The sequence below is a fragment of the Schistocerca nitens genome, chromosome 3, assembly GCF_023898315.1.
Source record: "Schistocerca nitens isolate TAMUIC-IGC-003100 chromosome 3, iqSchNite1.1, whole genome shotgun sequence".
NCBI classification, from domain to species: Eukaryota; Metazoa; Arthropoda; class Insecta; order Orthoptera; family Acrididae; genus Schistocerca; species Schistocerca nitens.
This window is the reverse complement of record NC_064616.1, coordinates 225,715,933-225,788,021: the sequence shown is the minus strand read 5'-3', so window position 1 is coordinate 225,788,021 and position 72,089 is coordinate 225,715,933. Positions and strand designations below refer to the sequence as shown.

Genomic DNA, 72,089 nt, shown 5'->3' with positions numbered 1-72,089 from the left:
TAGACATTACGTTGCACATACAGCAGCAACCTACCCATTTACAGGTGAATGCAAGTGCCTCTGTGTCCCTTGCAAATCTAGAAACTTACAGTCACTGAGGCTGTCTATCATCATATGTAATGGCGCGTCTAATTAGCTACGACAGTCAACCTACTCCAGTAAAAGATCATTTTACAGCCGACGTTGAGTGTAAGCACGTTACTCGAGGAGTCGCCTTTCTAGCAGTTGATATGGCGACTCTCAAAAATATCTTAGGATTCGAAGCCTTCATGATTTTTCGTTTCCAGGGTCAAAACAGGGTGAAAATCATGTCGACCTCCTTTACGTTCTAAGCGTTGGACGATCTCTGCCACGAGTTCTACGTTTTTTTCGGTAAGTTTATGTTACACTCTAAATTATGAGACCTTTGACCTTTCTCACAATGAAACAACCGCAACACCAAACCTTTGTCGTGCTCGTCCTGTTCAGTTCTGCGGCTAAGACCAGCAGTAAGGGAAGAACTAGATAGGCAGCAAGTCCAAGCTGTCACTGGATGCACCTAAACCCTGACAGTGGGCAATGCCCCCGGTTGACATTCCTAATTCGATTGGAGCGATTCGGCTGTACAGGGATATTAAGACCACAATTACACCCAGACAGTGACAGATTGCTACCTCATTACCTGTTCTTCGCGAAAATTGCAGGGCGCGTGTTCTTTTCCAAATTAGAATTGGCTGATGCTTACACTACTGGCCATTAAAATTGCTACACCACGAAGATGACGTGCTACAGACGCGAAATTTAACCGACAGGAAGAAGATGCTGTGATATGCAAATGATTAGCTTTTCAGATCATTCACACAAGGTTGGCGCCGGTGGCGACACCTACAATGTGCTGACATGAGGAAAGTTTCCAACCGATTTCTCATATACAAACAGCAGTTGACCGTCGTTGCCTGGTGAAACGTTGTTGTGATGCCTCGTGTAAGGAGAAGAAATGCGTACCATTACGTTTCCAACTTTGGTAAAGGTCGGATTGTAGCCTATCGCGATTGCGGTTTCAGCAGGATAATGCACGACCGCATGATGCAGGTCCTGTACGGGTCTTTCTGGATACAGAAAATGTTCGACTGCTGCCCTGGCCAGCACATTCTCCAGATCTCTCACCAACTGAAAACGTCTGGCCAATGGTGGTCGAGCAACTGGCTCGTCACAATACGCCAGTCACTACTCTTGATGAACTGTGGTATCGTGTTGAAGCTGCATGGGCAGCTGTACCTGTACACGCCATCCAAGCTCTGTTTGACTCAATGCCCAGGCGTATCCAGGCCGTTATTACGGCCAGAGGTGGTCGTTCTGGGTACTTATTTCTCAGTATCTATGCACCCAAATTGCGTGAAAATGTAATCACATGTCAGTTGTAGTATAATATATTTGCCCAATGAATACCCGTTTATCATCTGCATTTCTTCTTGGTGCAGCAATTTTAATGGCCAGTAGGGTATTTGCAGGTGCTTCTTGATTCCACCCCGCAAAAGATAGTGGTGATAAACACGACGTTCAGCTTACACCGTTATAAAGCTCTGCCTACAAGAAAAGTATTTTTTGCAAATATGGCTCATGAGGGGACTTCGAAAAGTAAGTTACGCATTATGACGGCAGGCCAAGTAATTTTCGTTTAATGTTGCACTACGCTTCAAAGACACGTGACACTGTTTTTCAACATAGTCACCAAGACTCTTTGAGGCCAGGTTCTCATTAAAATGAGCAAAAAATAGCAAAGTTTTGAAAAATTTGTTGCCACAATGAAATGGTTCAAATGGCTCTGAGCACTATGGGACTCAACTGCTGAGGTCATTAGTCCCCTAGAACTTAGAACTAGTTAAACCTAACTAACCTAAGGACAGCACAAACATCCATGCCCGAGGCAGGATTCGAACCTGCGACCGTAGCGGTCTTGCGGTTCCAGACTGCAGCGCCTTCAAGCAAAGGGTCTGTTTGGGGATTATGATAGATCATACTTTGAACTTTAGTTTAGATTTTCGATATGAAAAAACCAAATTGGCGCATGTAATTATGGTTTCATCAATGGCCTGCGGGTCTGAAGTACGCTGACTGTGTGCAGTGTCGCCCCCCAGAGGTTACCTGAAATAAAAAATGGATAACATCAGTCGATACTACATTAAATTCATGGGAGCTTATACCTTACCAAAATGAAATAATATTGACTTCAAGGATATGTTGCTAACTCGAACTTTGAGTTCGATTTTTGGGGTTTTGTTTCACTATTTATGGCTCTACAAAAAGTCGTTAATACTAACAAATGTCATATATAGGTATAAGCTCCCAACAAAAGTGATTACTTTTCGGCGGTCAAGGTAGAAGTTAATAGGCTGAAAGTCTTTATTTTATGCTGCACGCAGTTTTGAAAAATCGTTTCTCGAGAAAAACCTCTTAACAGTTTAGCTAAAACCTTTATATGTATTATTAGTTCAACCAGTATAAAAACTACATGTTATTACATATTTTTGCCGTGGTGGCCGAGAGGTTCTAGGCGTTTCAGTCTGGAACCGCGCGACCGCTACGGTCGCAGGTTCAAATCCTGCCTCGGGAATGGGTGGGTGTGATGTCCTTACGTTAGTTAGATTTAAGTAGTTCTAAGTTCTAGGGGACTGATGACCTCAGAAGTTAAGTTCCATAGTGCTCAGAGCCATTTGAACCATTTTTTTACATAGTTTTGATGTCACTGAACACAATTCTGAAGTTAGATTTTCAAAATTCAAAGTGGCTAATACAATATGGCACATCAAAAATTGTGTTTTTGTCCAATTTTGACCAAAACATGTCCAGAAAAAGCGTTTTCCTTACTTACGTTTAGTCCGCAGTTTCAGGACCGTATGTCTACGCTTCCCCCAACTCGTATTGTTCCCGGTGAGCAAAACCCTCATTCTACTTGGCGAGTAAAGCCGATCTGGCTGCGACGGATATACTGCGTTCGGCAGCCTACACACGTTGTTCGTCAGCTTTTTCGGCAAATATGTTTGCATGCATACTGCAATATAAATCATTTCGTGAACGTGCGTCACTGCACTGCACGACAAGTTTTCTACCTGAATCCGGCTGAGCCGGTCGAAGTGGCCGAGCGGTTCTAGGTTAGTTAGGTTTAAGTAGGTCGAAGGTCTAGGGGACTGATGACCTCAGATGTTAAGTCCCATAGTGCTCAGAGCCATTTAAACCATTTTTGAATCCGGCTGAGAGCGTCACACGGTGGCCCTGACAGTGCTTCGAGCAATGGGCTGTAGAAACTTTTGACTTTTGTAACCCACGGGTTAATAACCCTTTTCGTCTCAACAATCTAGACGCATATACCTCTCAAAAACTGCAACTAAAATCGAATTTTGGACCATTTTGAGTGTGAAGCTGGCCTTCAATAACGGTCGGAACGTTCTACCACTCGTTCAAATTCTCGACGATAGGATTCCGTTCATTGGTCAGGGAGCCCTTCGAGAAGCGCTATGTGAACGTCCTCAGCATTAGAAAATCTCTTTCCCTCACATGTTCTTTCAGCTAGCCGGAATATGAGAATCGCGTGTGCAACATCTGGACTCACCGGTCCGCGTCACCCATGTATGTGCGGCCTTGATCAAATGGTTAGCACCATTTCACTGCGGTTGGATGCGACATTACATTTTATTTATACAGAGTGTTTGGGGAGGAAAGGCAATATCTTAAACAGTGATAGTATAAGTAATTATGAACAAAAAATGTTATATGAACAAAGGTCCGCAAATGCTTCGTTAGGGAGGTATGGGTATTGAAAGGAACTTTAATTCTGCAAAACTGATGTGCACAGCGTGAACGTATACGCAATACAACTGCATCGTAACGTGATTTTCTTGCAAACAATCCACGGGTACATGCCATGTTTACGCTACGTAACCTACCACGTATTATGGCCATGTGACGTACGTAGTACGTAGTACAATCACCCGTTGTTTGCGCAGTCGTGGCATGTAAACCGCATTGTGTAATGTACCGGCGACGGATCGGTTAGTTGTGTAGTGTATGGTGTAAAATGTGTTCGTACAAGGGCTGCTAACAATTCCACACGTCTACAGTAATGAGTAATACACAGATATGGTGTTATGTTTATGGCTTCTGCGACTGTAGTGCTACTGCTGCAAGAGACGAATACGACAGGCGCTTTCCGACGACGATTACCTGATTGCAGGGTGTTTGCCAAAGTATTTATCACTTTGTGTGCAACGGGTTCTCTTCCAAGTACACATTTTTCAAAAAATGGTTCAAATGGCTCTGAGCACTATGGGACTTAACTTCTGAGGTCATCAGTCCCCTAGAAATTAGAACTACTTAAACCTAACTAACCTAAAGACATCACACACATCCATGCCCGAGGCAGAATTCGAACCTGCGACCGTAGCGATCGCGCGGTTCGAGACTGAAGCGCCTAGAACCGCTCAGCCACACCGGCCGGCCAGACATTTTTCGTCCGAGCGTGCACGTCAAAAAAAATTTGCAAGAACAGGAAGAAATTATCGCAAGTGTTAAGTGAATTCTCAGTACGAGCATACGAAGAATGTCCATACGTATGAATGTCTCACAGACACGTGTATGGGAAATTTTACATGCGGAAACCTGTATCCATTTCACATATAGCGTGTCCAAAATCTCCAGGTTGGCGACAATGCTCAACGACTTTAATTCTGTCACTGTGTAATTGAGAATAGTCACTTGCTTCCATACATACTATTCACTGACGAAGTCCAGTTTTCATGACATGGAATAAACAAAACACGCAATAATCATCAACTTTCACGGGAAAATACACACGCTTCAATGGATAGCAATTTTCAAGTTCGTTTTGCCATAAATGTTTGGTGCGGCATGATCGGTAAACTTTTGATGGGTCCATTTAGTATCAATCAGCGATTGACGGGAGAGAGGTACCTGCACTTTTTGGAAAATTCATTTCTGGAACTATTGGAAGACGTTCCTTTAGCCAAGCGAACTGGAATGTACTTTCAACATGACGGTGCCCCTCCACATGTTACCTTACGTGTGAGGGACCATCTCAACCGCACCTACTCTAATCTCTGGATTGACCGTGGCGCTGCTATTAACTGTCCTCCAAGATCACCTGACCTTACACGTTTAGATTTCTGTTTATAGGATTGGATGAAATCAGAGGTGCACAAAGTGAAGCTAATTACACGAGATGAACTCCTTCGTCGCATCATGGACGCTGCTGAATTGATTAGGAACCAACCACAGGCAACTGAACAAGCAACACAACATGTTATCTCTAGAGCGCAAAAGTGCTTTGACGTTCATGGTGGCATATTCGAACCTGTTCTGTGAACTGTACAACATCTGTACGTCTTTTACAACTGAATACATGTAACATGCATCTTGTAATGCATTATGTACTAAATGCAAAGTAAATAAACATTATGTAAAAATGTGAATCATAAATGTACTTCTCTGTAACATTGTTTTCAAGAAAATCACGTTACGTTCCAGTTGTATTTCGTATACGTTCACGCTGTGCACATCAATTTTTCAGAATTAATGTTCCTTTCAAAATCCATCCCTCCCTAACGAAGCATTTGCGGACCAACGTTCATATAACATTTTTTGTTCAGAATTACTTATACTATCACTGTGTAAAATATTGACCTTTCCTCCTCGAACACCGTTTATATCTCAACAATTTCACGCTGTATCTGTGTTCAATTTATAAGCTACCCCAACAAAAATCGTGTCGTCCCTTGTACTTCCACACTGGAGTACATTTTTACTTGCCGCGCCATTTCAATCGCACACTGCGATGCATCTGTTATCCGTTCCGCATCAGAACTGTGTCCGCAGGAAACCTTGAACAGATACTCTCTTCTGACAATGCGTCACTCTTGTTGCGCAATGGTCTTAGGATGGGACGACATGTGTAACTTTCTTTTGAAGGTCGCATGTACTACTCGGGAAGCTGAAAAACACTGCCGTAAATGCCACTAGTACAGGGCATAATCTTCCTTTGCTTCTTGGAACGGGAGAACTGTCGCATTATTCGATTGCGTCATCAACTGACGAAACAAGTATATAAATTTCTCATGTTGCCTGCTCTATTCGCGCTGCTGTGTCGGCTGCTCTCGTTGCTGTTTCAGCACTGAATCCATTATTTGCTAAATATTACTGATAACAAGACAGAAACGTCATCGCCAATGTAGTATCCACTACCTTTATTGAAAAAGAAAGGGACACACGGGCGGTCAAAACGCATATAAACAGAAGCAATCCCGACAGATATTCACGTTCAAGTACAACAAACACGCGAGCCGCAAGTTCCGATGTAGGGTCACTCTCAGTCGAAAGTGAACAAGGGGAGCATCCAGGGTCTTCTGTCCCCTACAAAGGCCCGGATCTTGGCTATATGGCGTGCTGGCTGCAAATGCGGTGGCTCCTATCGCGAGCCACGCCTAATGCACAAGGCAGCTGTATGGTGGTTCAAATGGCTCTGAGCACTATGGGACTTAACTGCTGAGGTCATCAGTCCCCTAGAACGTAGAGCTACTTAAACCTAACTAACCTATCACAAACATCCATGCCCGAGGCAGGATTCGAACCTGCGACCGTAGCAGTCGCGCGGTTCCAGACTGTAGCGCCTAGAACCGCTCGGCCACACCGGCCGGCTGTATGGTGGTGGCGTACGTGTTGGCGCCACGACGAAATGTGTTGAACAATTCACCATCTCGCTTTGTCATGCAGGTCGCATGTCCGACGAAGTGATATTCAGCTAGAATGAATGTCATTGAAGACCCCTACTTCCAGTAATTATGGATCCTCTGAACAATGACAGTCAATTCAGAATTGTCAAATACTGAACTACTGCCTTTCATTCAGAACAAAACTGTTACTACATTCCAATGAGACAACGCCACACCACATGCCTTTGTCAATATCCAATATTTATAAATAACTTCTCCCTCGTTTTCTGACTTAACCAGCCAGTCTCGCAGTAAGTACCCATGTGATATGCCCACTTGGTAACAGCTCTGATATGTTAAATGCCCACATTTTAGGCTGGATTTTAATGTGAATAATAACTAATTTAGAGAGATCTGCTTCAGTTGTATTAATTATTTATTCAAACCGCGTACGGTTCATCTTCAAGTGTATGTCATTATTGTATTTGGTACTACATATCATGGGGTCGGGCTTCTCAGTGGAAGAGCTCAAATCACTGTGTGTTGGCAAACTGTCCGCCGCCTGGCACCCGCATAGTAGGAAAGCCAACCACTACTGACTGGGTTCTGGTTAGTATTCCGGGCGGCGTGGGGGTGGGCTATGGCTCTGAGCACTATATGACTCAACTTCTGAGGTCGTTAGTCCCCTAGAACTTAGAACTAGTTAAACCTAACTAACCCAAGGACATCACACACATCCATTCCCGAGGCAGGATTCAAACCTGTTACCGTAGCGGACTCGCGGTTCCAGACTGCAGCGCCTAGAACCGCACGGCCACTTCGGCCGGCGTGGGGGTGGGGCTTGGGTTGGTAGGTAAGGGTGGTTTGTTTGATTTTGTTTTGTTTGTGTGTCGTGGCTCACTTGTTATGTGTCCGTTTTGTTGGTAAATATTTTTTTGTTTGTTTATTTGGTTTTATTGTATTGTGTGCTCTATGTTTTTTTTAGGTTATTAGTTGTTTCTACGTATTTTAACTGTTTAAGTGAAATTTGCTGTTCTGGGTCTTCAAGTTGTGCGTGGTTTTTGCGGTATCGAGCTATATAGAGCAAGTGAAAATTGCGGTACCGGTTTTTCTAGTTGTGTGTGGGTGTTTTGGTACTGATGGCTTGACCTGAGCTATAAGGGCTGTGAGGCTCCTCTTGTTTGGGCAGCATTTTATTTTCTAAAGTCTACATTTCCCTGGGCCCCTGTAGCAAGTAGAAGCAATTCTCTGTCTTAAGCAGCGCTGGAGAGTACGATAGCACCGAGTAAGGTCCTTGTTTTCACGTGGACTTTTGTGACGAATGGACCATTTGGGCAAGTAGTGAGTCACTGGAGTGGGCAGAGGTACACGAGACACGCGAAAATAACTTGTTTCACGATCGGTACGCCGGTCGCGGTGGCCGAGCGGCTCTAGGCGCTTCAGTCCGGAACCACGCGGCTGCTACTGTCGCAGTTTCGAATCCTGCCTCGGGCATGGATATGTGTGATGTCCTTAGGTTAGGTAGGTTTAAGTAGGGGACTGATGACCTCAGATGTTAATTCCCATAGCCCTTAGAGCCATTTGAACGATCGATCGTAGGGGAACGACAGGACTCTTTTCTTTTTAAAAAAAAAAAAAAAAAAAAGCTGGAGATACGGTGAATTCAGAGCTTGTTCTTCAGCGAATCAGCGATGATCAGTTTTACCGTAATCTCTAATTTAATTAACTTATTGAAATAAATCGTATCAGACTATAATTTAATTGTAACTTTTTTACGATGTTTTCTAATGCATCATAATCGAATCTGAGGGCTTCTTTCAAGTAAATTAGCTACCTCATGTCTCATTATGATCACAGGTCACTTACTTGCACCATCTAAGGAATCCAATGCACTACAAGGACTGCTTCGAGGAACAACTTCAAAGAGAGATTCACAGAAAAGGAGGAATCCCTAAGAGCCTTTTCATTAAGATAATGCAAAAAATGGTTAGATGAACTAGTGCGGTCTCGGGTGGGTAGGCATGACCAGTTATACTGTATTTCACCTATACCACTTCCGCCGGACTCGAGGCTACACCGAGAAACTTTTATGGAAGTTTGGTACCAAGAAGGGATCTTGCAAGATCCAGTGAATACTGCAGTACTGGGCTTTTCGAATTATGTAGGTCAATTGAAATTTACGATTCTTATGGGTTTCGTTTTTGTAGCTTTCTGGATGTTGAGCATTCTTTGTGCTAGCTTTTCTGGTTAATACTTGTTTTGGGATTGTGCTATTATTAGTATCATCGTTTATTTATTTTTCTCCGCCCTAAAAAGTCTACTTCCTGTGGTTGTCCCGTTAGTTTCATTTTATGTCAGAAGTTAAACATTTTGCGTATTTTTTTTCTTTTTGCAGGTGTATTTTTTGACGTTATGGTCGCCATACTGTATACGCTTGAAATAGATCTGTTCACCATCTTGATGGCATCACAGGTCAAAACAAATGGGTGGAAGCTGAGCTTTTGCTACAGCTATGTTTATTTGATATGATTTGTTCGTAGTCAGTTACATTATTCTGTGTGTCGTACTTTTATTTCCAGTGGCAAATTTATGGATTTTATTATCTGACACCATTGATATTATATCACCTAATATTATGCAAATACTTTTATATGAGTGTGTGAATTTCGTTATGCTTGGTTTTTCGTTAACATTTACACTAGTTTACAGGATTGTGACAGTTTAACACAGTAATGCTACACTCCTGGAAATTGAAATAAGAACACCGTGAATTCATTGTCCCAGAAAGGGGAAACTTTATTGACACATTCCTGGGGTCAGATACATCACATGATCACACTGACAGAACCACAGGCACATAGACACAGGCAACAGAGCATGCACAATGTCGGCACTAGTACAGTGTATATCCACCTCTCGCAGCAATGCAGGCTGCTATTCTCCCATGGAGACGATCGTAGAGATGCTGGATGTAGTCCTGTGGAACGGCTTGCCATGCCATTTCCACCTGGCGCCTCAGTTGGACCAGCGTTCGTGCTGGACGTGCACACCGCGTGAGACGACGCTTCATCCAGTCCCAAACATGCTCAATGGGGGACAGATCCGGAGATCTTGCTGGCCATGGTAGTTGACTTACACCTTCTAGAGCACGTTGGGTGGCACGGGATACATGCGGACGTGCATTGTCCTGTTGGAACAGCAAGTTCCCTTGCCGGTCTAGGAATGGTAGAACGATGGGTTCGATGACGGTTTGGATGTACCGTGCACTATTCAGTGTCCCCTCGACGATCGCCAGTGGTGTACGGCCAGTGTAGGAGATCGCTCCCCACACCATGATGCCGGGTGTTGGCCCTGTGTGCCTCGGTCGTATGCAGTCCTGATTGTGGCGCTCACCTGCACGGCGCCAAACACGCATACGACCATCATTGGCACCAAGGCAGAAGCGACTCTCATCGCTGAAGACGACACGTCTCCATTCGTCCCTCCATTCACGCCTGTCGCGACACCACTGGAGGCGGGCTGCACGATGTTGGGGCGTGAGCGGAAGACGGCCTAACGGTGTGCGGGACCGTAGCCCAGCTTCATGGAGACGGTTGCGAATGGTCCTCGCCGATACCCCAGGAGCAACAGTGTCCCTAATTTGCTGGGAAGTGGCGGTGCGGTCCCCTACGGCACTGCGTAGGATCCTACGGTCTTGGCGTGCATCCGTGCGTCGCTGCGGTCCGGTCCCAGGTCGACGGGCACGTGCACCTTCCGCCGACCACTGGCGACAACATCGATGTACTGTGGAGACCTCACGCCCCACGTGTTGAGCAATTCGGCGGTACGTCCACCCGGCCTCCCGCATGCCCACTATACGCCCTCGCTCAAAGTCCGTCAACTGCACATACGGTTCACGTCCACGCTGTCGCGGCATGCTACCAGTGTTAAAGACTGCGATGGAGCTCCGTATGCCACGGCAAACTGGCTGACACTGACGGCGGCGGTGCACAAATGCTGCGCAGCTAGCGCCATTCGACGGCCAACACCGCGGTTCCTGGTGTGTCTGCTGTGCCGTGCGTGTGATCATTGCTTGTACAGCCCTCTCGCAGTGTCCGGAGCAAGTATGGTGGGTCTGACACACCGGTGTCAATGTGTTCTTTTTTCCATTTCCAGGAGTGTATTTATATGTTCTTTCAGTAGGTACACAGGAACCTGATGATGGTCCATGGACTAAAACTGGGTGCTACATAAAGAAATCGTATTAGCAGCTATTGGTAGTAATCAAGAAATTATTCAAAAGTTGAATAAGATAGGAAAGATTTTGCTGCCAGTGGTGGAGATTTTATGATGCTTAGGCACAACCTATTTTGTTCTGCAGCAGTTCAGCACAACTTCATAATCCCAGGTTCAAATTCTGTGAAGGTTGCATACTGCCTCGTGTCTGATAAAAATTTCCCGATTACATTTCCGCTCACGTCGCTATTAATGGACTCCAGCTACCTTCGAATTGGCCACGATTTCGGCGGGCTGTCCTTAAATCACCCAACCCATGTTTTAATATGCAGGTTTCCACCTGTAGTGTAAGTGAAGAACTTCTTCAGAGAAAAGAGGCGCTTGTCATGGAAGTCCTGGCCATTGACGGACGCAGACTAGGATGCCGCACACGATTCTCTCCCAATAGCCCTGCTTTGCATCGACGAAGGTGCGCCGCTAGGCTGCACACTCTCACAAGTGTTACACTCATTATTACCTCTCAGAATGCTCTCTGTTCCAGACGTTAAAGGTACTGCGACTCGCGGTCGTTCAGTCTCTCTCCGTAACTTTCTCTAGATACCATCTGAGGAAGGCAAACACCTCAATTTCTGAGAACTGAGCCGGTTCTGTATTCAAACACACAGTTCGCTCCTCCTCAACCTGTACTCTTTGATATTGAAGTGGTAGTTTCCTCTACAGTCTGTATTCTTTGAGAAAGCGAGGTGTTTGTTGCCTCTACTTTCTTCACATTTGACACAGCCTGAAGCAGCCTGGTTACACTGCTTTCTACCATTTTTGTAATCTTGCACAGCGTTTCTTCACCTGATCTCAATCAGGAATCGAATTTTCTGTATGGCTCTGCGAACTCTTTCTTAATTTGCTTTCTGTCCTCATGTGCTTCTTTCCTATCTGCTTCAGCTTCTTTCTGTCTGCTTCGGCCTATTATAGCGTGTGGATAACCCAGAATAGCATGTCCCCCAAGATTATACACCACGCACCACAGTCTACTCCATTTCGACAGCCATTTTAGTTTCGTTTGTCGGTGCAGTTTCCTGGGTTTGAGGCAGCGAAGTTGCTACTGACGCCTCCCACTCAGAAAATTCCGACATGACTTCGCCCTATTCCATTGAATTCTCCTAGCTAAAAACTTTCATTGTCTCTCTAGATCTTGCTCGACTAGCGCTATCCGCGTTTTAAGAATGGAATCAGAGACTTACCACACATCGAACTATCAGCGTCACAAATTTAAAATACATAAAGTACACTTATCACGAAAAAAATCTTCACACGTAGGAAAAAATCTCCACACGTAATATGAAGTTACCACAATTAAATCCCCCAAAACTCGGACACACAAAAAGACACAAATTATAAATAACGCACACTTCACATGCACCATGACAGCATATGCTGCAGCTACAGATTAATGCACAAGCAAATACAAAAAATAAGACAGCAAAATGGTGGCCTCAACGTTTTGCACCTCGTGATGTGTCCCTTGTGCCGTCCTAATTGCAAGATATTAGAATAAATGAAAGGTAAGATCCTTGATAAGGGTCACCATGAAACACGACAGGACTGTCTTTAACTTTAAACAGCAGTTGTACACAATGGAAACACCATCACAGTGCGAACAACAAGTTTGGTATACGAGGGTCACTACAAAAGAAATGCACACTATTTTTGTGAAAATGCAGTTTTCATTCATCATCTGTGAAAGTTTTACAGGGTGTAGATACATCCTTTCCGCTTGTTTTCAAACTTAGTTCAACATGTTCCCATGAGTGGCGCCGTCACAGCATGTCTTCAGATGGCTGCTACACTTGACGTTCGTCAGAAGCAACGTGCTGTCATAGAATTCCTGTGCTGTGAAAACGACACAGTGGGAAACATCCACAAGTGGTTTAAAAAGATGTATGGAGATGCTGCTGTCGATCGCAGTACAGTTAGTCGGTGGGCAAGCAGGTTACGTGATGAAAGCGGGCACGGCTATATTGAGGATTGTCCTCGCAGCGGCAGGCCTCGTACTGCACACACTCCAGACAACGTGCAGAGAGTTAACGAATTGGTAACTGCTGACAGACGCATCACAGTGAACGAATTGTCACGCTACGTTGGGATTGGGGAAGGAAGTGTTTGCAGAATACTGAAAATGTTGGCGTTAAAAAATGTTTGTGCCAGGTGGGTTCCCAGGATGTTGACAGTGGCTCACAAAGAAACAAGAGAAACGGTATGCTGCGAACTTTTGGAACAGTACGAGAATGGTGGGGATGAATTTCTTGCAAGAATTGTGACAGGTGATGAAACATGACGCCATCATTTTTCACCAGAGACCAAGAGGCAATCAGTGGAGTGGCATCATGCAAATTCACCCAAGAAAAAAAATTCAAAACCACACCTTCTGCTGGAAAAGTTATGGCTATGGTGTTTTACGATTCCGAAGGACTCTTGCTTGTGGACATCATGCCAAGTGGAACCACTATAAATTGTGATGCATATGTGACGACACTGAAGAAACTTCAAGCTCGACTGAGTCGTGTTCGACCACATCGGCAAAAGCAGGATGTTTTGCTGTAGCACGACAATGCACGGCCACATGCCAGTCAAAAAACCATGGAAGCGATCATAAAACTCGGATGGACAACACTGAAACACCCGCATTACAGTCCTGACCTGGCTCCATCTCTTTGGGAAACTGAAAGACTCTCTTCATGGAACAAGGTTTGAAGATGATGACTCCCTTGTGCATGCTGCCAAACAGTGGCTCCAACAGATTGGTCCAGAATTTTACCGTGCGGGTATACAGGCGCTGGTTCCAAGATGACGTAAGGCAGTTGAGAGGGATGGAAATTATGTCGAGAAATGAAAATATTGTTCCTAAAGGATGTATCTACACACTGTAAAACTTTCAAACATGTAGAATAAAAGATGGATTAAAAAAATAGTGGGCATTTCTTTTGGATTGATTTTCGTACAAGAGGTTATAGTTGGTATTTGCAGGTACCCTAATCATGGGAAAATATAAAACAATTGAAGTATCTTCAAATCTATGTTAAGTCTGAAAATAACAGATTTTTATTTGCTCTTCATGATGAACACAGTTCATATAAAATTGACACAGAGAAAAGTTCTCTAAAAACTGAATAGAAATTATACAAAATGACATTAATATTGTAGGGAGTACCAAATTATACGGTAGACTGTATGGAGAAAAATCAGCAAGATTTTCTCATCTGGGTAGCTCATGATTTGAAAACCAACGAGACAAGATAGATTAAAATATTATAATCAGACTGACAACACACGTTACATGACAGAAAAATTAAATTGCAACCCGCTCAGAATATGGATGATGCTACCGCAAGTGTGACACTTACATTTCCCAAAACTCATCCACGGTGTGCCAATCAGCACCAAACCGCGGCCAAGAGACGACTAGCTCAGAAACTTCCTTCTCTGTCCTCAACCCTCAGCTTTCAAAACACTCTCAACTTGGAGAGGACGACTTAACGCCACTGCCAACGTGAGAAACCAGAATATCGCTTATTTCGCGAAAAAACAGGGAGAGGCAGCAGAAAATTCTCACTCTTGGCGCACAAAATGCCCATCCCCAAGCAAGAGGTTGATACTGGCCTGGAGAAGTATCTCACAGATTCAAAATTGTTAAGGCTTTCGTGGCCACTTGTTGGCAAACTGCCTATTGGGTTCTGTCTCGGGTTCTTCGGCCGACGTTCATCTAACGATTTTACTGACGTTTCGCCAGCACGAGCGGCTGGCATTGTCGAAGATTCACCCTCCACACAGTTCACCACCGGCAATGGAGGGTGAAGCTTTGACAATGCCAGCCACTCGTGCTGGTGAAACATCAGTAAAGTCATAGCGTGTAAAGTCATTAGATGAACGTCGGTCGAAGAACCCGAGACAGAAGTCAATAGGCAGTATCTCACAGATTGCTCAAGGTCTTTTCTAAAAGTACGATGGCTGGGGTGACTCAAATGCAGTGAAAGCAATCGACTTTCTAACACTACCCGGATGGTCCTAAGACGTCCTGTCCTTTGAAGTCTGTACAGAAAAATCACCAAGAACAATTGATGTTTGGGGACAGCAGTGCTGATATGGTGGCCTCTGCCTCAGCGAGGACAGGCGATAACTCAAGCCAAAAAAGCACAGACTGGAAGACGGCCCGTTTCTGCGAAACTGCTCAACTACCCGGGACTGCCCGCCTCTCCTACTGAGACCCACTGATTGCCTTTTGCCGACAAACAGGAACTAGGGACCACACCAGGCGTGCACCTTACCAGGGAGAAAAACGCAGAATTTTATACCGAAGCAAACACAGTCAATTCACTAGATAAAATAACAATGAAATCGCTGCAGAAAAATGAATCAATATCGCCTAGCTGTCTGTGAAAGTCATGTCATACAACGTTATTACCACAGACATCAACATAATTTCTGGCAGTATAAGGGAGTTCTGTTAATTAGTGACATAGGTCTCCATGACATACATGGACCAACTAAATAATGTACCTAAACGCCTACTGCAGTCTCCTAACGGTAACGATGGAGGAAGTCGTCAGTAGTAGAGGGTTGGGGTTACGAGGACACTTTTGATATCAAATTCAAATTAATTAAACTGATCAATTAATCACTCCCGCCCCTGCCCTACGCCACTCACCCCCATCTCCGAGCACGCCAACCCGGCGGAAAGCCCAAGTGCGCCCCCCCCCCCCCCCCCAAACGCAATTAAACCACCAGAGGCGCTTGGAATCGACAGTAAATTAAAACTGGCAGTGCCCCTTCCGGGACTCGAATTCTGGTTCTACTGGATGGAAAGCCCAAGTTCCCCCCCCCCCCCCCCACAACATGAAAACTGTCCAGATGCTGGAGAGAAAGGTTAGATTAGTGTACTTTATTTATTTGGGTGGCGAAACTGACGCAAAGATCGACCCTAATTATCTAATTCATCATAAAGATTGGGCATAATTACACTACTATATGCATAGCGCTACACAAGGGCGGCATAAAAGCGCAATACAGCTCAAAAACTGATGATAGCATACAACTGGTGTTATCCTGCTGGGAAAAAATTACACATTACCACTTGAAACTAGCGACAGACACACTCAAACTCGCCACACCTACAAGCTGGTGGGGAAAAGGCAGGATATAAGGCACTATCTTTATTCTTTTTTGCAGGAGCAATGTTGAACTGACGAGATGCTGGTGTTGGACTGAGAGGAGTTTAAAAATTGCATTACCTGTAAACATACAGTTTCTCTCGTTGTTCGACCTCAGAGTTCGGTACAGACGCCTGCTAAAACCACCTACTGCCCAGGTAACCGATGCCTATACACAATACCACAACTGATGGGAAAAACAATGAGTCACTGTTTTAATTACACTTCGAAATTGTTGTGAAAAAACCAGCCCTCATAATGAACAGGTCATGATGCAGCACATTTTCTGGGGAAAATCGTCGTCCTACTAGACTGCAAAGGGGGCGGTAGTTGAATGTGCGTTCTCGACAGGCGTCCGCAAACTGCCGAAAATCGAGGCTCTCTTCCTCCCTCCCTCCACCCCTCCTCCTTCCATCCACCTATAGGGGGGGGGGGGAAGGGGACAGACTTCTTGAAACGGCCTGATGCTCTGCTACCACCACTCTAAGGCCACTGCCAGCACTTGGTTTTCCATCATCTGGCAGCCACCTTGGGGCAACGCTACTACACCAACACAATAGTGTGTATAGTCAACTAGTTAATTAAATTGATCATGAGAGTCACTTCACATGTTGAGTAATTTTTTTTTTCAGCAGTCGGATTACACCCCCAAGTAGAACAACTGGGAATCCGTAAATGGAACATGATGTTCTTTTCGAGGAACACTATTGAGAAATGGCATCTGAAGCAGACCACAGAGGCATTCTACAGCCCACAAAATAAATTTCGCGTAAGGACCGCGCTATTAAAAACACGATCCTAACGCCTGTGTTACCACCACCCTGAATAAAAAGCGGTCTTGAGTCAACAGGCACACACGGGTCGCTGATAGTGTTACCCTTTTAGGAAGAAATGCTGTCCGAAATGCGGTCCGCAATTTGGAATCAAGACTATCCATTCAACCACATATTTGCGTTGGGTCCTGTAGAGATGTCTTTTAATGATTACAGCCACTGGTGAATCATATTGGTGCCAATCTCGTATCTCGAAACGAGTCATCGTTTTTCGAACCTATCTGCTAAGGATTCCATACGCCAAGAACTCCAGGCCTGATTTTAGACAGTCCCTCTGCATCTTGTAACTGCTCCTAAGTCTCTGCCCTGCCCTCCCTGAAGCTTAGTCCATGCGATCGTTCCAATTTAGGTCTGACCTGTACAGACGTCGGAGAGCGGATTATCTAAGAACTTCTGCATCCTGTGGGGAAACAGGACGAGCCAAATTAACACGATAGGAGCGCGTTTTGACCACTTGGTGAAAGTGGGGACATGGTGTTATAGCTCTGCCAACCGTGTGCAGTGTGTAAGTCCAGAACCAAACGAAGGTTTCCCCTGAAACACGAGGTAGTGGAGGAGATAGTACGAGCAGTTACGGTGTTGTTTCTTGTTGGGAAAGTTAGGAAGACTACCACATCATACATGGCATGGAGGAAGGACGAAGATTTTGCTATTGCAGTGCGACATATCTCCAAACTACACACAGGTACTGCAGTACAAAGGAGATCTGCATCTCTCAGGGTGCATTCACATCAATCACCCAAACAAATGTGGCGATCCTATTGGAGCTGGTGGTGAGTGATCGATGTCGCTTCCACAGACTGGTGTAAGGTTTCATCACCTGTACTGTAGGTTGACCATATCCAACAGACTATCAATCACACGAGATGGTTCCTGTATAGTTCCTTCATAAGCAGTTTAATACACTCCTGGAAATTGAAATAAGAACACCGTGAATTCATTGTCCCAGGAAGGGGAAACTTTATTGACACATTCCTGGGGTCAGATACATCACATGATCACACTGACAGAACCACAGGCACATAGACACAGGCAACAGAGCATGCACAATGTCGGCACTAGTACAGTGTATATCCACCTTTCGCAGCAATGCAGGCTGCTATTCTCCCATGGAGACGATCGTAGAGATGCTGGATGTAGTCCTGTGGAACGGCTTGCCATGCCATTTCCACCTGGCGCCTCAGTTGGACCAGCGTTCGTGCTGGACGTGCACACCGCGTGAGACGACGCTTCATCCAGTCCCAAACATGCTCAATGGGGGACAGATCCGGAGATCTTGCTGGCCATGGTAGTTGACTTACACCTTCTAGAGCACGTTGGGTGGCACGGGATACATGCGGACGTGCATTGTCCTGTTGGAACAGCAAGTTCCCTTGCCGGTCTAGGAATGGTAGAACGATGGGTTCGATGACGGTTTGGATGTACCGTGCACTATTCAGTGTCCCCTCGACGATCGCCAGTGGTGTACGGCCAGTGTAGGAGATCGCTCCCCACACCATGATGCCGGGTGTTGGCCCTGTGTGCCTCGGTCGTATGCAGTCCTGATTGTGGCGCTCACCTGCACGGCGCCAAACACGCATACGACCATCATTGGCACCAAGGCAGAAGCGACTCTCATCGCTGAAGACGACACGTCTCCATTCGTCCCTCCATTCACGCCTGTCGCGACACCACTGGAGGCGGGCTGCACGATGTTGGGGCGTGAGCGGAAGACGGCCTAACGGTGTGCGGGACCGTAGCCCAGCTTCATGGAGACGGTTGCGAATGGTCCTCGCCGATACCCCAGGAGCAACAGTGTCCCTAATTTGCTGGGAAGTGGCGGTGCGGTCCCCTACGGCACTGCGTAGGATCCTACGGTCTTGGCGTGCATCCGTGCGTCGCTGCGGTCCGGTCCCAGGTCGACGGGCACGTGCACCTTCCGCCGACCACTGGCGACAATATCGATGTACTGTGGAGACCTCACGCCCCACGTGTTGAGCAATTCGGCGGTACGTCCACCCGGCCTCCCGCATGCTCACTATACGCCCTCGCTCAAAGTCCGTCAACTGCACATACGGTTCACGTCCACGCTGTCGCGGCATGCTACCAGTGTTAAAGACTGCGATGGAGCTCCGTATGCCACGGCAAACTGGCTGACACTGACGGCGGCGGTGCACAAATGCTGCGCAGCTAGCGCCATTCGACGGCCAACACCGCGGTTCCTGGTGTGTCCGCTGTGCCGTGCGTGTGATCATTGCTTGTACAGCCCTCTCGCAGTGTCCGGAGCAAGTATGGTGGGTGGGTCTGACACACCGGTGTCAATGTGTTCTTTTTTCCATTTCCAGGAGTGTACATTGTTTTTTTCGGTTGTAACACACCCAATCAGTGTACACCACTATACACCTTGTTTTTTCTACCATGACTTATATATCGGTGTCAGCTGCTGCTAAATCGACATTAACACGTTTCGGTTCTCTGGCTCTCACAGAAAACTGAGCATCGCATGGCATAAACTATACAGCCACCACAGATGTTCCAGTGTTGACCATCGCCGGAAGGTGCTGTGAGGCAGCACAATTAAAAAGAGGTACTGTTGTCTTATTGGTGAAAAAAAATAAAAAATAAAAAAACATGTGTAAGGTATCGCAGCATATGGAAATAGGACGAGTGTGTAGCAATGAGGAACGCTTCCAAAGTGATGACCTCTACATTTAATCCCATTTTCCACAGCGACAAGTAGCCAATAGCCAGCGTTCCCCAACGGCTCCCTCCATCTCATCGAAGTTGTGTCAGTCAGTCATTGTGCGGCAATCAACAGGGTACCCAGTGGACGGTCGCGATGGGAAAGATACCATTGATATGGGGCGATGTCCTGTAATACACAGCGCAAGTGATATCAAAAACGAATACCGTCTATGTGCTGGCATCGAGCATATGCGGCCGTCCTATTAAATATACAGGTGTTTAACCATTGGAGCAGGTGGTCGGTGATCGATGTAGCTTGCACAGACTGGTGTAAAGTTTCATCGCCCGTACTGTATGAGAACCTTCTCTCACAGGTTATCAGTCGCAGGAGAGGGTCCCTGTTTCGGTGTTTGATACACCGGTTTTTGTGCTGTAACCTGCTTTGTACACTGCCATACATTTTGGTTTTTTTTCCGCCTCTACTTCGACGTCTGTGTCAAATTCTAAACTGATACTAACACGTTTTGGTCCAGTAGCTCCCCCCAGAAAACTAGACATCGCATGGTGTAAATCATGCTGATGCTGCTGAACCCACAACATACCCACACACTGGGTGATCGAAATAAAAAGAGTCACAACATAAGGAAACTGGAAGAGTTTTGAGGCGTCATGGAGCGTTTACAAAAAAATGGTTCAAATGGCTCTGAGCACTATGGGACTCAACATCGTAGGTCATAAGTCCCCTAGAACTTAGAACTACTTAAACCTAACTAACCTAAGGACAGCACACACACCCATGCCCGAGGCAGGATTCGAACCTGCGACCGTAGCAGTCCCGCGGTTCCGGACTGCAGCGCCAGAACCGCTAGACCACCGCGGCCGGCGGAGCGTTTACAAACTGCTGCCTGAAGGTCATTGACGACCTCTACATTTAAACTCATCATTCACAGTGATGGGATAGCTGGTGGCGCTGTGTTCCGTTTGATTGATTCCTCATTTGGCTGCGATGCACGCGATCACTGTTTTGGTGTTACCAATCCCCAGAAAGTGTTGCTTCCTCCACCAAGACTCTTTCCCCATCTCAAACAACTGATGTCAATCAATCATTATGTAGTAATCAATAGCGTACCAGTGGACTGTTGCAATGGAAAAGACACCGTACATGTACTGTAATAATAAGCATTGTAGTTGATAGTGCGATCAATTTTAGCAATTTTATTGTAATTTCAACACTGACCAGTGCCGCGGTAGCAAGCTTACCAGTTTCTGTATCATCGCTAAACAGCCCCTCCACTACTTTGCAAGCACAATCGCGAATGTAAGGAGATAACTGAGCAGTACGTTTTACATCTACATCTACATCCATACTCCGCAAGCCACCTGACGGTGTGTGGCGGAGGGTACCTTGAGTACCTCTATCGGTTCTCCCTTCTATTCCAGTCTCGTATTGTTCGTGGAAAGAAGGATTGTCGGTATGCTTCTGGGTGGGCTCTAATCTCTCTGATTTTATCCTCATGGTCTCTTCGCGAGATATACGTAGGAGGGAGCAATATACTGCTTGACTCTTCGGTGAAGGTATGTTCTCGAAACTTCAACAAAAGCCCGTACCGAGCTACTGAGCGTCTCTCCTGCAGAGTCTTCCACTGGAGTTTATCTATCATCTCCGTAACGCTTTCGCGATTACTAAATGATCCTGTAACGAAGCGCGCTGCTCTCCGTTGGATCTTCTCTCTCTCTTCTACCAAACCTATCTGGTACGGATCCCACACTGCTGAGCAGTATTCAAGCAGTGGGCGAACAAGCGTACTGTAACCTACTTCCTTTGTTTTCGGATTGCATTTCCTTAGGATTCCTCCAATGAATCTCAGTCTGGCATCTGCTTTACTGACGATCAACTATGTGATCATTCCATTTTAAATCACTCCTAAAGCGTACTCCCAGATAATTTATGGAATTAACTGCTTCCAGTTGCTGACCTGCTATTTTGTAGCTAAATGATAAGGGATCTATCTTTCTATGTATTCGCAGCACATTACACTTGTCTACATTGAGATTGAATTGCCATTCCCTGCACCATGCGTCAATTCGCTGCAGATCCTCCTGCATTTCAGTACAATTTTCCATTGTTACAACCTCTCGATACACCACAGCATCATCTGCAAAAAGCCTCAGTGAACTTCCGATGTTATCCACAAGGTCATTTATGTATATTGTGAATAGCAACGGTCCTATGACACTCCCCTGCGGCACACCTGAAATCACTCCTATTTCGGAAGACTTCTCTCCATTGAGAAAGACATGCTGCGTTCTGTTATCTAGGAACTCTTCAATCCAATCACACAGTTGGTCTGATAGTCCACATGCTCTTATTTTGTTCATTACACGACTGTGGGGAACTGTATCGAACGCCTTGCGGAAGTCAAGAAACACGGCATCTACCTGGGAACCCGTGTCTATAGCTCTCTGAGTCTCGTGGACGAATAGCGCGAGCTGGGTTTCACACTACCGTCTTTTTCGAAACCCATTCTGATTCCTACAGAGTAGATTTCTAGTCTCCAGAAAAGTCATTATACTCGAACATAATACGTGTTCCAAAATTCTACAACTGATCGACCTTAGAGATATAGGTCCATAGTTCTGCACATCTGTTCGACGTCCCTTCTTGAAAACGGGGATGACCTGTGCCCTTTTCCAATCCTTTGGAACGCAACGCTCTTCTAGAGACCTACGGTACACCGCTGCAAGAAGGGGGGCAAGTTCCTTCGCGTACTCTGTGTAAAATCGAACTGGTATCCCATCAGGTCCAGCGGCCTTTCCTGTTTTGAGCGATTTTAATTGTTTCTCTATCCCTCTGTCGTCTATTTCGATATCTACCATTTTGTCATCTGTGCGACAATCTAGAGAAGGAACTACAGTGCAGTCTTCATCTGTGAAACAGCTTTGGAAAAAAGACATTTAGTATTTCGGCCTTTAGTCTGTCATCCTCTGTTCATTCATTGTGAATTCTCGAACACATACACCAACGTGTACCAGACAGTGGCCTACCTATTTCTAGCACTTCGATCATAGTGCACAACTTACGATCTTTCTCTATGTGGATCATCTGTTGTGATGATATAACAGACAGTTAAGAACAAGAAACGGGTGGTTTTTCATGCGTGACGAAGCTCCAAACGGACGGGGTTTGCTGCGTTCCCGTGCACCCCGGTTGAAAAAAAAGAAAAGAAAATTTATAGTGTATGAGCAGAGTCATGCTTGAAAGGACACACAACGTATTTTTTAAAAAAATATTCATTTCCTGTTTACATACGTCGTATTTTAGAGGTCATCATCAACATTGTCACTGTCACTATCGTCGTCGCCGTCGTCGTCCTTGTCGTCATCACCACTTTCTAAATTAATAACTATGGCGTCTATTATTTCTTCATAGCCCCATCCTTAACCCAGGGTCTCTTCGCGAGATATACGTAGGAGGGAGCAATATGCTGCTTGACTCTTCGGTGAAGGTATGTTCTCGAAACTTTAACAAAAGCCCGTACCGAGCTACTGAACGTCTCTCCTGCAGAGTCTTCCACTGGACTCGAACATAATACGTTCCCCACGTAGAGGCAGTATGCACTCCAGTCATCATGAGTTATCATTTCAAAACCTATAGCAATTGGGACAAGTGTTTGTATACGCTCTCTTTCGGTTATGGCAAAATTTAGTTCGGAATAAAAAATGGAAGCTCAGAAAATGGCTACATACCGTCTTTCACCAACTGCAGCAATTTCGTCATGCAAATATCTACAATAATATTTTTTCCTCTGACGAAATTCTTGAGCTTTGCCCATGTCATTTCAATTGGATTTAAGTCACAGTTGTATGGTGGAAGTCGCAGCACAGTGTGTCCATGAACTTAAAGTATTTTATTAATTTCAAATACTTTGTCTTCCGGCTTATGTTGTTTAATTAAATCAAATAATTTTGTTTTTCTCTCTCATTGTCAAATCAGCTTCCACCTTATTTTTTAATAACCATTCAATCATTTCGCTTATATTCGAGGATCTAGTTGGAGCTTTGTTGTGCTCCTTGTTGTGATATGAAGCGTTGTCCATAACAATAACACAGTTCGGTGGCAGATTCAGAATTACTTTATTCGATATCCAATTAGAAAAATTTTCGTAGTCCATTTGCCCATGGTAGTCTCCTGTTGCAAATCCCGCTTTATAAATCAACTGTGCGTTGGGCAAGAACCCATCTTTGGACCAATATTGACCACTATAATCCTATTGCTTCCTCTAACATTGTCCATAATGCCATCAACGCCAGGGCCCTGCCAACATTTTCTGTAAGTAATGTTGTTGTCCACCCAAGTTTCATCAATATAAAAGAATTTTCTGCCTAGCTCCCTTAATTTCCTCACTTGGATCAGGTACTTACATCGCCAGTCAATTATATCAGTTCTTTCTACGAGAATCTTTCGTTTACTTACAGATCTTTTCCAGGTAAATCCCATTTCACGCAATGTCTTGTGTAAAATATATTTCTGCCAAGGAAAATGTATTTTTTGTTTCACGGCAGTAAGTAATTTCCGTAATGTCGGCACTATTTTCTGGTTTACGTAAAAGTCCTCCATCGTTTGTCGAATGACCGATTTTGTGAAACTGTCTATAACGATGGGTTTCCTCCCTAAATTATTAGTTTTCCTTCGCAGCGATTCCAGTGAACCATGCGGCTTGTTTTCGCGTTCCTTCCTTATGCGTCCTATTGTGGGGAGGCTGACGCTTGCATAAACTGCAACCCTTTGATTGGGACTGGTAATATTAGCCGACAGTTCTTTTTGTGTCGCCTCCTTAACACACACTGTAATAACGTTAGAGACGATCAAACGATCGTTACTCCGCAAATACCTCCTCTTCTTCGTATTCTGCACATTTTCTTGCAATGCAAGGCGATTATCCATCACTTCTGGATACTGAAGTATATCAGTGAGTACACAAAGTCAACTGACTGACACTGGCAACTAAGATCCCACGAACAGAAACGACGTATATCAGTATATCACTGCATGCCGAACTACACTGCTAGACAGGTAACGGGAAACTGATTTTAGGTGGCCCTGTAGGCCAGTGGCAAGGTTCTTCCGGGAAAGGCCACTTCCCCCACCAAAAGCGCTGCTCGCTCTTGAGTTTACAGACAGACTATAAATATGCTGTCTAAGGCGAGGCGATATGTCCAGAGACGTACGCAAGATTAGACTGGCTGGCTGAGCTTTTTTTTTCCTTTATTGTAATTTTTATACCTATACATAGATAGGCTGGCAGCAGCATCTTACGCTGCTCTTCAGCCTTCGAGTCGACAATGAGAAAAACATGAAGAGGATACATAATAGATGGATTGACGGGCAAAAAACAAAAACACGGAGCCGTGCACACTCGACGAAAATTACACTGAAACACGTTGGCACTGCGCACAAACACTGATGATTCGACGGCACAGGTGGACGTTGGAGTGTGATGGTGAACACTAACACAAACACGACAGCACACACACGAGAAACTCGTGGCGATGATCTCCAGCGCGCGAATGTCCACGTAGCGTGTACGAGTCCGGGGACATGCGAAAAGGGGAAGAAGGAGGAGGGGGAGGGAGAGGGGTGAGAAAAGATGCCAACGGCAGAGGAGACGAGAGGAGGAGCGGAGGAATGGGGGTAGGGGAAGCCCGGGGGAGGAGTGGGGAGAGAGGGAGGATGGAGAGAAGGGTGAGAGGGTGCCCATAGGAACAAAACACAGGAGGAGGGAGGGAGGATCAAAGTTGGTAAGAGGGGTAGATGGAGGGGAGGAGGGAATCTTCAGGGAGGGGGAGCTGGCGGAAGCCACCTTAGGAGAGGGTGTGGAGAGTGGAGAGATGGAGAGCAGGTGGGGCATGGAAGTACAGGCGCGGCAGCAGATGGGGGCGGGAGAGGATGGGAGAGACCAGCGGGTGAGGAGGATCGAGTTTACGGGACATGTAGAGGATCCGTATCCGTTCGAGGAAAAGGAGGAGGTGGGGGGAAGGGAATGAGGTCGTATAGGATTCGCATGGGGGAGGGGAGACGGATGCGATAGGCGCTGGCTGAGTGAGAGGCAGGTGCTTAAATCCATGATCGGGAGCGCCGCTATTGGCCGCTGGGACCACGTGTTCCACTGTGGCGCCCTCACACTAAATGCGTGCCAGGAGGAGCGCGCTGCCACGGCTTACGGCGCAATGGTGTAGATACCTCTGGGGGTCTTCGACGTCCATGACGTCTGCCGCGGATTCAAATTCCGCGTCGCGCGGTACCAGAGTATTATATTTTGGTATAACTCTTCCCTTTCTCAAGGGGTATTTTTGGCTCAGAAACGGGAGGTTCGGGCAGTAAGTGTTGCAAGTTTGTGAACCTCTCGTCGACTCCTGTTCATTAGTCTGTGTATTCTGAGAATGGCCTCTCAATATATGACTTATATTCTTTAATGTCGTTTCTTGTTAGCAATATCAGCTTATTCCCAACAAATATGAGCTTTCACTCAGTTAATGCTAGACAGAAGGGCAAACTGCATTTGGATCACACCTCCTTGACCCTTGTGCAGAGAGGAGTGCAGTATTATGCTATATTTATTTTCAATAAACTACCACAAGAATTTAAAAATCTTTGCAGTAATCCACGCGCATTCAAATCTAAGCTGAAGAGTTTTCTCATGAGTCACATCTCCTGTTCTGTCGAGGAGCTCCTTGAAAAATTAAGCTGATTTCGGTGTTATCTTGTTGACTGTGTTCATTTAAACTTATAGCTGGTCATTCTTTCAGGATTCATAAACATTTTTTACTTTTCTATTGTAATTTTGAGTACTCACACATTCCAAGACCATGGGGATTCGCACCTCAATTTGGTCCTACGGAACAAGACTATAAAATAAAAAAAGAACTAGCATCCACACTCAACTAAGAAGAACCATATGTCCTAGGCGGCATTCCCTTTATTTTTCGAATAACGTATGGCACAGTTTCGGCAACCTATCGTGCTCCGACTGCTCTTTAGCGTACGTTCTGGTCTCTTGCCCATTACACCTAGAAATCTGCAGCTACTGACTTACACAGTCTGTGGCCCGCTCAGGCTGTTCGTAGACGATGCAGCTCGATGCAGTGATGTGGCATTGTTGGAAACTTCTAAAGACAAGCAAAGGGACTTTAACACAATTAGTGCTAGCCCAAAGATTAACAATTGTCCCTATATGTAAATAAAATTAACTAAATAATCGTAAATGAACGAAAACATCCTATATCGTTTGATTGCTTCATCAGCATTCAGTCAATGGAATCACTGACAACAAGTGTCTAAGAGCATGTAGTCACAGTGATTTAAGATGGAAAGAGCACATAAATCTGTCTCATAATTGTTGGTAAGGTGCTAAAGTAGGCCGGCTGCTGCGGCCGAGCGGTTGTAGGCGCTTCAGTCCGGAACCGCGCTGCTCCTATGGTCGCAGGTTCGAATCCTGCCTCGGGCATGGATGTGTGTGTTGTCCTCAGCTTAGTTAGGTGTAAGTAGTTCTAGGTCTAAGGGACTTATGACCTCAAATATTAAGTCCCATAGAGCTTAGAGCCATTTGAACCATTTTGCTAAGGTAGAGTAATTCACCCACGAAAATTGTAGTCACAGTACCGTCATTCGATCGATTCTTGAGTAGTGGGACCCTTACCAAGTTGGCATAACAAAATGAATAGAAAACATGCAAAACACATCCCTACAAGTCGTAGAAAGCTTCACAGAAATGTAATGGGGGAGCGATGAAAGAAATATGCCGTGAATCGCGGAGAGCCTTATTTACAAAATTTCGGAACTCGCGCGCCAGACTGAGTCAAGAAACATACTAAACTGCGAAACACAATGAAAGGATCACTTTTTCGAAACCCCGTGTTTGTTTCCCTCGCGACACAGAAATTTTAAATTTGGCTCAGAGGTGCCTACAACATTCCTTTCTCATGGTGCAAAAGCATGGCGCCCGCCGACGTCACCCTAGGGCTGGGCGACGCTTCATAAGCAAGGTGTCGATACATGTGAATAAAAGGCCACAGCTCAGAAACTCATGTGAGGTGTAAGGTGAGTTAATGATGCCTCATTGCCTCTACATTCCCCACAATTCTGCCCAACACCACTGTGGATGTGTCACACGACAGAAGGGCCATCACACCCTTTGTAGCCAACATATCACCCCCGCTTTTGACTCCTCTGCGATTGAGGTCAGAACCGCATTCCCAGTGTTGAAATGACGCTGTGTTCTTACGGGTGGCCGAGGTAAACATTTCAGACACATCTCCGCTCATAATGGACAAGAAAAGGCCTCAGGAGATAGCATAAACTCTGTCCGAACAGGCCTTGGAAGGCCCAAGGTAACCGAGTGGCTGCTGTGTCATCCTGAACCCAGAGGCGTCACTGTATGCGGATATGGAGGGGCATGTGGTCAGCACACCGCTCTCCCGGCTGTATGTCAGTTTATGAGAACGGAGCCACTACTTCTCAATCCAGTAGCTCCTCAGTTTGCCTCACAAGGGCTGAGTGCACCCTGCTTGCCAACAGCGTTCGGCAGACTGGGTGGTCACACTTCCAAGTGCTAGCCCAGCCCGACAGCACTTACCTTCGGTGATCTGACCAGAACTTTTTTTTGTAACCATATTTATTTATTTAAATTATTAACAACTATACATTTTTAAACATTTATTTCTGTTAAGCTATTATATTCCTGCAGTTGGTTAACATTACTGTCGTTTTTATAGTTTTTCGTTTGTACATTCTTTTCTTTTTAGATTTTACCCTTATTGTTGTTCCTCAAACCAGTTTCCATGGCTATTTGTCGTCTTCTTTGTGGATAAACCATTGCAGGACAGGCATAATAATATTTGTCTAGCACCAACACATCATTGAGTATGGGTTCAGATTTGTGTATGTGATGCACTTTATTGTGCCACAGGCACATTATGCATGCTGGTTTGATATCTGTCTTTAGTCAGCACTGTTAGGTGGAACAGAATGAGAGAAAACATTAGCATAACAGATGGAGCAGAAGTGGAAGAAATTTTTTTACATATACTACAAACTAAAAATTAAATTGAAGATGAAAGAAAAAATATCGTATTATTCGAGGCGTGTTTTTTAAGTAAGGTCCATTTGAACATAAGTACACAACAAAAGGTTATTTCAAACAAGTAAGTTTATTTTCAGAAAGTACATACAACTCTATTTTTCGACATAGTTGCCAAGTTTGTTCAAACACGTATCTTACCTCTCAACCAATTTTAAAATACCCTCTTCATAAAAACTTGCCACCTGCTCCGATAACCAAGAGTTCACTGCCATTTTCACGTCGTCGTGATCATTGTAACGGTTGCCACTGAGGTGTTGTCTGAGGTGGAGGAACATATGGTAATCGCTCGGCGCAAGATCAGGACTGGAGGGTGGGTGGTATAAAACTTCCCAGCCAAAACAGTCCAATAAATCTCGGGTCAGACCTGCAGTGTGAGGTCTTGCCTTGTCATGGAGAAGGACAATTCCCTTTGCAGCATGCCGCGTCTTTTATTTTGAATCACTCTGCATAGCTTTCTCAGGGTGTGGCAGTATGCCTCTGCATTGATAGTGGTTCCTCGCTGCATGAGGTCGCGACCAACAAAACATCATGCCTATCCCAAAACACCGATGCCATGATTTTGCGCTGGGACAGAGTCTGTTTGGCCTTCACCTTTACAGGCGAGTGTGTGTGTCTCCATGCCATGCACTGTTGCTTCGATTTGGGCGTGATATGCGAAACCAATGTTTCGTCTCCAGTTATGATCCGACTCAAGAAGCCGTCACCTTCTTCGTGATAACTAGTCAGGAACTTCATCACACACTCAAATCTTTGGTTTTTGTGGTCCTGTGTTAGGGCTTTCAGGACCCAACAGGAGCACAGTTTCCTAAACTTTAGGTGTTCAGAAACAATGTTGTAAAGCACTGATCTAGACACGGCAGGAAATTCGTTTGAGAGACCTGGTATTGTGAAGCGCCTGTTCTCACAAATCCTCATTTCACTGAAGCCACTAAATCGCCTGTAATCAAAGAAGGGCGACCGGAGTGGTTCTCATCATGAACGTTGCCACGGTCATCTTTGAATTCTCGTACCCACTTACGCACTTTGTTTTCACTCATAACAGTATCACAGCACACTTCGCGAATCTGTCAATGGATTTCTGCAGCAGACAGGTTCCTTGCTGACAAAAACCGTATCACTGAGCGAACCTCACACGCGGCGGGAGAGTTGATAGTCTTAAACATTTTTAAAGCACAGAACAGAATCGTACAGGTTAGCTACAGAGCTGAAACTGAGCACAGTTGTTCGCGAGGCATGCCGGTACACGACGAACGCGTTCGTTGCGGTATGCGCGCGAACTACTAGTGTCTACAACAAAACGGACCTTACTTAAAGAACACGCCTCGTATAAGAGAAGCAGAGAGGAGAGTGTGAGTAAACAATATAATTTTTGTACAGCACTTAATAAAGGAAACCATTCAATTTTTATGAGTAATATGCACTTTTCACTAAGTAGGGGAAGGTGGGGCAAAATGGGGAGGTGGGGTAAGATGGGGAAGGGCTATAAGCTACAGTTAGAATGCTGCCATTTGTGGACAGCTACGTCAACATCATCAATACACAGGTCCCAGTGTGTTGACATTGCTGAACCTTAGTTTCGCGATGGTTTCTGTGAGTTTTGCAAGGTACGTACAATTTTTATACTGATTTGCAATGTTTTACACCTTTCGAGGTCCTAAAACATGTGTTTCGTGAACATTTGTCCAGACTGTATATATAGCACAGAATAGTACGTCTTATTAACAGTAAACTGCTGTGTCAGTAGTCAATGTGTTCATGTAGGCGTAACATAACCTGACAGCATGGTAGGGGGAAGACGGGGTGGGGCAAGATGGGGAGCTTCTCCGTCTTGCCCCTACTATTTGTCCAACCACTACGTTCTTATCGTCTCATGTGTTTACCTCGCTGCGGGTTTTGAACATGTACATTATACGTTGAATACAACTGTAAATAGGATGTTATTCGTTATTCCAACGTTTCCTATATAATTACAAAATATGCCTTAGGCTATATGGTGAATAAAAATACACAAAACGTGCAAAGTCAGTATTCTTGCTATGCTTTAACGACTGACGATTGCAAATATAGTATTTACTATATAACATAGATTACCAGGAATGATCTGACTCAATAGTACATTCTACGTGTTTTATTTCAGATGGTTTGCAAGTATCGGCGACAAACGTCTAGGCAAGATTGGTCATTGGAGTCAATGGAAGGCGCTGTAAATGCTGTTATAGAAGGTCATATGGGTTCTTTCAGGGCTGCTCGACAGTTCAACGTGCCACACACAACGATTGAACGACATATGGCAAAGAAACGTGCTAATCCTGGCTATACAGTTGTGAAAAGGTTAGGACCAATCACTAGTGTGTTTACCCCAGAACAAGAGGCAGAACTTAAAGACTACTTAACACAGATGGAAGGACAGTATTTTGGCCTAACACTTAAAGAACTTTGTGAACTTGCTTTTCAGCAAGCTGAACGAAACAACATCAAAGATCCATTTAATACTGCAGCCAAATCTGCTGGAAGAGACTGGTTAAATGGGTTTCTTGCACGAAATCCTACATTAACAATACGAAAACCAGAGGCCACATCAATCGCACAAGCAATGGGGTTTAATCGAGTTGCTGTAGATCGGTTTTTCGACCTGTTAGAAAGTCAATTAGACACATTCAAGTTTACGGGAGACAGAATTTTCAGTTGCGATGAGACTGGCTTCACAGTCATTCCAAAAGGTTACACAAAGGTGGTTGCTTTGAACGGGCGCAGACAGGTGGGAACAGTTACTTCAGCAGAAAGAGGCCAGACTGTGACTGCATAAATCTGTGTTTCAACGTCGTGGTGCTACGTACCACCTATGTTAATTTATCCTCGAAAAAGAATGCAACAAGCGTTTGAGACTGGCCTGCCCCTGGTGCCTGGGCAGAACTCGAAGAAACTGGTTGGATGACGAAAGAACTATTTTTGACTTGGTTTAAGAAGGTTATTGCATTTACTGGAGCGTCAAAGGAAAGACCAATACTTCTCATATTGGACGGCCACAAAACGCACACCAAGAATTTAGAACTGATAGATGTGGCCCGCGAAAATGGGGTTGTCTTGCTGTGTTTGCCACCACACTGCTCACACCGTCTTCAACCATTGGACGTGGCATTAATGAAACCACTCAGTAAATTTTACGAAGATGAAGTAAGATCGTGGCTTCGCACCCATCCTGGAAAAGTTGTTACGTTGCATCAGATCGCAAGTTTATTCGGCAAAGCCTTCATTCATTCAGATACAACGTCCACAGCAGTGAACGGGTTTCGGAAAACAGGCATTTCACCTGTAAACAGAAATGTGGTTCAAGAAAGTGATTACCTTCCATTTTCAACTACAGACGTTCATCAAGCTCACGCATCTGAAGTTACAGAAATGGAAGACCAAATACCAGAGATGTTGTCAAGACGTAAAACACCTGAACAATTAAAAACTGACGATCTAGCCTCTGTGTTACCAGCCCTGAAATGGTGTTAGCCATTCCAAACGTGGATAAAAAAAAAAAACAAAAGGAAACCATCTAACAGGCGTGGAAAACCCGTTGTTTTAACCGAATCTCCTTATAGGAGTGAACTATCTGAAGAAATTAAACGAAAAGGAGTCCCCAAACGTACTGCATGTAAACGAAAACTCTTCTCAAAGACGTTTAATAAACCTGGGATACCACCAAAAGGACATAATGACAACGAAAAAGTGACGAACATTACTGACGTCTTAACCACCCCTTTATATTCAAAGAATAATAAACTGAGGTCGAATGACAACGAGGAAGAGAGTGAAGAATGTTTATACTGCTATGACTCCTCTGAAGGAGGCCGGATACGGTGTGTTAGCTGCGGACGCTGGGTCCACGACACTTGTGCAGGGATAGAAAGTGATGATGACGAGGCTGTCCACACTTGTGTACTATGTGAAAGTAAGAGGTCTAAATAAAACGTAATACCTGATTATACAATTCGCAGAACCATGTTTCGAAACCTTATCGTCACATGATTTCGTTATTCCAGTCCTTATTTAACCTTTAGAGATGAATTCATGCTAGTTCCCCATCTTACCCCGCATATGGGGCAAGACGGGGAATTGGTAGTTTTTGTTTCAAATCGAGATATTTCTAACTAAATGTAACAAGTTTGCAGGTTTCTTTGCGTGCTATTGTAATTCAATGGTTAATTAAACAAATGATAATCAAACCTACTTGGATTTGTTCATTTTTGTCCCTTTTGTAAGGGTTTAAAGTTAGCTTCCCCATCTTGCCCCGCCTTCCCCTAATGCTTGTAACCTAAACAATATAGTACAAATACTGAAGTATACCTGGATGCTATGCAACACCACATGACAGGAAGTGACTGTTACCTTTTTTAACAAACACACGTTTAGAAAACACTGGTACTACTATTGGACGTCTTTTTGACTCTGATTTGAATGTGAGCATGACAGATGTTTAGTGGGGAGCACTTTGTAACACTGATTTCACTGATAAGGAACACTTTAGAATACTATACATGACTATTTGCGGCGATAAGAGAAACATTTTATCTTTTCCGTTGCGCTTATTCACTTTCACTGCACAATTTCTTCTTGTGGTGAGGTGGCTGGCGAGGACCCTGCCGATTGCTGTCTGCAGTGGAATCTGCAGGAAGTTTTTAAAGTTCTCGCGGTATCGTCTGTGCTGCTGGGCCGTCTTGGTCTCCTCCCAGAGGTCTATCAGGGAGGCCAGATGTTCGGTCTGCCTTCTCGCAACGATGGCGTGTGCCGTCACGGCGACGATCCAGAGAGTCGCCCGTCCCTTGGGTCGTGAAAATGTGTTGGAGTCTGGGGTGGTGATTGCTTCCACTGTGATGCTTACCGGCGCCGTTCTGTTGATGTGGGCCATCATCTGCTGGCATGCTTCCCATATGCTGGTGGCATTTCCGCAGGTGAAACATTGCTCGAGGGTGTCCGTCATGGCACATACGTCACATTTGTCACTTGCGAAGTATTTTATCTCAACTTCCTCGTAGCACCGACGGCAAGTAGCCATGAAGTCGGTAGTTCAGAGCAGCCGTCGCAATTAAATTTGTTCGGGTGTTTAGAAATGTTGACTATGTCTCTGACTTTTCGTTTAGAGTGATACGGTGCTTTTGCTAACCGAAAAAAGTAGAAAACCTGTATCATGACCCTATTTTTCACTATCTTCAGCTACGGCTGACTTGTTAGGTTGTTGCAGGCGCAAACTAGCTTAAATATCTTTCACGCACTCTTCAACTGCGCGACCTGTCTCCCAAATGTACACTTTATTACAGTTACACCTACTTTTGTACACTACAGCAGTCTGTAGCGATTGAGATTATTCTTTCGTCTATCTTAAAATATATTTTATTCCAAATTTCTGAAAAAAGTTATTGCGTTCGAGGATCTTTCCGATTCGATCTGTCACGCTCTTTATTCACTATCTGATCAAAAGTATCCAGGCACCTATAAGTGGACATTAATATAACGTGTCTCCACCCTTCGCTTGAACTACGCAGGGTACAATTTCAGTGAAGTGTCTGAGTATCTGCGGAGAAATGGCAGCCTTTTCTTCCTCAAGAGGCGAAACCAGAGAAGGTGGTGAAGTTGGAGCCAAGTCGACGGTCTAAGTCATCCCAGAGGTGTTTTATCTACATTGGGTTCGGGATGGGGTCTGGGTAGGCCAGTCCATTCCAGGCATGTTATTGTCCACAGTCCACTTCCTTACAGAAGCCGGTTTTTTAAAGAGTGAACTGTTGTGCTGACACAAACAATCAACTTCTCCTAGCAGTTCCTCTACTGTACACAGTACGCAATACTCTAACATGTGTCCGTATCCCTTCCAATTTAGCGTTTTCATAAGCCCAGTAAGTAAATCACGCCATAATCGTGTAAAACATACCCATATAGTAAAACCACCTTCTCTGTACTTCGCAGTTGGCAAGTTGGCACTGCATATAATGGCAGGTAACGTTCTCCAGGCATTCGTCAAATGCAAACCGTTCCATCGCCTCGCCACAGGTTTACCGTGATGATGGTGACGATTGGTTTGTTGGGCGCTCAACTGAGCGGTCATCAGCGCCCGTACAAAGTTCCAGTTTTCAAACAATCCAATTTTTTCACATTCCAATCTAGCCAATGTCACGAATGATGATGATGATGATGAAATGATGAGGACAACACAAACACCCAGTCCCCTGGCACACAAAATCCCCAACCCGGTCGGGAAACGAACCCGGGACCACGTGATCTAGAGGCAGCAACGCTAGCCACTATACACAGGTGATTCATCACTACAAATCAACCGTTTCGAGTTATCCACTGTTCAATAGCGTCACTCTTTACACCATTTCAAGTGTCGCTTAGTCTTGACTATAGAAAGATGTGGCTAATGATGAACTGCGCTACCATTATACGTCATTCTTTCTATCTCCCTGGGTTCAGTCATTGTTCTAGCTGGACTGCTGGTACCACTTTGGAACTCACGATTGATTCTTTCCGCTGCTTTCTTGCAAGTTTTTACAACAACCTACCGCAGTGCTGGACGCTCCTGTCCGTCAGTACATGAGGTCTTATTGATCTTGATTTAGCTGTAGTTCTTCCTTCATGTTTCCATTTCTCAATCACATCACCAACAGTCGATTTGGTAGCTTTATAAGGCTTCAAACGTCCCTGATGGATTTGTTATTCAGATGACATCCACCGACCGACACACTCTGTTGTTACTGCTTTTCTATTGACGACAGTCATCTCCGCCTCCTTTTGTACTGGCCAGTCCGTCTCCTGTGACATCTGGTGGTTAATTCCGCATTACATAGGGATGTCCGAGTACTTTTGATACCATAGTATATATGGCAGAAAAACGACATGTTGTACTGTTGTGACCTTTTCCTGTTTGGCCTGATCATATTTTCCGCTTCGAAGCTCCTTCTACGACTTAGCGTCATAGGCATTTATTATCAGTCCTTAGATAACGTAAGAAACTATGGTTGTCAGAGTTTCGCTATGTCCGCCTCCGTAGCTGAGCAGTCAGCTTGAATAACTGCCGTCCACAGGACCCAGATTCAATTCTCGGTACTGCCAGTGATTTTTCCGTAGCAGGAGGGCAGGAATGGGGTGCACCCAGTCTCGTGAGGCCAATCGAGGAGCTTCAAGGTCTGTAAAGCCGACAACGGCCGGGAGAGCGATGATCCGACCTCATGCCTCTCCACACCGCACCCTAACCATGCCATATGGCCAGGGTGTGATTTGTGCTTTTACCAGTGGGGGGGGGGGGGGGGGGGGAATGTCTTCGGGGGTTATTAGAATTATATATGTTACCAGCTTGGACCGTGGCGTTACGCATGGTTAAACAGCTATTTATAAATAGATGTTAATGCCGAAACTCACTATTCACGCATATGCACTATCAGAAAAGCCATCCCTTGTTATATCTTTAAAAGTACATTATAGGTAAAGCTTATTTACAAAATCCTCTACATACAGGTATACGAGGGGAATTCAAAAAGTAGAGGCACATTTGTGAAAAGCTGTACTTATTCTGATGATAGAAAACTGAAACATATTAATAGTATTAATAGTAAGACTTATTAAAAACTTTCTGTATTCGGCTCCACAAATTTAAATTATATGTAGAGTTTTACTCCAGTGCTTGCGAAATAAACATCCCAGGTTGGGACGCATAAACTAAAACCAGAGGAGGGGATGGTCTGATGCAGAGGGGGGGAAATGCCCCCCATCCCCCCCCCCCCCCTGCAAATCGCACACTGCATATGGCAGAGGACAACACGGCGCCCGGTCGGCATCGCACGTCCCTCCGGGCTTGATTACAGAGATACTTCTTTTTATATACTGATTCATTATGTCTTTGTTGCCAGAGTGCTGAGAATTGCCTGCACAAACAAAGCACTGCCCATAACTAGTACATCATTGCGCAGTAACACCAATCACAACAACGTTATGCAGTAGCCAATTATAAAAATGTGTCGGTAAAGCTGAGCAATACTATCCTTGCTACTGCACTGCAGTGTGCATCTATTTTCTGGAAGAAGGCTTCAGCAAAAGACGGAAACGTCGGATCAAAATACTCTTGCTGAAGCGCCAGAGAAACTGGTATAGGCAAGCGTATTCAAATACAGAGATCTGTAAACAGGAAGAATACGGCAATGCCTATGTCAGACAACAAGTGTCTGGCGCAGTTGTTGGATCCGTTATTGCTGCTACAATGGCAAGTTATCGTGATTTAAGTTAGTTTGAACGTGGTGTTATAGTCGGCGCACGAGTGATGGGACACAGCACCTCCGAGGTAGCGACGAAGTGGGGATTTTCCCATACGACCAATTCATGAATTTACCGTGAATATCAGGAATCCGGTAAAACAACAAATTTTCGACATCGCTGCAGCCGGAAGAAGATCCTTCAAGAACGGGACCAATGACGACTAAACAGAATCGTTCGACGTGACAGAAGAGCAACCCTTCCGCAGATTGCTGCAGATTAGAATGCTGGGCCATCAATAAATGTCAGCGTGCAAATCATTCATCGAAACATCATCGGTATGGGCTTTCGGAGCCGAATGCCCACTCGTGTACCCTTGACAACTGCACGACACAAAGTTTTACGCAGCCCGTCAACACCGACATTGGACTGTTGATGACTAGAAACGTGTTGCCTGGTCGGACGAGTCTCGTTTCAAATTGCATCGAGCATATGGACGTGTACGGGTATGGAGACAACCTCATGAAGCCATGGACCCTGCATGTCAGCAGTGGACTGTTCATCCTTGTGGAGGCTCTGTAATGGTGTGGTGCGTGTACAGTCGGAGTGATATGGGATCCCTGATACGACTCCGACGGTGACACGTGTCCTGTCTGATCACCTGCATCCATTAATATCAATTGTGCATTCCGACGTACTTGGGCAATCCCAGGAGAACAATACGATACCCCACACGTCCAGAATTGCTACAGTGTGGCTCCAGGAACACTCTTCTGAGTTTAAACACTTCCGCTGACCACCAAACTCCGCAGACATGAACATTATTGAGAATATCTGGGATGCCTTGCAACGTGCTGTTCGGAAGAGATCTCCACCTCCTCGTTCTTATAGGGATTTATGGACAGCCCTGCAGAATTCATGGTGTCAGTTCGCGCGGCTTCCCCCGTCTTAGGTTCTAGTCCTCCCTCTGGAAGGGCTGTGTGTGTTAGCGTAAGTTAGTTTAAGTTAGATTAAGTAGCGCGTAAGCTTAGGCACCAATGACCTCCGCAGTTTGGTCCCTTAAGACCTTACCACAAATTTTCCATGGTGTCAGTTCCGTGCAGTACTACTTCAGACATTAGTCGAGTCCATGCCACGTCGTGTTGCGGCGTTTCTGATTGCTCGCGGGGGCCCTACACGATATAGGCACGTGTACCAGTTTCTTAGGCTCTTCAGTGTATGAGGCGTTAGCAATATACAAAAATTTTTAACACCCTCGACAACGGCAGCGTAAGCCTACGTTCTTACATAACCACGAAAGCTGACTAGATCTGGCAAGGTTCCGACGGAGATTTTCCTTTGGCAGCAGACTATAATCTTGTTCAGGCTGCTGTCTCCGCAGGAACAACATCAGCGGTCGCAAAGTGCTCCACGTTTTATCACTGTACGCCCGGTGATGCCTAAGACGTAGCGGAGACGTGCAGGGCGTAACGGCAAGCATGGTTAGTGGCTTTATGCATGCCGTTCCACCAAGGAGGGAAAACGCGAGCGTCAAACCAACTAACAAGGGGAGAGCGCCTACTCGCCATCACCGATTTCTTGTTCGCCCCCGCGACAGAATGTCAATCCTAAGGGCCCGGGTTCGATTCCCGGGTCAGGGACTGGGTGTTGTGTCATCCTAATCATCATCATCTGCATCGACACGCAAGTCGCCGAAGTGGCGTCAAATCGAAAGACTTGCACCCGGCGAACGGTCTACCCGCCGGGAGGCCCGAATCACACGACATTCATTCACCGATTTCTTGAAAATTTATTGTATATTCAGGGTTTGGGCAGAAATGAAAGTGATAGAAGTCGGAGCTTCAGATGCCCAAGGGTTTAGAAAGCATTAATATTTTTGTCGCTGGTCGGGAGAGGCATGAGTCATTTGTGCTAGAGTAGTATCCAGGTAGCGTTTGGCGCAGCGGAAAGAGTACAGAACTGTAATTCAAGGGTCATTGGCTAGAATCCCAATGCAGAAAATTTTTTATTTTCAGTTTTTACGTTATACTGCAAATAAACCGAAATAGTGCTCTGTATTATGTCTTTATTCATATTTTCATAAAAGGCACGGAAATGAAATGCAAAGAGGAATTTGAGACTGCAAATAAATTTCCAGGAACGGATTGTAAAGCGTACACGAGAACTTCCTATATAAAGTCAGATACTTTTATTATTTTATGGTTTACGATTTACTCGTTCTGGCGTAATATTCATCGTAAAAACAGGGGAAGCAGAAACTTTCTCGGCATCTTGCACACGTTATGAACGACGAATTTTTACAATTACATGGTTGTTTTAAAGTTTCTGTAGAAAGACAAACTTTGTTTCCATATAAATGGTTCTCTCTCATCGCACACCCTGGCAACAAATGATGCGCATAGCGCCATTTCGCCACATATTGGCAAGGATAACTGGTGATGTAAAATGGAACGTACTGTCTCGGATATGATTTCTTTCTCTCTCTCACAGACAAGAGCAAATTTGAAGCCTTTCGATCAAATTCTTTACCTAACGAAAACAAAAAAAGAACTGCAGGGTTGCACTAGCGGAAGGAAACAGGAGCGAGCTGAGGAATGAAGGTGTCACTTAAATACTGCGCGATGACAGTCCTTCTTCATCTTGAAAAATCTCGTCGTATAACGGTGGATTTCTATGACCTTCCCTCGAGTCAATTAACAGAATAAATTTGTTCTTCTGTACGTAGTCGTTCATCAAATCAGCCAAAAGATTTTTGTACAAAACAGTTGTAAGCTTCCCATATTTTAATGGAGTAATGACGGCATTCCTATATTTTTCCACGTACTCATCGACAGTTTTTTCAATCTTCGTTCCATAATTTTCTTTTGGCTTTTATGAAAATATTAATAAAAACAGTATATTGGGAATTATTTTGATTTATTTTCATTACAAGTAACGTAAAAATTGAAAATAAAAAAGTTTCCGCAGAGAGACTCGACCTGACGAACCACGGATAGCCGTTCTGTACTCTTTCCATTATGCTAAGTGCTCCAAGGAAGGTACGCTAACATAAATGGCTCATGCATAGCCCGATGCACGCAAAAAAGAGTTAATTTTTCTGAAAGTTCGGCAATCTGGAGAACTCAGTTCTGTCCTTTCATTTCTGGCCAAGTCCTGCATAGACCACAAAAAAATGTCCGCAGCTCGTGGTCTCGCGGTCGCGTTCTCGCTTCACGAGCACGGGGCCCCGGGTTCGATTCCCGGCGGGGTCAGGGATTTTCACCTGCCTCGAGATGACTGGATGTTTGGTCCTCATCATTTCATCATAATTAATGGAAGTGGCGAGATTGGCCTGAGAAAGGTTTGAGCGCCCCACTAACCAAACATCATCATCATAGACCACAAATTTGCAGGAGATCGGTGATGACGAGTAGGCGATGTCTCCTTGTAAGTCCACGTTGGCCGAAGTAACGACCATCACCGCCGCCACTGCCGTCGCCTCCACCACGCTTCGAGACAGTACCACATCGCCCACAAATAATCGAGATACAATAGTACGGAATATCTTCACAGACATGTGAGTAGCTCGATCATTATTTGACTAGCAGAACCCATTACGACCTACTTGGTGATAAACGTTCTACAGAAATGAAAATAATATCGGTTGTGTCACAACGAAGCATTTCTCAGTACACATAAACAATTTATGCATACGTATCAGCAACACTGTAAGAACGTCCGCTGTCTATGCAGTTATATGCATGGAAGTATCATCGTCGTACCATCATAAGGAAGAAATGCAGAAAGCGACAGCTCTATTTAACCGTGGGAAAACGTAAGAAAATTGCTATTACAAAGAGACTCGACCCGATAGTATCCGACTGCAAGATCAGTGGTTAGCATTCAAAACACTTCACATCGTATAAGAATTTAGGAGTGATATCAAAGACCTATATGAAATATGGCGATCACGCAAACTTAGTATTAGGGGAGGCCAATGGGAGACTTAGATTTGTTGGAATGGTTATGGGAAAGTGCTGTGAATCTTTAGAGGAAATCGCATACAAGACGCCAGTGAGACTAATTCTAAACTATTGTTATAGCTTTCGAAGCTCTGGTCAAGTAGGCGTGACACCAGACATCGAGGTAATTCAGTGACACGCTGTTAGGATCGTAACAAGTCTGTGTAACTCATACGAATATGTCACAGTAATGCATGGGGAACTTAGATGAGAATCTTTGGAAGAGAGACGACATACTTCACCCAAAACCCTTATAATGCATCCACTACCACATCTAAGAATCAACCAGGCAGTAGTAAGTCCCGCCGCGCGGGATTAGCCGAGCGGTCTGAGGCGCTGCAGTCATGGACTGTGCGGCTGGTCCCGGCGGAGGTTCGAGTCCTCCCTCGGGCATGGGTGTGTGTGTTTGTCCTTAGGATGATTTAGGTTAAGTAGTGTGTAAGCTTAGGGACTGATGACCTTAGCAGTTAAGTCCCATAAGATTTCACACACATTAAGAAATTAAGAAGTAGTAAGTTCCTGTGAAGGATGGACCGTCAGGGTCGTTCTTGTGAAGTCCCTACACCAAACGTTGTTATCTGCATGGAACTTACTGTTCGGCGTCTGCTTCAACGCTCTGCAACCTATCTGTGTAAGCAATACAAGAACAGATATCTTTAATTGGGATTCGTGTAAACAAATAGCGTATACATTCTTTAGAACACGGTATTCATTTGGCACCACATTCTATGCTATTTCTGTGTAACGTTCAAGCCATTCGCTATTACCTTCCACAAAATCGGATAAAATGACGTTCTGATATCATCTTATAACTTTTCCAACACTTTAGGACCTGATACTAACTATGATTCAGTTACATGACCAAATACTTTGCTTCACGTATTCTGGCCACTGCGATTAACCGAATAGGAAGGGTCTGCACAAGGCCTCTTCGTCTCCAAAATCTGTATACTTGCGATTTCAAATTGAAATTCGTACAACCTCATCTACATTTGTGAATGATAGCGTCACTTTTAATTAATAAAGAGAAGTTCTCTGAGAGATTCATTAAATTCTTTAAGCTGCTTCGATTGTACCGTAAAATATGAAACATCTATTTTGGTGCATGAAGTGATCGCATTGCCATGTCTATTATATGTCGGTTCCCGCGTTTGTCCTCACGATAAACCACCTGTCTGCCGCTGTAACATGTAAAATGCGTATGCTATGCCTTGTAATTATCATGGCGTCGTTACTTGCAATACACCCTTGTACACTTCACCAGATAAAAATTTCCTAAGGTGCCGAAGACGACTTTCTCCAATTCAAAATAAATTAAGTAAAGCAGCAATGAAATAAAGGTAAATATGGATAAGCTATATTCGAAGAAGACTGTGTGACAATTATGCTGCCACTGTCAAAAATCTCACGTACGGGTCATGAGAATAAGATAAAAAGATTGCGGTGCTTTCAGTCATATACACATCTTTCCCTCGCTCAATACGCGAACGGAATATGTCAGAAAATCGATAACATTCGTACGAGGTATCCTTCACTGGGCAATGTGCAGCTACTTGCGAAGTATAAATATAGAATAACGAAAATTAATCTAAAAGTAAAGAGCGTTTGTTTCTCCAGATATTCTTACTCAAGATAATAGAAGAAAACTTATTTTACAACATAGTTTGATATCTTAGCTATCTTTCTACGGAGTCGCTGTTCAAATGTAAACATTTGTCGAAGCGCTCCACAAGCTTTCTTATGCCTTCTGCCCATTCAATTGCCTCGAAGTTGTTGCACCCGTCACTATCGTCCTCTTTCAATTTTTTGTCATTTCCATAGCTCTTTTATCCCGAAAACATCTTTCGATCCGGAGAAAAATGGTAGGGTGTCTCTATGAGCCGATGAGATGTATGGGCCATCTGGTATATATCGGCTTTGCCGATAGACAGCGGTCGCATCCTGCGCTTGGAATAAAGTGCAGGTATCACTCGGCCATTTCCTGAAACTTGAGTGATCATAAAAGTGAAATCCCGCTAGCTCAAGCCGGTTTCTGTTTCCTCCATGTTTTAATGTGCAATGTCAGTCGGATAGTAGGGGTCATATCAAAGTCGAAGCTACATAAGTAAATCTTCTTTGCTTTTTAGGGCAGGATTGCAAGGTTCAAGAATAAGTCTAGCAGTAAGGGTCGGGGGCAGTGGTCTGAAACTCCAGTGAAGCAAGCGGTTTCGCCTGAGTTAGAAGGTGAAATGACCGAATAGGCTGCTATTGATCATTTTAAAGTTCCTAAAACTGCACTGACTGCAAAGGAAACAGCAATCTTCTATGTCACTTTAGATGGGATTTTGAAGTCATTATTTGTGGGGAATTTTTCGAAGAAAACGGAATGTGGAAGATGTGAGAACTGGGCATATGAAAATTGTACAGGCATTGAGGATTCATTGCACCATAATGAAAACTTTTTTTTTACTTTCGACTTTGAAAATTAGGCATGTATTGTTTGGCTAAATTGCGTCGTATGTTGTTGTTGTGTGGTCTTCAGTCCTGAGACTGGTTTGATGCAGCTCTCCATGCTACTCTATCCTGTGCAAGCTTCATCATCTCCCAGTACCTACTACAACCTACATCCTTCTGAATATGCTTAGTGTATTCATCTCTTGGCCTCCCTCTACGATTTTTACACTCCACGCTGCCCTCCAATACTAAATTGGTGATCCCTTGATGCCTCAGAACATGTCCTACCAAACGATCCCTTCTTCTAGTCAAGTTGTGCCACAAACTCCTCTTCTACCCAGTTCTATTCAATACCTCCTCATTAGTTATGTGATCTACCCATCTAATCTTCAGCAGTCTTCTGTAGCACCACATTTCGAAAGCTTCTATTCTCTTCTTGTCCAAACTATTTATCGTCCACGTTTCACTTCCATACATGGCTACACTCCATACAAATACTTTCAGAAACGACTTCCTGGCACTTAAATCAACACTGGATGTTAACAAATTTCTCTTCTTCAGAAACGCTTTCCTTGCCATTGCCAGTCTAAATTTTATATCCTCTCTACTTCGACCATCATCAGTTATTTTGCTCCCCAAATAGCAAAACTCATTTACTACTTTAAGCGTATCATTTCCTAATCTAATACCCTCAGCATCGCTCGATTTAATTCCACTACATTCAATTATCCTCGTTTGGCTTTTGTTGATGTTCATCTTATATCCTCCTTTCAAGACACTGTCCATTCGGTTCAACTGCTCTTCCAAGTCCTTTGCTGTCTCTGACAGAATTACGATGTCATCGGCGAACCTCAAAGTTTTTATTTCTTCTCCATGGATTTAACTCCTACTCCGAATTTTTCTTTTGTTTCCTTCACTGCTTGCTCAATATACAGATTGAATAACATCGGGGAGAGGCTACAACCCTGTCTTATTCCCTTCCCAACCACTGCTTCCCTTTCATGTCCCTCGATTCTTATAACTGCCATCTGGTTTCTGTACAAATTGTAAATAACCTTTCGCTCCCTGTATTTTACCCGTGCCACCTTCAGAATTTGAAAGAGAGTATTCCAGTCAACATTGTCAAAAGCTTTCTCTAAGTCTACAAATGCTAGAAACGTAGGTTTGCCTTTCCTGAATCTTTCTCCTAAGATAAGTCGTAGGGTCAGTGTTGCCTCACGTGTTCCAACATTTCTACGGAATCCAAACTGATCTTCCGCGATGTCGGCTTCTACCAGTTTTTCCATTCGTCTGTAAAGAATTCGTATTAGTATTTTGCAGCCGTGGCTTATTGAACTGATAGTTCGGTAATTTTCACGTATGTCAACACTTGCTTTCTTTGGGATGGAATTATTATATTCTTCTTGATCTGATCGTATTTCGCCTCTCTCACACATCTTGCTCACCAGACGGTAGAGTTTTGTCAGGGCAGGCCATTTCATCTTCATCTACTTCCTCTTCCATTTCCATAATATTGTCCTCAAGTACATCGCCCCTGTATAGATCCTCTAAATATTCCTTCCACCTTTCTGCTTTCCCTTCTTTGCTTAGGAGTGGGTTCCCATCTGAGCTCTTGGTATTCAAATGCGTCGTATGAAGGAACGAAAATATTCTTTTCCACAGTAACCTTTTCGTTTCTGTTGTAATTTTTTGCTTTGATTTTCTTACTACACTCCTGGAAATGGAAAAAGAACACACTGACACCGGTGTGTCAGACCCACCATACTTGCTCCGGACACTGCGAGAGGGCTGTACAAGCAATGATCACACGCACGGCACAGCGGACACACCAGGAACCGCGGTGTTGGCCGTCGAATGGCGCTAGCTGCGCAGCATTTGTGCACCGCCGCCGTCAGTGTCAGCCAGTTTGCCGTGGCATACGGAGCTCCATCGCAGTCTTTAACACTGGTAGCATGCCGCGACAGCGTGGACGTGAACCGTATGTGCAGTTGACGGACTTTGAGCGAGGGCGTATAGTGGGCATGCGGGAGGCCGGGTGGACGTACCGCCGAATTGCTCAACACGCGGGGCGTGAGGTCTCCACAGTACATCGATGTTGTCGCCAGTGGTCGGCGGAAGGTGCACGTGCCCGTCGACCTGGGACCGGACCGCAGCGACGCACGGATGCACGCCAAGACCGAAGGATCCTACGCAGTGCCGTAGGGGAACGCACCGCCACTTCCCAGCAAATTAGGGACACTGTTGCTCCTGGGGTATCGGCGAGGACCATTCGCAACCGTCTCCATGAAGCTGGGCTACGGTCCCGCACACCGTTAGGCCGTCTTCCGCTCACGCCCCAACATCGTGCAGCCCGCCTCCAGTGGTGTCGCGACAGGCGTGAATGGAGGGACAAATGGAGACGTGTCGTCTTCAGCGATGAGAGTCGCTTCTGCCTTGGTGCCAATGATGGTCGTATGCGTGTTTGGCGCCGTGCAGGTGAGCGCCACAATCAGGACTGCATACGACCGAGGCACACAGGGCCAACACCCGGCATCATGGTGTGGGGAGCGATCTCCTACACTGGCCGTACACCACTGGTGATCGTCGAGGGGACACTGAATAGTGCACGGTACATCCAAACCGTCGTCGAACCCATCGTTCTACCATTCCTAGACCGGCAAGGGAACTTGCTGTTCCAACAGGACAATGCACGTCCGCATGTATCCCGTGCCACCCAACGTGCTCTAGAAGGTGTAAGTCAACTACCATGGCCAGCAAGATCTCCGGATCTGTCCCCCATTGAGCATGTTTGGGACTGGATGAAGCGTCGTCTCACGCGGTCTGCACGTTCAGCACGAACGGTGGTCCAACTGAGGCGCCAGGTGGAAATGGCATGGCAAGCCGTTCCACAGGACTACATCCAGCATCTCTACGATCGTCTCCATGGGAGAATAGCAGCCTGCATTGCTGCGAAAGGTGGATATACACTGTACTAGTGCCGACACTGTGCATGCTCTGTTGCCTGTGTCTATGTGCCTGTGGTTCTGTCAGTGTGATCATGTGATGTATCTGACCCCAGGAATGTGTCAATAAAGTTTCCCCTTCCTGGGACAATGAATTCACGGTGTTCTTATTTCAATTTCCAGGAGTGTATATTGTACTTTTGATACATAAACATATTACATTTTGTTCGTGAATCACAAAAAAACATTTTTTATTTAAAAACCTATTGTATGATGCATACTACCCGACAATTTCTTTAAGATCTCGGACTGTAAGGCCTAGAAATCTTTTTTTCAACATTTACGCCGAAATAAAGGTCCAAATATAGGTTTGAAGCAGCTACACCTCATTTCGAAACAACGACAAATGTTTTATATCAATTTTTACTTAAGTGGCACATACTAACCGCTGTTCCCCTAATTACCCAGAGCAAATGCGGATGTTCAAAAACTTTCCATTTAATCTGCCCAATAAATCCTTCATCAATAGTGCAGAAAGCGGACGAGAGTTATCGTGCAGAAGCACAATGCCCCTCGGCGTTGTCAGTGAAGGGTCTAACGCTAGGTCGCTGCATTTGTGGTCTCTCCTCTAAGCGTAAGGTCTGTGAGCAGGTCGTCGTTTGGATCCCAAAACACTGTGGCCATAACCATTTTGGCGCTCAGAATTTGTTTGGACTATTTATGTTTCAGGCAACGGCCTTGCCGCAGTGGATACACAGGTTCCCGTGAGATCACCGAAGTTAAGCACTGTTGGGCGTGGTCGGCACTTGGATGGGTGACCATCCAGGACGCCATGCGCTGTTGCCATTTTTCGGGGTGCACTCAGCCTCGTGATGCCAATTGAGGAGCTACTCGACCGAATAATAGTGGCTTCGGTCAAGAATACCATCATAACGACCAGGAGAGCGGGGTGCTGCCCCACGCCCCTCCTATCCGCATCCTCCTCTGAGGATGACACGGCGGTCGGATGGTCCCGATGGGCCACTTGTGGCCTGTAGACGGAGTGGTTTTCTTTCTATCTATGTTTTGGTGGGGACCGTGAATGCTACCATTCCATTAACTAGAACTGTGTTTCTCGACGGTTATTGGAAACCTAGGCCTCACCGCAATGTGTTCCAAAATCTCCTCGGCATTCTTGTAGTCAGTCATTACTGAAGGTCGGCCTGATCGTCCTGCTCGTCCGAAATTAAAAAATGATGCACAACTTTCAGACTGAAGCTTCACTCGTCACATTTCCATAAACTTTGGTTACCTGTCTGTAAATTTCCACAGGGCGACCATTTTTTGCATCCGGAAACGGTACTACACTAGGAACTTCGCACTTGACGATATCATTAATTTTTCACACACTGTAAAATCGCACAAATAAACAGAAAATGACCATTCGTGCGTGCTGTTCACGTCACACTGGTGCCAACGATTAGGAAGGTCTATGGCACGGCGTAGGCCGTAGGGGGTGGGGAGAGAGTTGCGGCGCTCGTCAGCTCAGAACGTTCTTCATTTTGAGAGTGATCATCCTAGATGTCCGTGACAGCTGCCACTTCATCCACAGCTGGGGCGCAGTGCAGCTACCTGCAACGCATAGGCGGTTCATTGTCGACCGCAGCAGCCATCGCCAAGGCTCTCTGAAACATTCGTTAGTTTCCCTTTTGCTCCGGCCGGAGAGATGCCACCTACACTGGCGCCATACGGTTTGGTCACCACGTCCTCAACATCGTAGACGAAGAGCGTCTCCCACCCACCTCTACGATCTGCCTCTTGTGGAGCGAACATAAGGTTTTTTTTTTTTTTTGGCTAGGCGGTAGTTTGAGGTGCTCTGATGAACACTCGCCAGTCCATTCACAGCAGGGGAAGTCAAGCGGCGCTCAGTCAGAATAAAGAATAAAGACACTTCGACTGTCACAATGATATCAGTAAGCTGTGGAAGTGTTCGTAATAAAGTTGCCCAATTTACTGCCCTCCAGGAAAGTTCTCGCGTTCAAATTCTTCTTGGGACCGAAGTAAACTACTGGCCATTAAAACTGCTACACCACGAAGATAACGTGCTACAGACGCGAAATTTAACCGACAGGAAGAAGATGCTGTGATATGCAAATGATTAGCTTTTCAGAGCATTCACACAAGGCTGGCGCCGGTGGCGACACCTACAACGTGCTGACATGAGGAACGTATCCAACCGATTTCTCATACACAAACAGCAGTTGACCGGCGTTGCCTGGTGAAACGTTGTTGTGATGCCTCGTGTAAGGAGAATAAATGCGTACCATCACGTTTCCGACTTTGATAAAGGTCGGATTGTAGCCCATCCCGACTGCGGTTTATCGTATCGCGACATTGCTGCTCGCGTTGGCCGAGATCCAATGACTGTTAGCAAAATATGGAGTCGGTGGGTTCAGGAGGGTAATACGGAACTCGGTGCTGGATCCCAACGGCCTCGTATCACTAGCAGTCGAAATGGCAGGTATCTTATTCACATGGCTGTAACGGATCGCGCAGCCACGTCTCGATCACTGAGTCAACAGATGGGGACGTTTGCAAGACAACAACCATCCGCAAGAACAGTTCGACGACGTTTGCAGCAGCATGGACTATCAGCCCGGAGACCATGGCTGCGGTTACCCTTGACGCTGCATCACAGACAGAAGGGACTGCGGTGGTGTACTCAACGACGAACCTGGGTGCACGAATGTCAAAACGTCCTTTTTGCGGATGAATCCAGGTTCTGTTTACAGCCTCATGATGGTCGCATCCGTGTTTGGCGACATCGCGGTGAACACACATTGGAAGCGTTCGACTGCTACCCCGGCCAGCACATTCTCCATATCTCTCACCAATTGAAAACGTCTGGTCAATGGTGGCCGAGCAACTGGCTCGTCACAATACACCAGTCACTACTCTTGATGAACTGTGGTATCGTGTTGAAGCTGTATGGGCAGCTGTACCTGTACAAGCCATCCAAGCTCTGTTTGACTCAATGCCTAGGCGTATCAAGGCCGTTATTACGGCCAGAGGTGGTTGTTTTGGGTACTCATTTCTCAGGATCTATGCATCTAAATTGCGTGAAAATGTAATCACATGTCAGTTGTAGTATAATATATTTGTCCAATGAATACCCATTTATCATCTGCATTTCTTCTTGGTGTAGCAATTTTAATGGCCAGTAGTGTAGAAAACTCTGAGATATTTAGCGAGGCGTGGATCCCGGAAAGACAGATTAAAGGCCATAGGAGGGAGAGTATTCATTGCAGGTGACAAAAATATTGTCCCTATTGAGGTTGATGTTGAGTGTGTCAGTGAAGCCATCTGGTCGCGTGTAACAGGTGTATGTGAAACTAAGTTAATTGTTGAATGTTTTTACCGGCCACCCGGTTCCACTGTGACAATTCTAGAGTCATTCAAACAAAGTCTACGGTCAATAGCGCGTAAATACCCAGATCATGCAATACTAGTTGGAGGCAATTTTAACCTGCCGAGTATAGACCATGGATTCATTGCGGGGGATACAGACAGTCATGCGAAATACTTTTGAGTACATTTTCTGAAAATTGTCTCGAGCAGCTAGCTCGGCAGCTCACACGCATTGGAAATATCTTAGACCTTGAAGCTACAAATATTCCGGACGTTATCGACAATGTCAATATGGAAACGGGGATTAGCGATCGTGATGTCGTTATGGCAAAAATGATTACGAAAGTTAGTAACTCAGTCAAGAAGGCTAGGAGAGTGTTTCTGCTAGTTAGAACAACAGAGCAATTATTGAAACCTGACAGTGAATTGGCATCACTTGCTTCCAGTAAGATGGATGTAGAGGAATTATGGGCAAAGTTTACGCAGACTGCAAATCGTGGTCTGGAGAGTCACGTGCCTAGTAAGCGGATAAAGGATGGTAAAGATCCACCATGGTGTAATAACTAAATTCGGTGAATGTTGAGGAAGCAGTGGCTGTTGCACTCTAGTTCAAAAAGGGGACGCACAAATGACGACAAGCGAAGGATAGTAGAGATTCGTGCGTCTGTGAAAAGATCTATGCACGAAGAATACAGCTACCACCGTCACACCTTAGGAGAACCTGAGAAAACTCTGGTCCTATGCAAAATCGCTAAGCGAGTCTAAGGCTTGTATTCAATGCGTTGTTGACCAGTATGATGTGGAAGTTGAAGATAGCAAAACGAAAGCCGAAGTTTCAACATTCAAGTTCAAGATATCGTTCACACAGGAGAGCCCTACAAACATGATATGGTCCCAGTTTCCATAAAAAAAACTCCAACGCAGACATTAGCTGTAAACAACAAGCTTTATTCAGAACGTAACGGTACCCTTCCTTTTACAAAAAGTCATATACACTCTATTTCCAACAACAAATGTTACATATTTAACTTCACTTTGAACTACATCATTCTTCGCAGGTTCATCACCTGAAATTTGAAGTCCGATATAAAAAGGATTAATACGTAGAAATAACTTATTTTTAGCACGACATTGATTTTCTAAATCTGTCCATGATTTTAGTTTTGATATATCTGCACTTGTCTCCGGCTTCGAATAGGTTACAAACTTAAATCTATTTCTTCTACTATATCTACGCCATGGAACTCCAGAAGAACGTTCGGGTTTAAGACTAAATCCACCGATTTTATTACTACACGCTATCCGAACTCTCTCCAAAGCACCTTGGTCTTCAAATATTTTCTTATTTGCTCTATCATCCAATGTCAAACGTTCAACTCTTACATTAATCCTATACACATTGTTCACAAGTTATCCACTGAGAAACAGCGCTGACAGTGTAATTGTCAGAATGAATTTTGTTTACATTTTAGGTCGCAAGTTTTGGCACGTTTGTATTATGTGTTGGATATTTCAGGATGGCTCACAACCTGCGTTACGCTTTGGGATTCCGAAGAGCAGAGTATGAAAATGTTACCAGTACTGATGAACAAACCCAAGGTATGCAACATCACTCAGCTGATCCTTCTCCGTCAAACAGGACAACGGAAGAGTCTTCACAATCTGAATTTGACGACGGATGGGAGGTGCCGCTGTCGCGCTTGCCAGCGTACCTACTCGGAGCTTAGAGGTCATCCGCTCCGAGTGAGAACCCAGTGGGAGCCCCATTAGATAAGGAAGTCAAAGAAATAAGCGTACCTGACGTAGAGAAATAACTGAAAAATTTGAAAATAAATAAATCACCAGGTCCGGACGGAATCCCAGTCCCATTTTAGAAAGAGTACTCTTCTGCATTGATCACGCTTGCAGTTATCGTGAATCTCTCGCCTAGCACAAGGTCCAAGCGACTGGAAAAAAACACAGGTGACACCAGAGTATAAGAAAGGTAAAAGAACGGACCTGTAAAATTACGTACCAGTATCCCTAACTTCCGTTTGCTGCAGAATCATTGAACATATTCTCGGTTCGAATATAATAAAGTTTCTTGAGACTGAGGAGCTTACGACCACGAATCATCCTGCTTTTAGAAAGCATCGCTCGTGCGAAACTCAGCTTGCCCTTTCGTCACATGATATACTGAGAGCCATGGATGAAGGGCAACAGGTAGATTCCATATTTTGTCCGCAGCTCGTGGTCGTGCGGTAGCGTTCTCGCTTCCCACGCCCGGGTTCCCGGGTTCGATTCCCGGCGGGGTCAGGGATTTTCTCTGCCTCGTGATGAGTGGGTGTTGTGTGATGTCCTTAGGTTAGTTAGGTTTAAGTAGTTCTAAGTTCTAGGGGACTGATGACCATAGATGTTAAGTCCCATAGTGCTCAGAGCCATTTGAACCATTTGAGATTCCATATTTCTAGATTTCCGGAAAGCATTTGACTCGGTGCCCCACTGCATGCTTCCAACGAAGGCACGAGCCTATGAAATAAGTTCACAGATATATGAGCGGCTAGAATACTTCTTTAATAATAGAACGCAGTGAACCGTGATTTATTTTCAAAGAATATTCTTAAGAATTCATTTTATTTACTAACGATTCATCAAGAACATTAACACATTTGATCACACTATGTAAGCATGGAAGTAGTTGCCAGGGAGTAACTGATGAAATCATAACCAAATTCCTTTTAACAAATGGGAATTTTATTCGCTTTAATAGCGCCTAAAAGCCTTTTTTAAAAGAAACAGATTTAAAATTATAATCAGAAAGCACCCTCTAAATATCAAAGTTGCCATTTATTCAGAGGCAGAAAGAAACAAGTTTTGACTGTATGAGCTTTCGGGTAGAGAACCTTTCCGCTCCCTTTTGACACGGCCGTTGTTACGACCGCTCACAACAGCCTCTGAAAGACTACACTGGTGCAAATCTGCAACACACCAGATTACTTTAAACTAAGAGTTTTACCAATTTACATAAGCACACAAACTATGCACCCCCGAAGGAGGAATGGAAATGGTACAAAACAATTAAAACATTAATCTTGCCAGCGAAGGTGCAACTTGATTTTAACTTCTAAGAAAAGTCTTACGGTGAAAGGGTGGCAACTTTATATACTAAAATGATCATTTAAATAAAAGCACATGAAATACAATCGTATATAAAATTCTACATGTTTGGCCAAACAATAGTTAAGATGCTCTACAGTACACAGATACCGTCTCTCAAGATCATAGGCAAAAATATCAAAGTTTTCAAAGATCAAAACATATTTCAGGTATTAGGCCGTTACACTCCAAGCAATAAATTCGTTAACACACAAAATCCGACAAACATGACAGAGGAAGCTCCGAACGACAGACAGACACTATCTGCCTAACAAATGCGGACGAGAGACTGACGAGCAAGCTGGGGACGAGGAACTGACCAAGAAAACAAGTAGAATTTAACAAGAGTAAATCACAAAACATATCACCAATCACTTAACTTCTAATAAACTGCGATTTCTTGAGAAGACCTGGCGCAGCACCCCCAAATCGCTCTCCCGAACCGTCAGCTGCCAGCCGCTTCAACCGACGCAGGAACGCGCGCCGATCTCCCGTCTCATGGCATCGCAGCTCGCACCGGCCAGACTGTTGTCGTGGGTTGATTCCTGTTGCTCTCGTGTCGACCGCGAAGCCACTACCCATCGCTATAAGGCGCGGCCCACTGGACTCAAGTGGCGACCTCACATGCGCCGACGCTCAAGACGGACAAGTCATCTTGTGTCTCACGGCGCGACCGACCAACCGATCGATCCAACCGCCAATGACCATTGCCTGAGCAAACTCGAGCAGACTGGCGGCCTAACGCGCAGACTCAGATAGGAACTAAGCCCCGACCGGGCGACCACTCGCTGAGTTCTCCTACTGGCGGAGTGGAAAGACTCTCATTTTGCCGGCTTTACAGGTTGATCCGAACGACAGACATACTGGCACTCCGACCGACAGACGGACACTAACTGCCTAACAAATGCGGACGAGAGACATACTAGCAAGCTGGGAACGAGAGACTGACCCCTGACTGACCCTGACTGACCGACTGGCGAGTTTTTTTCTTTTTTTTTTCTTTATTGTTATTTTAAACCTGTACAACAGGCAGGCTGTTAGCAGCATTCTACGCCGCTCTTCAGCCAGAGGATACACAAGGAGAAGAAACACTGAGAAGACACATAAGTTACAGAACGGTGGGCAATAAAACAGTAGACACATAAAGACAAACACGGAGCCGTTCACACTCGACGATAATCCACACTGCAAACTCTTGATACGACGCACAAACACTGAAGAAGACGATGGCACTGGTGAACGATGGAGTGTGACGGTGAACACTGAACACTAAACATGACGGCACACACGAAACACTGATGGCGGTGATCTCCGGCGCGCGAATGTCCACTTAGCGTGTGTGAGTCCAGGGACCTGCCAAGAGGGGAACAGGGGTGAGGTGGGGGAGAGGGGAGAAAAAGGATGCCAATGGCTGAGGAGATGGAGGCAGGAGGAGAGGGACAGGGGAAGGGAAGCCCGGGGGAGGAGGGGGGAGAAATGGAGGAGGGAGGGAAAAGGGAGAGAAGGGAGGGAGGGTGCCCAGAGGAGCAAGCACAGGAGGAGGGTGGGAGGATCAAAGTTGGTAGGAGGGGTAGATGGAGGGGAGGAAGGCATCATCAGGGAGGGGGAGCTGGCGGAAGCCACCTTGGGAGAGGGTAAGGAGGGTGGAGAGATGGAGACCGGGTGGGACGTGCGAATACAGGCGCGGCAGCGGGCGGGGGTGGGAGAGGATCGGGGAGACGAGCGGGTGAGGAGGATCGAGTTTGCGGGAGGTGTACAGGATCCGTATCCTTTCAAGGAAAAGGAGGAGGTGGGGGAAGGGAATGAGATCGTACAGGATCCGCGTGGGGGAGGGGAGACGGATGCGATAGGCGAGGCGGAGAGCATGACATTCAAGGATTTGGAGGGATTTATAAAAGGTAGGGGGGGCGGAGATCCAAGCCGGTTCAAATGGTTCAAATGGCTCTGAGCACTATGGGCTCAACTGCTGAGGTTATTAGTCCCCTAGAACTTAGAACTAGTTAAACCTAACTAACCTAAGGACATCACAAACATCCATGCCCGAGGCAGGATTCGAACCTGCGACCGTAGCGGTCTTGCGGTTCCAGACTGCAGCGCCTTTAACCGCACGGCCACTTCGGCCGACTATCCAAGCCGGATGGGCATAACAAAGGATAGGGCGGATGAGGGATTTATAGGTGTGGAGGATGGTGGAGGGGTCCAGACCCCACGTACGGCCGGAGAGGAGCTTGAGGAGACTGAGTCGGGAGCGTGCCTTGGCTTGGATTGTCCGGAGGTGGGGAGTCCAGGAGAGGCGACGGTCGAGGGTGACGCCAAGGTACTTAAGGGTGGGAGTGAGGGCGATAGGACGGCCATAGATGGTGAGATAGAAATCAAGGAGGCGGAATGAAGGGGTGGTTTTGCCTACAATGATCGCCTGGGTTTTGGAGGGATCCGACTGGCGAGCTCATAGCGCCCCTTAAATGCATGTGAACAGGCAACCTTTCCCCTTTCCCACCACAGGGAGAGACCAAAGCTGCGATTGCCACAGCGGCGCCACCGCCAGAAACGGAGGGCGACTGATCACACTACGCGCTGCGGCGCGCTCTTCAAAACAGAATTTTTACCGCGGCTCACGCAGCATGTTGTCCTCGACTGCGAGTATTCATCAGAGACAAGGGTATCATCAGGAGTTCCCCAGGGAAGTGTGATAGGAGCGCTGTTGTTCTCCATATACATAAATGATTGGTGGACAGGGTGGACAACAACCTGCGGTTGTTCGCTGATGATGCCATCGTGTACGGTAAGGTGTCGAAGTTGAGTGACTTTAGGAAGATACTATACGACTTAGACAAAATTTCCAGTCGGTGTGATGAACGGCAGCTAGCCCTAACTATGGAAAAATGTAAGTTACTGCAGATGAGTATGAAGAACAATCCTCTAAGGTTCTGATACAATATTACTAGTGTCCTGCTTGACATAGTCAAGTCATTTAAATATCTGGGCGTAGCGTTGCATAGCGATATGAGATGGAACGAGCATGTGAGAAGTTTGGTAGGGAAGGCAAGTGATCTACTTCGATTTATTGGAAGACTTTTGGGAAAGAGTGGTTCACCTGTAAAGGAGACCGCATATAGGACGCTGGTGCGACCTATTCTGGAGCACTGCTCGAGTGCTTGGGATTCGTACCAGGTGGGGTTGATGGAAGAGATCGAAGCAGTTCAGAGGCGGGCTGCTAGATTTGTTACCGATAGGTTCGAACAACATTGATATGTTTCGGTAACTCAAATGGGAATCTCTGGAGAGAAGGCGACGTTCTTTTTGGGAAATACAATTTAGAAACTTTAGAGAACTGGCAACTGAAACTGACTGTTAAAAGATTCTACTGCCGCCAACATACATCGGACGTAAGGACCACGAAGATAAGATGTATGTTGTATGTTAACTGGGGACCTAGAAACGACGGAGAGGCTCCGTCCCCGTCGCAGTGGTCCACAACCCCACGACGACTACCGCAGTCCACTTCACCCCTCCGCCGCCCCACACGAACCCAGCGTTATTGCACTGTTCGGCCCCCGGTAGACCCCCCAGGGAGCGTCTCACACCAGACGAGTGTGACCCCTATGGTTGCGTGATAGAGTACTGGTGGTGTATGCGTACGTGGAGAACTTGTCTGCGCATCAATCGCCGACGTAGTGTAGCTGAGGCGGAATAAGGGGAACCAGTACGCATTCGCCGAGGCAAATGGAAAACCGCCTAAAAACCATCCACAGACTGGCCGGCTCACCGGACCTCGACACAAGTCCGCCTGTCGGATTCGTGCCGGGGACCCAGCAGCCGGCCGAAGTGGCCGTGCGGTTAAAGGCGCTGCAGTCTGGAACCGCAAGACCGCTACGGTCGCAGGTTCGAATCCTGCCTCGGGCATGGATGTTTGTGATGTCCTTAGGTTAGTTAGGTTTAACTAGTTCTAAGTTCTAGGGGACTAATGACCTCAGCAGTTGAGTCCCATAGTGCTCAGAGCCATTTGAATTTTGAACCAAGCGCTCCTTCCCGCTCCAGAAAGCCGTGCGCTAGACCTCTCGGCTAACCGGGCGAAGATACGAAAAATTTGGGCTCACACGGAGGCGTACAGACAGTCGTTTTTCCCTCTCTCTGTTTGCGAGTGGAACAGGAGGGGAAATGAAAATAGCGGTACAGGATACCCCCAGTCACGCGCCGTACGGTGGCTTCCGCAGTACCTATATACGTGTAGATGCCTCACAGCCACAACTTACTGCCGCTGCACAGACAACCCACTAGTCTGAGGTCGGATTATTTTCGAAACTAATCCACAGTTTGTCAGGGTCAGTGCATTCCAAAGACTTCTCTCAACCGTAGCTGCTCGCATCAGTTCATCAACGCGCCTAATTGTGAAAATTCGGTTTATTGTCAAAAACAAAATGTTATCTGTATCTACCTCGACGGTCTGGTGAATTGTCGTAGACCTTACGTGCAAAAATACTTTATTTTGCTAGCAAACAATTCCTGTAGATCGGGGAAAACGAGAGCAACTATTACTCGACAAATCGAACAGTAGACCCGGTTGCAGCGGAGAATAAGTTGGACACGTGACTAGTGACAGCCATAATCCTGTTCAGAGTAGTGCGTTTTGTTACCTGAGAGTGAAAGCATGGCAAAAATTCTTCGCGGGCAGGCTCTACGGTGTACTGCCAGCGTCATTAAAATTCTGACGACCAGAAAGAAACAGGAACATCAATGCTGACGGAAAAAACTAATTAAATCTTGAAATAAAATATTAATCTTCAGAAAGTCAGTGGTGCGACAGATTATACACTAAGTGGGATTGCCCATCCTCCATATTTCTCGGACATAAAGGATACGGTGTTGTTATTTTGTTACCCTAGCCATGTCTTCAGTTTCCTTTACCCAGTAAAAAGTGCGAATTCACTAAACATCTCAACGTTGACAAGCTTATAAACATTAAGCGGCAAAATGAAAAATCAGCCGTAGCTTCCATCTGTGGGATTTACTGCATATATCGCTTAACGTTTTTTATAAATTAGTCTTTTTAGAATATTAGCAGCTACTTCCCACATTCACTCATGCCTCATTGCGAGGTAACCTACTTACAATTTCGTTTCAATGTTGACTACATTTCCCGAAATGGAAATTAAGATTATAATTTAATGTCCCGACGACGACATTATCAGTAGCGACGGAGTTCAACATGTGGTACTACCAGAATGAGATAGGAATTTTTCTGTGTCCTTTTCAAAGAAACCATCCTGGAATTTAATGTAATTGATGAAGGGAACAAACAGATAATCGAGACCAGTAGGAGCGGGCAGGAAGTTTGAACCCTAATCCTACCGAATGCAAGTCTTGTGTCTTACCCACTGCAGCATCCCGCTCTGTTTTACCAATGACCCATCATCATGATCTATCCAATTTCTGTAGTGCATCAGCATAAAATCTCTTTCTTCTTCTGCTGACACTTCAGCTGTAGCCGACAGACTGACGCTACGGTATACTATCTGTGGTTCTAAACTGAAAATACACAAGCAGTGGAGACGTTGATCGCCAGCAAAGAGTATGCATAAATTCAACCTGTGGCTATGAGGCCGATCCATGCTGGAATATCGCTGCATCATTCTTAGCTGCATTGTAGCGAAGTCTTTGCGACTTCTTTTCTTTAATAAAAAAGCACCGAATTCGATGATTTGTCCAGGTGGGAACCGCTCTCTTTGATAATTAAATTCTTCGCCGAACGAATTTCAACTACTTCTTTCATTGCCGAGTCATAAAAAGATGAACTCGACGCTAGAGTTTTGGCATTTTTCTACCACGTAGAGAGGCCAATGTCGATGTGGTGTTCTGGCATAGCCGAAAGAGGTGGGTAGAAAGAGAAGGGTGTACCCACGGTTTTCCATGCATTTCTCATGCACTGTACGAGCCAGTACTAGGACAACCTTCGTGTCACCCCACATTCCATTGTTGCCAAAATTATTCAAGATGGCGGCGATGACGTCATCCAACATGGCGGATTTTGGCGGGGAAAATAGGTCAATTGGGCTACGTCCAATAACCAAACCGTCCAGAAAAAATTGCCGCTAAATTCCAATTCCAGCAGGATAATGCCTGCACAACTGTACTTGTCTTTATTATTATTCATTATCATTTATTATCATTTATTATCATTTATTATCATTTATTATCATTCATTATCATTTATTATTGTTTATACAATGCACGTGTGTTCACTACGATGTCCGGAGTCCAACTGTCTTAGTTCATACCCCTGCCACCAGAAAGCGCCGCTTTGACGTCATTCAAGATGGCGGATTTTGGCAGGAAGAAAGCCGATTGGGCTATCTCCAAGAACCTAACCCCCAGAAAATTGGCGAGGAATTTGAATTTTGGCGGGAAAATAGGTCAGTTGTGCTATGACCACTAACCTAAGACTCCATAAAAAATTTGCGCAAAATTCAAATTCCAACACGATAATGGCTACAAAAACCATACTTGTCTTTATTGTTATTCATTATTATACATTATAATTTATTATCATTCATTATCATTTATTATCATTTATTATTATTATTTATTATGATTAATATTATTATTACTTATTATTATAATTGGCCTACCTCCACTAGAAAATTGCGCCAAATTCAAATTCCAACACGATAATGTCTCGAAAACTGTACTTCTTATTATTATTATCATCTATTATCATTTATTATTTATTCAAGATGTCTGATTTCGGTTTAAAGAAATCCATTCGCCTTACATCCATAGCAAAAAATCTCTCACAAGTTCTTAATTTCAAAACCATAATCGATCGCACGAACGAAGTGGTCCACGTCCTACGAACTTTGACTGTCACTTATCTTTTTTCACTGCTAACCTATCAAAATCGCGTCAAATAATAAACTGCACTTGTACTAACGTATTTCACATCCTCTGATTTTGCAAGCAAAAAGGACTGAAGTCTTTATTTCAAGCAGTACAGTCAACACTTGTTCTCCAACAGACTTAGTACACATTTTAGAGATCGCAGTCCAGTCGACACGAGGCCCCCAGTCCAACTGAATTAGTTCATATGGTCGCCGACGATTATGGAGAAGGAAATCGGCTGTGCCCATTTCAAAGACACCTTCACAGTATTGGATTTAAGTAGTTTAGAGAAACCAAGGAAAACCTAGAACTAGATGGCTGGTACGGAGTTTGAGTCTCACTGCTCAGGGATGCGAGCTCAGTGTCTGAAGCACTGAATGAAAAAAGTATAATATCTTCGCGTGAAGAAACGAATGGTTGCTACCCTTAAATGTCGCCAAATGTAATATAATTCTTATGAATAAGGCGAAGGAATACTCATGCGGGGATGTAACTAGATCGTATATTGAATATCAGAGTGTTACATACAGAAATGCTCAGCTCTCATGCGGTCAACATCTAAGAACAATTAAAACATGTAATGGAAGGAAGATTGGGGTGCAATTTCCCGTCGACGATGAGATAGTAATAAAGGGGGAGGCGGGGGGAATCTGCTGTGCCTATTCCAAAGGAACCATCCCGACATTTTCCGTAATCGATTTAGGAAAACAACAGAAAATATGAATATAATGGCCAGGTTAATAGACCGTAAATAATGGTGCTCCGTGCTCCAGTTGGTAGTGGAACGCAAAACGCATATATGGACAGCCGTGCTATGTTCCCTTAGCTGTACACTATAAAGACACTTCTGTAATATTTTTGTGTTTATAAGATGAGCCGTTGCCACTGACATTTGAGGGTAAGATGGTGTCGATGTTAGAAGCTTATTGTATAACGTCTCCTTGAGATCGAGATAATTGAGAGATGAATTATTAACAGGTACAGACAATTACGAGGGAGACATTGGTTTTGGCGCTGCCGAAAGATCCCGGCATTCGATTGAAGATAATTGGACAACTCTCTGAAAACCAAAATGTGAATGGCTGCAGTGCGATTTGATATTATGCGTTCCAATTCGCACTGCTCTCGGATTTCCTTATACGTCAGAGCAGTTATCCTGCAGTACATGGAGCTATTCATTACCTTTTAATGTGTGATGCAGTGTCTCTCTCTTGGTTTATGTAATACAAAGCAAAATATTGTGACTGTGACGCACTATGTATGTACTACTCAAATCTTGATGACGCAAAGACAGTGAAATATATTACCTCTTTGTTCGCCACCAGATGTAGAGCTATATTTTCTATTGTGTCCTTATCGTGGACGTGTTCGTCGGGATTTTCACATGAGTTGACAGAGGCTCAGAAGAGGGCATATCGATACTGCAGCAGCAAAACAATGTTAGAATAAAAGACACAACTTTAGGTGTTTATTGATATTGAGGGGTATTCTTAACGTCATCAGGCACTATGTACTTTTGTAGCTGAAGTGAAAAGTGCATAAATACAAAGTCCAAGTCGAAAAAAATTGTCACAAACTTAGATGAAAGATTCAGTAGAACTAAGGTTAGGGTTTAATATCCAGTCGACGCGTCATTAAAGACGGATCACAAGGCACAACTGGGGAAGTATGGGTAGGGAGGTGGCCGCACCATTTAGAAGAAACCGTCCAGGCATTGGACTTAAGTGATTTGGGGAAAACCTGAATTTGGATGTAAATAAGGAGATTTGAACACCTGTCCTCCTAGTGTCTTACCACGGAGCCCCCTCCCTTCCTGCGCCTTCATTCGAGTACCTGAAGCAAGTCCACGTACGAATTCATACACCGGAAGCAGCCAGAGAAACGAACGCCATATGAGCTCTCACAGACTAGTAATAGAAAATCACGAGCAGCAATTTGATGAACTATAGATGTATCACAACCAGAAAGTGGGTGACAAGTAGTCTGCAGCGTTATGTGCTTCTGGCGTCTGTTGTTTACCTGTCGATATAAGTCACGGGTTTTATTTACGTGACCTTTTTACCTTCCCTGGTAAGAGTGAGAGGGGCTATGGTCACACTGAGCCGCACCCCGTTGCTGACACCTATCTATAAACTCCGGCGGACTCTCGACTTCGTCTTTGGAGTAACATTGGCTGGAAAAGCCAGTGCAAATTTCCAACGGAAAGAACATCCCTCTTCAGCCGCTGCCCCAGTACAATACCTCCTCCAAGGCACTTCATCTTCACCCTTTTCTTTAAAACTTTTACCATTTCCTGTGCCATTATATTCTAGGTGTAGGAAAGCTACAGTGACAAATTTTCAGGTGTTGCGGAGGGTTCCTTGAGAAATAACTTGAAGATAGGAACCTATGTCCGGAAATGTCATTCAGCGACGCTGTAACAGTGTCGAAGTTATAGAGGTGGACGCCTGTCTGCAGGCCACCCCTTTAGCAGCAAATGTGAGTTTGTACGCTGCCGCAGTTGCCGCAACCGCCCTTACAAGTTTCTAAGTACCATGTCGCTGTGATAGAGTTGGCGCGTTCGACGCCATCGCCATGAGTTGTGTCAGACCCGTTGAGAGAAGCTGTGCTTGCCGTCCGTTAGCGTACAAACTCAAATTTACTGCTGACGATTTATCCCAGTGGCAGGCGCCGTCCCTTACATCTACGATGGTCTCTAGCTTCGTTAGGTAACGTTTCTGAACATGAGTTTCCATCTTCAGTTTGTTTATCAAGACACTGTCTAAACTCCCTCGAAGTTTGTTTTTAAATTTTTGTTTCATCCAGAACATCTGGTCTCATCATTCTATCTTGTATGATATTCTCTCCCTTACAGGCCGCGCCTTTCCCGCTTGTTCTCGTCAAGGTTATTTAATGATACGTTTGTGGGAGGAAGTATAGTTTTGGGTGACTCTTCCTGGAAGGTCCGCTCTAGAAATTTTAACAGTTAATCTCTCCATGATACACTATTCCTCTCTTGAAGCGTCTGTTTTTGCTGCTAAAGGGGTGGCCTGCCGACAGGCGTTCACTTCTATACCTTCGACACCCTTATAGCTTCGTTGAATGACGTTTCCGGACATAGGTTTCTATCTTCAAGTTATTTCTCAAGGAACCCTCTGCAACACCTGAAAATTTGTGACTGTAGCTTTCCTACACCTAGTACATAGTGGTACAGCAAATGGTAAAAGTTTTAAAGAAAAGGGTGAAGATGAAGTGCCTTGGAGCAAGTATTGCACTGGGGCTGCGACTGAAGAGGGATGTTCTTTCCGTTGGGAATTTGCAAGCGTTTTTCCAGCTCTAAAAATCAGTTCTGCTCTAATGATAAACCCTTCATTAACTGGTATAAATCTGTTTGATGAGATCATATTTGTAGTTACACCCATAACACTATCACTTTGCCAGGAATTACTAAATGTAAGATTAATATGCTTCTAAGTTTCACTGAAATAAGAAACGACTTTTGCATCCTGGAAACGAAAAGTTCTGGCCCTAGACAAGCATTTCGATCGCCGAACGACAATGCTCGGATGCTCAATCGAAATTTTCCTGTTGGTAGCATATCTTTTCCATTTGAATCCCACCGCATGCAACAGTCTCCTTAATCTGTACCGAGCGAGGTGGCGCAGTGGTTAGCACACTGGACTCGCATTCGGGAGGACGACGGTTCAATCCCGTCTCCAGCCATCCTGATTTAGGTTTTCCGTGATTTCCCTAAATCGTTTCAGGCAAATGCCGGGATGGTTCCTTTGAAAGGGCACGGCCGATTTCCTTCCCAATCCTTCCCTAACCCGAGCTTGTGCTCCGTCTCCAATGACCTCGTTGTCGACGGGACGTTAAACACTAACCACCACCACCACCTTAATCTGTCGACAGACCATAGAAATTCTACTTTTTTCCTGACTGCTGTAAGGAGTTTCTCCCATAACTAGAAATATCTTGGAGAGTCTTGCATCACGTCACTATCGGAACTTGGGTTGGGGGTTGTTTAAGAGAGGAGACCAGACAGCGGTGTCATCGGATTAGGGAAGGACGGGGAAGGAAGTCGGCCGTGCCCTTTCAAAGGAACCATCCCGGCATTTGCCTGGAGCCATTTAGGGAAATCACGGCAAACCTAAACCAGGATGGCCGGACGCGGGATTGAACCGTCGTCCTCCCGAATGCGAGTCCAGTGTGCTAGCCACTGCGCCACCTCGCTCGGTACTATCGGAACTATCACAGTGAAACCTGTACTGTTCAGACCTTGGGTGCTTTTCACTAGGAGCACTAGGAAAAGATTTGGTGACAGAAATGCCCTCTTTTCGAATTTTTGTAGCAGTTCTGTCAGATATGCCCGCATAGTTGGTGGCTTGCACAAGACTGCGTTTCTCAATGCAAGGTGTTAGGGTTATAAATGCAGATATTTTAATTAGTGACTGAGGACGGTGTACTGAACAACACTACATCAGTATTTACTTCATTTGCAGACTAATAATTATAGCAATTATGAGTAGTATACTTTCAGGTTGGTTAGTATCCCCAAGTACATGTGGCAAGAGCATGCCATTATTTTCCCCTGGGCAGCATGTCAGATGTTGAAATGTGGACATGTGGACGCAAAACGTTCAGTCTATACTGACAGGCGCAGTCTACTACGTTTCGCAGTTATAACAGTGCAGAAAACATCAGGTAGTAAATTGTGTGACGTGTTTGCAAGAAGACTTTGAGACTCAGGAAAAAATCAATTTATACATTGAAGTGGGTACATATTAAGTCACCAGTTATAACAATATCTACACTTATACACCTAACACCCCACACAACTAAAGGTTTTTGCAATAGCTTCCTCATCACATGATTTTTATAATATTCCTTATTATTTCCTTACCCTCAATATGTACCGTTTGAGCATTCTTGCGCTGTGAAGGCGCTGTAGAGAAGAGGAAGTTATAGCGATGACTACCGACCCACCAGTCAACGATTCAAATACTCTTCTATGCACATGACAAATAAGAACGAAACAAAACAGCGAAACAACACAGATACACACAAATCAAAAAAAGTTTTGCGTCACCTCATTTCCGAGAGTTCCGGAACCTGTACAGAAAAGTGGAATAGAGATCAACATAAACATCATTTCCGTCCTTTTTTTTTCTTATGAAAACCACACATTGCATGTTGTACCACCATACAGCGAGGCCTTCAGAGGTGGTGGTCCAGATTTCTGTACACACCGGTACCTCCAATACCCAGTAGCACGTCCTCTTGCATTGATGAATGCCTGTATCCGTCGTGGCATACTATCCACAAGTTCATCAAGGCACTGTTGGTCCAGATTGTCCCACTCCTCAACGACGATTCGTCGTAGATCCCTCAGAATGGCTGGTGGGTCCGTCGTCCATAAACAGCCCATTTCGATATATCCCAGGCACGTTCGATAGAGTTCATGTCCGGAGAACATGCTGGCCACTCTAGTCGAGCGATGTCGTTATCCTAAAGGAAGTCATTCACAAGATGTGCACGATGGGGGAAGAGGGGAGGGGGGAATTGTCGTCCATGAAGACGAATGCCTCGCCAATATGCTGCCCACGTGGTTGCACTATTGGTCGGAGGAAGGTATTCATGTATCGTACAGCCGTTACGGCACCTTCCATGACCTCCAGCAGCGTACGTCGGCCGCACATAATGCTACCCCAAAACAACAGGAAATTTCCACCTTGCTGCACTCGCTGGGCAGTGTGTCTAAGGCGTTCAGCCTGACTGGGTTGTCTCCAAACACATCTCCGACGATTGTCTGGTTGAAGGCATATGCGACACTAATCGGTGAAGAGAACGTGATGCCAATTCTGAGTGGTCCATTCGGCATGTTGTTGGGCCCATCTGTACCACGCTGCGTGGTGTTGTGGTTGCAAATATGTACCTCGCCATGGACTTCCGGAGTGAAGTTGCGCATCATGCAGCCTATCGCGTACAGTTTGAGTCGTAACACGACGTCCTGTGGCTGCACGAAAAGCATTATTCAACATGGAGGCGTTGTTGTACGGGTTCCTCTGAGCTATAATCAGTAGGTAGCGGTCATCCGTTGTAGTAGTAGCCATTGAGCAGCCTGGACACTTCTCTTGTTGAGAGCCCTTCCTAACACAAAGGAACAATGCGGACGCGAGCGAACCGCGGTATTGACCGTCTAGGCATGGTTGAATTACAGACAACGCGAGACGTGTGCCTCCTTCCTAGTGGAATGACTGGAACTGATCGGCTGTCGGACCCCTCCGTCTAATAGGCGCTACTCATGCATGGTTGTTTACATCTTTCGGTGGGTTTAGTGACATCTCTGAACAGTCAAAGGGACTGTGTCTGTGATACAATATCCACAGTCAACTTCTATGTTCAGGAGTCTGGGACCCATGATGACGCAAAACTTTCTTTGGTGTGTTTAATAATACCATAAAATATAATGCACTAATGAAGACAACTGGAGAACCACGAAAGAGGCCACCACAAAGCAGACAATAAAGTCTACCTGTAGGGCAACATCTGTCCGATGACCAATAACACTGACCATTGGCAGCCCCTTTGGCAATGAGGCCGTCGAGGGGAAGGGTCGCTATCTTTCACCCCGCCTCACCTTTCACAGCCATCATCCGAGCTGTGTACAGCAGTCAGTGCAGTGTAGGATATAAGGAAAAGTGAGGGTGTGAAGGTAGGATTCAAGGACTGTTCCATTAACAGTGAAGTTTGTACTTGGTGTTGGCAGAGAGTGTGCGCAAAGGAGGTTCTGCTTGCAAGGAAGGAGTGATTACTGCGGAAAAGGATGTTTCATTGCTGTCAAACTAAGCTGAAAGCAATGAATTGGTTTTAAGTTCGTCAAAAACTAGTTACAGTGTTGTTGTCGACGAAATGTATTTGGTTGTTGGAAATAGTAACTTTGGTGTTTGGCTTCAGTATTTAGGTGAAATATGGAACAGGCTCCAAAAGAGGTTTGTTGGAGGGTGTGTGGTGCTTTGAGTGGTGGATATTTTGGGAAACGATGGTTAGGAAAAGGACTATAACTTCACTAGTGGTATGTAGGCGGCTTTGCACTTTGCTGAGTAGGTGGGATGGTAATGATTACAGGTATTGAAATTTGTAGGAAAGATGAGGTTTGGATAATGTTTGAATAAGTGATAGGTTTTCATGGTGGTCCGGTGGGTTTTGCAATCTGGGTGAAGTGATTGGTGTAGAAAATACACTTTTGGTAATGGTAAGACTCGAGCTGGTTCAGCTGTGTGGTAGTGATGGTATATCAATGTTCCCTGAGTGATAACGTGCGCTGTTGTGAAATAGGATTCGACAGGTTCAATAAAAAACAAAAGAAAGTGGTGTGATGACCGAAGGTGTGATGAGTGATTTTGTTTGTATTATGTGAATTCGTCAATTTAATATTATATGCTATTTTCATTCTTTAGATATTTCTAGTGTGATTTTTTAAGGAGATAAAAGAAATTCTGTACGTAGGTTGCACTCTTATCACAGCTAACCCTAATTTTCATTTGTTTAAAGTATTCCAGTGAGCTTCACAGTTAGTATTTGACACACGTATAAACTGCGTGACAGGGGTGAGGGGCTACCTATACAATTTAAGGTTGCTATCATAGAGAGAAAATATTTTGAAAATGTTTCTTATATTACTTTAACTATGTACTGTGATCTTTTGATCACAGGAAATAAATAAATTGTGACTATAGTCTTAAACAAATACTTTGTTCTGATGAAAAATCGTTAGCACTATTTGGAACAGCGAATGAAACGTATCAACCAACAAACCCTCAGTTTCGCAGCTCTGTGGGTTTTAGCCATCAGCTATTGGTTCCAACTAAATATGGCATAACTGAAATAGCTTACGGACTATCTTCATCGCCGAATCTGGCTACTACAAGCCTAGAGGTGGCATTACGTGGAACTAGTGTGATGTCGCCCTGAGGTGATTAACTTTATGCCTGATATACTTACCATTCCCGGTGAGTTACCTCTATAATCTCACGTAATGTTAGTTGTTTCCCCTTTTATGCTCATGTCTAAATCTTTTACATAGTACTTAGTTTCGTCTGATATCCTTAAAACATTCCAGCCTGTGTTTTTTACCTTATAAATATTACTTTTATTCTGCGCTGTGTTGATTTTCAAATTTCTGTTGTAATCTCATCACTCTGAAATTTTTCCCTCCGAGGTCAATCATTCTCAGAAGATTGTTTTGTTAACCGAATGCAACTCGTACCTTAAATTATTACTTACCAGCGTTACTCCAAAGACGAAGTCGAGAGTCCGCCGGAGTTTATAGATAGGTGTCAGCAACGGGGTGCGGCTCAGCGCGACCATAGCGCGTATCACTCCCACCAGGGAAGGTAAAAAGGTCACGTAAATAATACCCGTGAGTTACATCGACAGGTAAATAACAGACGCCGCATCATATAGCGCTACAGAGTACTTGTCGCCCACTTTCTTGTTGTATCACATATATAGTTCATCAAATTGCTGCTTGTGATTTTCTATTACTAGTCTGTGAGAGCTCATATGGCGTTTGTTTCTCTGGCTGCTTCTGGTGTATCAATTCGTAGATGGACTTGCTTCAGGTACTCGAATGAAGGCGCAGGAAGGGAGGTGGCTCCGTGGTAAGACACTGGGAGGAGAGGTGTTCAAATCTCCTTATTTACATCCAAATTCAGGTTTTCCTCAAACCACTCAAGTCCAATGCTTGGACGGTTTCTTCGAAATGGTGCGGCCGCCTCCCTCCCCATTCTTCCCCAATCGTGCCTTGTGATCCGCCTTTAATGACACTTCCGTCGACTGGACATTAAACCCTAACCTTAGCTGCACTGAATCTTTCATCTAAGTTCATGACAATTTTGTTCGACTTGGACTTTGTATTTATGCACTTTTCACTTATGCTGCAAAAGTACATTGCGACTGATGACGCTAAGAATACCCCTCAATATCAATAAACACCTTAAGTTGTGTCTTTTATTCTAATATCTAGGTCTACATCTACATTTATACTCCGCAAGCCACCCAACGGTGTGTGGCGGAGGGCACTTTACGTGCCACTGTCATTGCCTCCCTTTCCTGTTCCAGTCGCGTATGGTTCGCGTGAAGAACGACTGCCGGAAAGCCTCCGTGCGCGCTCGAATGTCTCTCATTTTACATTCGTGATCTCCTCGGGAGGTATTAGTAGGGGGAAGCAATATACTCGATACCTCATCCAGAAACGCACCCTCTCGAAACCTGGACAGCAAGCTACACCGCGATGCAGAGCGCCTCTCTTGCAGAGTCTGCCACTTGAGTTTGCTAATCATCTCCGTAACGCGCTACTCTTCTTTGGATCTTCTCTATCTCCTTTGTCAACCCGACCTGGTACGAACCCCACACTGATGAGCAATACTCTAGTATAGGTCGAACGAGAGTTTTGTAAGCCACCTTCTTTGTTGATGGCCTACATTTTCTAAGGACTCTCTCAATGAATCTCAACCTGGCAGCCGCCTTACCAACAATTAATTTTGTATGATCATTCCACTTCACTTCAAATCGTTCCGTACGCATACTCCAAGATATTTTACAGAAGTAACTCCTACCAGTGTTTGTTACGCTATCATATAATCATACAATAAAGGATCCTTCTTTCTATGTATTCGCAATACATTACATTTGTCTATGTTGAGGGTCAGTTGCCACTCCCTGCACCAAGTGCCTATCCGCTGCAGATCTTCCTGCATTTCGCTGCAATTTTCTAATGCTGCAACTTCTCTGTATACTACAGCATCATCCGCGAAAAGCCGCATGGAACTTCCGACACTATCTACTAGGTCTTGACCGCTGCAGTATCGGCATGCCCTCTTCTGAGCCTCTGTGAACTCATGTACACGATAAGGACGCAATAAAAAATATAGCCCTACATCTGGTGACGAACAAAGAGTTAATATATTTCACTGTCTTTGCGTCATCAAGGTTTGATCAGTATATACACAGTGCGTCACAGTCACAATATTTTGCTTTGTATTACATAAACTAAGGGAGAGACAGTGCATTAGATATCAAAAGGTAATAAATAACTCCATGTACTGCAGGATAACTGCTCTGACGTATAAGGAAATCCGAGAGCAGTGCGAATTCGGAACGCATAATATCAAGTCGCACTCCAGCCACTCACATTTAGGTTTTCAGAGAGTTGTCCAATTATCTTCAATCGAATGCCGGGATCTTTCGGCAGCGCCAAAACCAATGTCTCCCTCGTAATTGTCTGTACCTGTTAATAATTCATCTCTCAATTATCTCGATCTCAAGGAGACGTTATACAATAAGCTTCTAACATCGACACCATCTTACCCTCAAATGTCAGTGGCAACGGCTCATCTTATAAACACAAAAATATTACAGAAGTGTCTTTATAGTGTACAGCTAAGGGAACATAGCACGGCTGTCCATATATGCGTTTTGCGTTCCACTACCAACTGGAGCACGGAGCACCATTATTTACGGTCTATTAACCTGGCCATTATATTCATATTTTCTGTTGTTTTCCTAAATCGATTACGGAAAATGTCGGGATGGTTCCTTTGGAATAGGCACAGCAGATTCCCCCCGCCTCCCCCTTTATTACTATCTCATCGTCGACGGGAAATTGCACCCCAATCTTCCTTCCATTACATGTTTTAATTGTTCTTAGATGTTGACCGCATGAGAGCTGAGCATTTCTGTATGTAACACTCTGATATTCAATATACGATCTAGTTACATCCCCGCATGAGTATTCCTTCGTCTTATTCATAAGAACTATATTACATTTGGCGACATTTAAGGGTAGCAACCATTCGTTTCTTCACGCGAAGATATTATACTTTTTTCATTCAGTGCTTCAGACACTGAGCTCGCATCCCTGAGCAGTGAGACTCAAACTCCGTAACAGCCATCTACTTCTAGGGTTGCCTTGGTTCCTCTAAACTACTTCAATCCAATACTGTGAAGGTGACGCCGGCCGGAGTGGCCGAGCGCCTCTAGGTTCTACAGTATGGAACCGCGCGACCGCTACGGTCGCAGGTTCGAATCCTGCTTCGGGCAAGGATGTGTGTGATGTCCTTAGGTTAGTTACGTTTAAGTAGTTCTAAGTTCTAGGGGACAGCCGGCACGGTAGCTCAGCGTGTTTGGTCAGAGGGTTAGCAGCCCTCTGTAATAAAAAAACTGAGCTAATCGATCAACAAAGAACTTAATGGATGTCTTACAACGTCCGCCCCGAGCAGATGCAACGAACAAAAGCAAACCAAATGAGATAAAAATAAAAGGGGACTGATGACCTCAGAAATTAAGTTCCATAGTGCTCAGAGCTATTTCAACCTTTTTTTGTGTAGGAGTCATTGAAATTGGCACTGTTGATTTCCTTCTCCATAATCGTCCAATCCGAGCTTGTGCTCCTTTCTCTAATTACATCGTTGACAAGGTGCCATTCTATCCTAAGTTTCATTTCTCCCTTTATCTTAGCCAGCCCAGTCCAAATTTTCCATGTTACTCGAAAATGAAAATTCCTGACACACAACCTTGATATCAGCAAGCACCTGAGTGTAGCATTCACACTATCCAGTGTATCGATTAGAAACAAGGTGATTTTTACGGTGACGACCAGCTGTAGGAGTCGCCCTGGCAACAAAAGGTACAAGTAAATTGCATAGGACAGGGTTTCCCAACGTGTGGTCCGCGGACCCCTTAGGGGTCCGCCGGCTCTTTCTAGGGGGTCCGCGGCCACCTTTCACCAAATCATGTAAAATAATGAGTAAAATTAGTGAATAAAAACGTGAAAATCAACTTCATTACTATTTTATTTTTCGTGTGAAAAACATGTGTACTTTTACTTCAGGTCGTATTCCCAAGCAGCCTTTGCGGTTCGTAAGTGAGAACGCATACACAGTTTAGTGCCGGAGAATGCGGCTTCTCTGATGGACTGTTTCGCAACAATAGGGGGGTCGTTTGTGCGCCGGATCACGGCGCTAGATGCGCTGAAACCTATTACGTGTGCGCGGAGCGAGCCTTGTCGACCAATCACAGCGCTCGCTGGTCCGTATGCGGCCCCAGGCATCATTAAATGTTAAACTTGCTTTGTCAGTGCACTACCTATTTCATAAGTCGATTTTTCATCAGTTTATTACTTCTAACATGGATCGGTGGCTCAAGTCGGGATCATTGAAGAGGGGTGCAGTTTCTCAATCGCCTTCACAACAAGGGAAATTTCCAGTTGAAATGAATGAGAAGGGAGGACGACCAAAGGAAGAACAATCACAAGAAGCTCCACAGCCGGATTTGTTATGTGAAAATAACCT

The 72,089-nt window shown here is 44.9% G+C and overlaps 1 pseudogene; it reads left to right on the top strand.

The window, feature by feature from the left end:
• The first annotated feature begins 47,087 nt into the window (after nt 1-47,087).
• Nucleotides 47,088-47,205, top strand: LOC126250571 (5S ribosomal RNA; annotated as a pseudogene).
• The last annotated feature ends 24,884 nt before the right edge of the window (nt 47,206-72,089 follow it).